The 72,089-nt window shown below is 36.5% G+C and overlaps 4 protein-coding genes across 6 annotated transcripts in view; all 4 read right to left on the reverse strand.

The window, feature by feature from the left end:
• Positions 1-689, reverse strand: part of LOC131787808 (uncharacterized) — a 5,190-nt gene extending 4,501 nt beyond the window's left edge. The window contains exon 1 of the mRNA XM_059104876.2: positions 362-689. Coding sequence (XP_058960859.2) covers positions 362-652 — 291 coding nt within the window. The 5' untranslated portion in view covers positions 653-689. The remainder of the gene's footprint in view (positions 1-361) is intronic.
• A 2,504-nt stretch (positions 690-3,193) lies between these two features.
• Positions 3,194-27,276, reverse strand: LOC136283436 (kinase D-interacting substrate of 220 kDa B-like). Of its 3 annotated transcripts, none has more exons than XM_066172338.1 (17): positions 27,138-27,276; positions 22,382-23,007; positions 21,469-21,740; positions 19,444-19,533; positions 19,185-19,312; positions 18,884-18,976; positions 13,070-13,162; positions 12,840-12,860; positions 12,466-12,558; positions 11,960-12,052; positions 11,669-11,761; positions 9,541-9,642; positions 8,231-8,290; positions 7,168-7,206; positions 5,981-6,523; positions 5,342-5,586; positions 3,194-4,566 (listed from the first exon to the last, which is right to left on the reverse strand). In XM_066172338.1, exons 4-17 carry the CDS (start codon positions 19,445-19,447, stop codon positions 4,554-4,556), a joined length of 1,620 nt encoding a protein of 539 aa, XP_066028435.1. In that variant the 5' UTR covers positions 19,448-19,533; positions 21,469-21,740; positions 22,382-23,007; positions 27,138-27,276; the 3' UTR covers positions 3,194-4,553. The 3 variants fall into 3 exon arrangements, with proteins under 3 accessions (XP_066028435.1, XP_066028433.1, XP_066028434.1); XM_066172336.1 differs by having other exon boundaries at positions 12,768-12,860; XM_066172337.1 differs by having other exon boundaries at positions 5,338-5,586; positions 12,768-12,860.
• A 758-nt stretch (positions 27,277-28,034) lies between these two features.
• Positions 28,035-32,770, reverse strand: LOC136283437 (uncharacterized). Its single transcript, XM_066172339.1, has 10 exons — positions 32,691-32,770; positions 31,668-31,821; positions 31,400-31,523; positions 30,836-30,889; positions 30,425-30,462; positions 30,121-30,253; positions 29,526-29,747; positions 28,842-28,959; positions 28,447-28,538; positions 28,035-28,160 (listed from the first exon to the last, which is right to left on the reverse strand). Exons 4-10 carry the CDS (start codon positions 30,876-30,878, stop codon positions 28,054-28,056), a joined length of 753 nt encoding a protein of 250 aa, XP_066028436.1. The 5' UTR covers positions 30,879-30,889; positions 31,400-31,523; positions 31,668-31,821; positions 32,691-32,770; the 3' UTR covers positions 28,035-28,053.
• A 7,531-nt stretch (positions 32,771-40,301) lies between these two features.
• LOC131796485 (uncharacterized) overlaps positions 40,302-72,089 on the reverse strand; it is a 49,237-nt gene continuing 17,449 nt past the window's right edge. The window contains exons 21-47 of the mRNA XM_066171925.1: positions 71,857-71,949; positions 70,638-70,730; positions 70,336-70,428; positions 70,031-70,123; positions 69,729-69,821; positions 69,427-69,519; positions 69,125-69,217; positions 68,823-68,915; positions 58,242-58,334; positions 57,940-58,032; positions 57,494-57,583; positions 57,194-57,295; positions 56,556-56,645; positions 56,242-56,349; positions 55,940-56,032; positions 54,996-55,070; positions 52,943-53,044; positions 52,106-52,207; positions 50,113-50,211; positions 48,976-49,068; positions 47,809-47,910; positions 46,428-46,490; positions 45,365-45,427; positions 44,317-44,355; positions 43,026-43,568; positions 42,242-42,638; positions 40,302-41,616 (exon numbers count right to left, since the gene is read on the reverse strand). Coding sequence (XP_066028022.1) covers positions 41,528-41,616; positions 42,242-42,638; positions 43,026-43,568; positions 44,317-44,355; positions 45,365-45,427; positions 46,428-46,490; positions 47,809-47,910; positions 48,976-49,068; positions 50,113-50,211; positions 52,106-52,207; positions 52,943-53,044; positions 54,996-55,070; positions 55,940-56,032; positions 56,242-56,349; positions 56,556-56,645; positions 57,194-57,295; positions 57,494-57,583; positions 57,940-58,032; positions 58,242-58,334; positions 68,823-68,915; positions 69,125-69,217; positions 69,427-69,519; positions 69,729-69,821; positions 70,031-70,123; positions 70,336-70,428; positions 70,638-70,730; positions 71,857-71,949 — 3,180 coding nt within the window. The 3' untranslated portion in view covers positions 40,302-41,527. The remainder of the gene's footprint in view (positions 41,617-42,241; positions 42,639-43,025; positions 43,569-44,316; positions 44,356-45,364; positions 45,428-46,427; positions 46,491-47,808; positions 47,911-48,975; positions 49,069-50,112; positions 50,212-52,105; positions 52,208-52,942; positions 53,045-54,995; positions 55,071-55,939; positions 56,033-56,241; positions 56,350-56,555; positions 56,646-57,193; positions 57,296-57,493; positions 57,584-57,939; positions 58,033-58,241; positions 58,335-68,822; positions 68,916-69,124; positions 69,218-69,426; positions 69,520-69,728; positions 69,822-70,030; positions 70,124-70,335; positions 70,429-70,637; positions 70,731-71,856; positions 71,950-72,089) is intronic.

A 72,089-nucleotide genomic window follows, 5' to 3' on the forward strand; every position in this document is an offset into this window, starting at 1 on the left:
AGAGTTAGACTGTGAGTGAGTTTTGGTTTTCTCATGTAAGATGTTTTTGTGTAAACAAGATGTACAATCAATTGAGTAAAATCAAGGTTCAGCGTCTCCATTTTATTGTTACAATTTTTATCCATTTTATTGTTGCAATTTTTACTCATTGGGAAAGCATCCAAAATGTTCATTTGAGTCTTTCTTCTGCTGATTTCAGAACTAATCACGCTGAAATTTTCCCAATATCCCTATAATCTTAGATAAAACTTCCACGTTTGAGCTATTAATCACAGAGTGTATACGAGAAACCCCCTCCAAATTGTAATTATGAATACCGCTCTGATTACCACAACGCCAGTCTGCTCAGCCAACTCTTTACCTGTCGTCGACGCTTTGTGTTCTTTCGAAAGAGATAAAAATCTCCGACTTGCATATATCTGACCATTGAACCGAAACTAATTTTTTCTTCTTCGACTTCTTCGTTCTTCCAGAGGTATTTAAAAGCGCTCTTGGCTAAACGAAAAGGTTCACCCACGCCGCAGCCATCTTCATCGATCTCTCTGGCAAAAATGGATGTGTTACCTCTACTTTGGGCCTTGGCAATACATATAACGACGCACAAACCTTCTTCAGTGTTTTCTAAAGAAACGGTAGCCGCCCTAACCATCATTTTTGAAACAAGAAAACTTGCTTTACATACGCCTCTATAGCCGCTTTCCCTTTCCGAGAAAAAAAAGTTGAAAATACCGCTCACTGCATAAAATCTTGTAGATTGGTCAAAATGGATCACGTGGTTATTATGTGGTGTGGTAGTTACTTCGTGTACGCAGACACAAATAGTTATTTGACTGGTAAAGATACGTCATACCCCACTTCACAATATTACGGCTCCCCTATATACGAGGCTTTTCCGTCGAAATACAAAAATATTTATATAATAAATTACAATGGGTAAAAGAATATTTACATGTGTTGCGGAGAAAAAAGACAAAAAAAAAACAATAGTAATAATAATAATAATAATAATGATAAAATGGGCCACCTTCCTTTTAAATCTTAAAATATCGTTTGTGCTTCGAATGTTTCCTGGAAGGAGGTTGTATTCTTTTGCCCCGCGAAAGGCGAAAGAGCGTTGACCAGTTGATAATCTGCTTTTAGGTAGGTTTAACTGTGACATATTTCTAGTGTTGCGTCCCGACACTTTAAATCTGTCATGAAATAAATCACAAAGATAAGGTGGTGCTTGCTTTGTTCTACACTTATGGACCATGGTAACGGTATTTAATTGAAATTTTTGGCGGACGCTTAACCAACCAAGCCGGGGATTTGCGCGCAGCAGAGACATGATCAAATTTTTTGATTCCTAGGATTATTCTGCAAGCGAAGTTCTGAATGAGTTGGAGCTTAGAAATATTTTGCCGGAGGTATTACCCCAAACAGTAGAACAATAGAAAAGCTTGCTGAAAACAAGAGGATTAATAATTAAAGTAAGAGTTTTGTTGTCCAAAAGATGTTTGATTCTATTGATACCACGTAAATTATAGAGGCAGCTTGAGGACAGTTTAGATACGTGGTCGTCAAAGGTTACGGCAGAGTCGATCCAGACCCCCAAGTCTTTTACAACAGGAGAGAGCTTAATATTCTTCCCCAATAGAACTACATGAGGTAGAGATAAGTTTCGCGTTAGTTGTGGTACGCCAACGACAAGGAGCTTAGTTTTGTTTGGGTTGATTAACAGAGAGTTTAGTGTGCACCACTTTGCGATCTCGCAGGGATCACTATTGAGGTCAAGAATGGCAACACTGACGTCTGACGGGGGAAGAGCCAAAAGCAGCTTGGTGTCGTCTACATAGCCCATGGCTTCGCACTTCTTCGGAACAGAGAGGAGGTCGTTGACGTACAACTTGGACAAAGCTGGACCGAGAATGAACCCTTGAGCCACACCTACTGTCAAAGGGAGGGGGTCAGATAGGACACTACCGATCCTGACAACTTCCTTGCGTGATGATAGGTAACTCTTTAAACCAGGCTAAAGTGGGGTCAGACACATCCAGTAGGTGCAGCTTTGATAGTAAGCTGTCGTGTTGGATGCTGTCGAAAGCTTTAGAAATGTCGAGTAGTACAACAACAGATATTCGTTTTTCATCCATATTCTTAAGGAGCTGGTCCGTGTAGTGTAGTAGTGCGGTTTCAGTGGAGTGGAACTTTCTGTTTCCACTCTGTAGGCCGGATATCTTGCTATTTTTGTCCAAGAAGTCCATAAACTGCGTGTGAGCGGCCCTCTCGCATACCTTTGATATTATCGGTAGGAGGGATATAGGACGGGTGTTTTCAGGGTCGTCAGAATAGCCGGATTTAAGGTTTGGGATGACTACTGCGGACTTCCATGCCTGCGCAAAGCAATTCGATGCGAATGAAGTATTAATCAGATTGGTAATGACGGGAAGGGTGGCCGGTACACTGTCTTTAAGTACTCTAGCGGACACTCTATCTAGACCGGGCGTTTTGTTTGATGGGATATGTTTGACAATCTTTTCAATGTCCTGTTCCGTCACAGCATGAAACTCAAATTTATTCGCATTTTGGAGATCTTCCGCAGCTGGTACCACGAGCTCGACTGACTCATCCGAGAGGCCACTGTGATCGCATAGGGCCTTGGTTTTAGTGGCTGCAGCTACCCTTACTGAAACGTAGAAATCATTAAATCTGTTCGCTTGGACCACTGGATCTTCGACAATAGTCAGTGGTGGATCTCTGTTGGGAAGGCAGTGATTTATAACTTTCCAGTGTTTGTGTTTCCGTTGCACTTCACTAGTTCGGAGCGAACATATTCCTTTTCAGTGATTCTTATCTCTCGTTTAACTTCTTGCCTAAAAAATCGGAAAGCGTTCCAGTGGAGTTTGTCGTTTGTTTTACGCGCCTTCTTCTGCCAGCTGTCGCGGATTTTCATCAATTGTTTGATCTCAGGTGTGATAAACGGATTCGGGCGTGACTTGATCTTGATGCGTTTAATTGGTGCTTGTTCACTCAGCGTGTCGAGAAATAACCTATTGAATACATCAATTTGATCGTCGAAGTCGTCAAAAATATTAACAATGTGAAAAGGGACATACATCAAATCGCTTAGGAATAACTCAGAGTTGTAGTATTTAAAACAATTGATTCTTAGTCATTCCGTACAAGCCCATAAGTTCAATTAATGTCTCTTTATTGTCGCAAACGAAGATATATACTGAAACTAGGCGTAATAATACGGATAATAACTATTTAAATTATAAATGCACATAACCTGAACCTGATCTAATAAGAGCTATACGCTTCTATTACTATACATAACATTACATATTGATTAATTTTTGGATAATATGCTTATCCCTTTTTTACCTAATCACCCAAAATCAATTCTTTAATTAGGCATGGTATCATAAATGAAAACTTTTCTAACGCTTATTAAAAATAAAATTGACCTCATACTACAAACATTTGCATTTTTGCAAACTTTGAAGTTACTAGCGTTCCTTCTCCATTTCATGCTTAATATTTTTGGGGGGAAATTTCAAACGAACGAATGCTTTGTTTACAAAAGGCAAAATATAACTTGTGACTAAAACATAAACATAAAACATAACTACTTATGTATCTTCTGGGTCATTTCAATATTGACCTTAGTATTGGACTAAGGGAAAACTCCCTTTTTAGGACATTCATATTAATGACGTCAAAATACAGATTAAAAATCTGTGAGCTGATGTCCTTTAAAAATTTAAAACAGAAACTTACAGGCCCTGTAAAACTAAGTTAGCGCTTTATGCAGCTTTCCCTTCACTGCAAGGACAGGCGTAAAGTGTACTTCTTTCCCGCACTTAACCAAATCAGTATGGAATTCTTTAAAACTGAGGACCATCTACTGCCTTATGATAGAGACTCTTTACAAATCTTTTTTTTACAAATTCTCAATAGTTTGGTTAAACCCACTAACTATGGTGTGGTTGAGTCCTTTGCCATTAAGTTCTGTAAAAACCAGAACAATGGTAAAAATCACATAGAGCCAATGAAACCTCAAGTCACAAACATGTGACTAGGGTGAGACTGGCTTCAATTTAACTTTGTGCTTCGTTAGGAGGGTAAGTTTTGATATTCAACTAAAGCACTGAAGTAAAACAAAAACGTACCTAAAGGACTAAAGGCAAACAATAGACATGTAAGCCAACGAAGGCTTCTGAAACGTTGTGCTCAATTCAGGAACTTCAGCAATGACTGAAATATAACATTATGTTTTAAGAATGTATAAATATCTACATAATACATCTTGAAAAACAGCACTGATTATTTCATTAATCTTAAAATTGTGTTCTCAATCCCCATTAAAAAATATCGCCTTTTGGCGTCAGTTTTAACTTCCACAACTCGATTTCAGGTGGACATTTTCTCCTATTTCTTGGACATGGCAGTTCATGTATCCGGTCAAATAATTAAACTTGATATTTCCTTGGACTCAAAAGGCGTTCCCATCTTCATCGTCTTTTTCCTCAGGATCAGCTTCAGGATTCTCCGCTTCGACTGATGTTTCTTTAAGCTCGTCTCCTGAGTAGAAAGAAATAAAAAAAGTTGAGCATCTACAATATCATTACAGGCGTAAGCTGGTCTTAAAACTCTAAAAGCTAATATCAGGTTTCTTGGCGAGAAACCTCAAGGAATACTGCTATTCCGCCAGGAACACTTGCTTATCCATCCAATATTTTTAAATTGTTTAAAGAAGACATATTACACAATACAAACGAATCAAAACTTTTTGCTTCCATACCCCCCCTGACAGCCAAAATTTCCTCATAAGGGTCCCATAAGCCTTATAGTCAAGGCTCATGGTTTTATTTTTATGGTTAGGGCTTACAACTTTTTTTCTTCTTTCTTTATCTACCGTTTTGTAATTGTGATCTTGAGTATCTGAGATGAACCCGACTCCCTTCCCTTGGTTACCTTTGATAAAATCTTCACATTTAATCAAGGAAAGAAAATAAAATGTTTCAATGACGCAGTTCTGGTTTTTTCTGACAGGCAACAAAACTCTGGCGGGTGGGTGGTTGCCAAGCCTTGCGCCCTTCTGGGAGGTTAACCTCCCTAGGCGACACATATCGTTGGAATTAACGACCTGATCATAATAATTATTCAGATCGATTGGTGACGAAAGTGCGTGGGGGAAAAATTAAAAACTATTACTGTTATGATTTAAACATTCTTCTGCAGAAGGGTGTAAAAGGTAGGGTGATTATTTAGTTTGAACATTACACAATATAAGAAGTTCAATGTAGTTACTTAGGTTGAGGCCCTCGCCGAGAACTGGGTAAGACGGCTTACTTACTCAACTCCTGAAGTCAGAAGTGGTTCTTCCATCTCCACAACAGCGCCATCCACAACATCTTTGTTATCTCCCACATGCCTCAGTTTTGATGTCCAGCTAAAGAAGTATGATGTCTCCTTAGGTGCCTTAGGTGTACAGTCTTGGTAACTATCTTCGGTTAAAATTTTGGAGTTAAGAAGAGAATCTCCTATGCCTCGGTGAGCGCCTTCAGCACAGCTGAGGTCCAGGAAAATCTTATCCATATCCTGCAACCAAAAGCATTGTTTAATAAATACCTTGCCACCTTTGAAGTGCACAAACCTTTTAAGAGTCCAGATAAGATTATAATTAAAAAAAACCAGCAACAGTAACAACAACAACAATAAGAACAGCATCATCAACAAAAACTAAGCAAACAAACAAATCAAAAGGTACTCCAAAGATATGATCATGGTCAGGATCGATCAAATCCCGTCACCCAGAAAATGATGCGGTTATTTTTAAAAATCGACTCTATGATTAATTCTACACGATGAAATTATAAGTACTTAATTGTATGAACAGTTCGAACGTTTCAAACGCACTATCTAGGGATTACTTTTTTCTAGACAGCAAGGTATTCCAAATCGAAGTAAAAAAATAATAAAAAAGCCTGCTCACCCATCGTGGACGTTTCGTGTTTCCTTGAAAGAGGAATTCATCCCCTACTTGAACGTATTTAACAACTGAACCAACTTGAACATTTTCAGCCATCACTTCTTCATCCTCCCAAGTACCTTTGAGATCCTTAGTCGCCAGTCCAAAAGCTTCACCCACACTGGATCCTTCTTCATTGATCCTCCTTTCATAAATAATGATAGTATCACCACTAGGGTGTGTTTTTGCTTTTTCAACAACACCGCAGTGACCTTGTTTAGCATTGCCTACATCTGTTAATGTCACTCTGTCCATATGTTTGTTGATAGGCTTAAAATCATCATGCATTATGGAAGAATCACCGGGCGATTCTTCCATAATGCAAGGCTTAAACTGTTCACATCTCGGGCTGATACGTAAACAGTTTAAGCCAAGCTCAACATCTGTCATCGAGTCTTTTCCATATTTGCCTTCTTCAACGATGTCTCTCGGACTGGGTATCTCTGTTTGGGTTTTCAACCTCTTTCCTGGCCTTTTAGGCAAACTTGCTGTCTTCTTCCCTCTCAGCTACGAGGAGAGAAAAAAGTTCACAATGTAACAGGAAGCGAAGTGTAAAAGTATGTTATCATTTCTTAGCCATAGTTGTGTTGATAACACTCAGTAGCCCTTGGTGAAAGGAAAAGACGTGGAAGCAGGGTAATGTAAAAAGATAAGAGATAGGAAAGGTGAAAAACGCAAATGACAAAACATAGGAAACTTCAGCATTAACCCTTAATTGGAGAGAGATGTTTATCGTTTTGTCACGTGCGTAGAAAAAATAAAGTTCCCACGAGGAATCGAACTTCTGAATTTTTCGTTAATTTTTCTATGTTCCGCGTTCACGACGAAAAAACTACTCTCCCTCTTTCACTACAAGGCTCAAAAGTTATGGACCACTCTATTATCAATTACTTGTCACCCTTACAATACGTATTTGCTGAATGTTTTCTAGTTCAAAGTGTTTTTCTGTTTTGTTCTTCTTCGTCTTCTTTTTTCTGACAAGTACAAGCTGCCAGACATTAACTTAATCAATCACCACACATCCTACAAGAAGTGTAACTGTAGATGAATTCAGAGTGAGGGTTGACGCATCACTCCACTCATACGACTGATTTTTGAGATTATTAATAAAAATTTTTTCAGAAATATACCTTTAGAACTTCCAAACATACCTGTACATCTAACTCTCTTTCAAGTGATAGTTTAGTATCCTGAAAGTAGGTCAAATGATACAACAATCAGTCAATGCACTAAAAGCTACACATTGTTATTATTAGAATGTAAGTTGTTGCTTTACACTCTCAGAACTATGACTAAGCTTAGAGCTGCAAATAAACACTGACAAAAAATGTTTAAGACACATCAGATAAACAAATAAACATTATTCATCAACTGGAAGGACCGTATTGGAAAAAAGACTGTGCTCGAGGGTGGAACTCAAGACAGACGGCACAGCTTTTCCCAATAATGACCGACCTAGGCTGGTGAAAAACAGTTTTTTTTCTGAAACTTGTCGAAATGTTTGCCAAAGGAACCCGAAATATGTTTGTCATTTCTGCGGCAGTTTGTATTTCATGATAGTTTTCTTTGTCTTGAAGTAGGTTTTTCTTTTCGGGATGATAAAATTCGCTGTCGCTTGATAGCCTTCGCTGTCTGAATCCATAAATGTGAATCACTTGTTACAACATTTACATCATTAAGCCTCTCTCGTAAATCGATTGAAAGGTGTAAAATGCGCCTGGGTCTCGATGGAAAAATAAGAACTGCTGGAGGGCGCGGAATTAGCCAATCAGATTCGAGGATTTACGATTCCGGACCGCTGAGATGCTTAAAGAAAAAATGATATACAATACAAATTGTGGATATCACCCTTTTCAGCCTGCTAAAGTAAATCTTTTGGAACACAGCACGGGTAGGAATGCACCACTTGACATGCTTCACAATAATAAATACTTTTAAATTCATGAAGCGTTTTAAATTCAGCCAAGAGACTGCAAGCGAGGAAACATTCTCTTGATCACATCTGAGATGTAACGAAGATCAACGAAGTTCAGCTAAATAAGTTCGTGCTAATACAGGAGTATTTACAAAATGCACATAACATGAAGCTCGTCTCCTGACATATACCATTTGACGTACTGTTTATGTCAAATATTGAAGGTAAATATGGTCAATTAACCATTGCGGAATTTCTACTACAAAATTGAACTTCTTCTGGAGAACAACCAAACATACCCTGGCATCAGCTTCGAACTCTCTACGCAGGATCTCTACAAGCAGCTCGATTTCAATGGCCTGGAAAATAATTAAAAAACACTCATGAGTTCACTGAGCAGTCTTACTCAAGAAGCTAAAATTGACGTAGTTTTGCAATGGCAGTTTCTGAACAGAGAGGGAGAGGATTTGAGCAACTACTACTTCAGCTAGAAAGTAATGATTCTCAAAATAACAACAGAACGAGACAGAGATAGTTAAAAGTCAACCATTTTTCTCTAAGGGCTACAGTCTATGTGAAATCTACCTCGGCTGCAGCCAACTCTATTCTATAAGGTTGTAGCTAAACATTTCTAAGAGTTGTAGCTAGTCTGCATTTACACTGTTGAGTGTAAAGAGGTACTCCTTACGAAACAACACGAGCGAGGACCCTCAGGCAAGGCTTCTCTTCAGTTAATCGAATCGAAACCAGATAATAAAACTCAATTCAGTTCATCAATTGAAACCTTGACAAAACTCCATTCACGAAGAAAAGTGAGGAATATCACCTTATACAACAGTCCACCAACTAGTAAATTGCGTGTATAAATACTACTGGGTGAGTAGAGGCGGCGCACATGAAACAACACTGTGACCCTCATCCAGAATTCAACATTATCCAGAATTCAAGACACTTAGTGTGTAGCATCCAACCAACATATGCTTAGCAGATGTGAAATAGCATTCACAGTAAAGTTAATAAAACCTACAGCGAGTTTTATACTTTGCAAAACAATCATAATTAGACCCATGAATGGCATAAAACAATGACGTTCTTGATGAGGCTTTTCCATATCTCTTTTGAGGTAAACTAAAAATGATAATCCGAACTCATGAGAATGACATCCTCGTGAATTCAACATTGCATTCATCTAAACAGCAACTGAACTATTATTTATCTTGAAGAGAGACAGCACAGTTAGAAGATAGATGTACATGCAAATCCTAAGTATTTTCCACGAAGAGAAGCAATTGAATGCGGTCAAATCTCCCCATATGCAAACCGCACTCGGCAGCTCTACGCAGCAAGAGATCACCAGGAGTATTTTTGTATGCAGAATTTAAGCCACTAAGCAAAAAGGGCACCTTCGCTTTAAAAAAACTATTATAACCCTCATGACTGAGCGTTCGATATCTCTTTTAAAGCAAGGGTGTAGCAACAATCTTTACACACCATGGTAACTACATCTTCAGGAGTACACCACTGACTTTAGAGGACATGTTTCATCACTATGACTAAAGTTTATGCTTTGACTAAACTCTACAAAATTACAGTTGAGGTTACTACGTACCAAGGTTGCTTCATTGAAATCAGCTCCATTATCCACAAGCAACTTAACAATATCACTGTGACCAATTTCGACAGCTTTTTGGAGTGGATTCAAGCCAAGAAGCTAGGAAACAAATAACAAAATGAGAAAGAAATATGTAAAGCTTACCTTCCCTTATTTAATGACCTAAAGAAAAGTAAAGTTGTATGATAAAATCTCCTTTTGGAATCAACAAAATACATCATGGAAAGTCTGACCACAAGGTATTTACGCACTCCCCAGATTGTATCAGAAATCTCACTCGTTCGCTTCGCTCACAAGTTCGATTTCCGTTACTACCAAATCGTGTGTAAATACCGTCCGAACAGACTTTACATGAAGTATTCTTTATATATGATAACTAAATTAAATTTAACCGGCAAATATAAACCAAGATGCTATTGGTCTGTTCAGTAATAGATAGAAGATGACGTAAAAATATGGTGAGAACAGAACAGTTGCACATGGGGCACAGCGTACTCAGTCAGTCGACCTTTTCACCTGAAAAATCGCAGTATGCAGACAAAACAACGCGATCCATATCCGAAACTACTTCGTCGAAAGAGAAATAAATAAACTTCATTTTTGAAAGGCCTCTGGGATCTATTACTAAACAGACCCACGGCAACTTGGAATCTATTTGTTTTATATAATAGAGACGCGAAAGGCTGTTATGGGCCACGTCATCTATGCGTCTTTCCTCCAACAGATCTGAGATATAAACCAATCAAAATCTGGGTATAATTTAGCTCATAATATTATAGTATTTGGAATGATTCTTACACATGATCTATTTGAGAACAGGCTCACAAATGACGTCACTGTCGACAACATAAATGTTTTTGAATAAACACACATATATATAAAAAAAAAAAACAGATTCCGTGTTCCTGTGCATCTGTTTCGAAACATCACAGAAGACGTCAAAATATATTTAAAACAAAAAAGTGGTACACGAGGCACAGCTGCACGTGTCACTGACCGTACCTAACTATTTAAAAATCCTCCTCTTTTTAAAAATTTTCAACACTTACCATGCAATTATCTGGCAGTAAAGTCTAGTGAACAACGATTTAATTAGGGTGAGTCTGTTGCACGCATCCGAAAAAAATTTCCGGTCCGATTGGAGTACACTATTTGGCACTTAAAACATTTAAATGAAAACTAAATAAACTAAGTAATAATGTATTCGGAAAAAAAATAGACTCCTCACTTTTCGAGCAACAAAATTGGTTTTGGAGTAAACGATAGTTCGACTACGAAATTTTAAACGTAATACGAACTACGGCTGGAAAATGAAAACTTAGCTTAAAGTAGTTTTTGCAATGATAAATATGAGTGCTCATTTCCTTAAGTATTGTTAAATAGAGATATTTGCTAAAGGACCCTCCTCTCTTTAAAAATTTCAATACATCGCCACGCAATTTTCTGGACGTTAAGTCTACTAAACAACGATTCAAATATGGTGAATCTGTTACGTACCACTCAAACAAAAGACATTCGTAACTTTTAAGCTTCTAAAGAAATTAAGCCCTTTCCCGTCTCGAAATATTTTTTTCTGGCCAGGTTTCCATAGCTTTCTATCCAAGTTTCGTAGTAGATTGCAAGCATATCATCTAATGACTTGGGTAGCACCATAACGCGTCGAAAGGAAAACGAGAAAGAAATAGAAAGAGCTCGCAACTTCCAGCAACGTTTTATTCGACAGAAAAAAAAATCTTTGAACAGCAATAAAATATTTGACTTTCAAAATCTGACTAAATTCTTCATAACATATCCCATTTATACTTTTAACTAACCCCTCCTACTTTGTTGACATAAGCTTTGCTCCTTGTAAGCAACCAAAAAAAAAAAATAAGAGTTATCAATTCCGGCAGCCGTAGTGAATGGATTAGACTCAAAAAACTGGAACGAAAAACACAATGACATATGTAGAGTAGAGTAAAATAAAAACCGCATTTTCTCTTCTTTAATGACCATTCTAAGGATATATAGTGGTATCCGCTTTTAAGACGACTACATTTTGCTACAAATTTAAATGAAATTTACTCTTACTCTCAGACTCTGACTTAACTCTTTATAACATCTACAATTTATCTTTCTAACGTACCCCGCTTCCTTTGTTGACATCAGCTCCGCTCTCTGTGAGCAACCTTACAATATCCGTGTGACCATTTCTTGCAGCCTCAAAGAGTGAAGTGTCCTTCAAAATATAGAAAACAAAAACAATGAAAAAGTATACTAATATATAAACTGCATTTTCTCTTCTTTAATGACCACCCTAAGGATATATGGTGAAATCTGCTTTTAAGATGACTACATTCTGATACAAATTTAAACTCTTACTCTCAAATTCTGACTTAACACTTTATAGCATATACAATTTATCCTTCTAACGTACCACTCTTCCTTTGTTGACATCAGCTCCGTTCTTTATGAGCAACCTTACAATATCAGTGTGACCTTTTCTTGCAGCCTCAAAGAGTGGCGTGTCCTTCAAAATATAAAAAACAAAAACAATGAGAAAGTATAGTAATATATAAACCGCATTTTCCCTTCTTTAATGACCACCCTAAGGATATATGGTTGAACCTGCTTTTAAGACGACTACATTGTGCTTCAAATTTATATGAAATTTAAACTTTTAATTCAGACTCTGCCTTAATTCTCCATAACATATACAATTTATCCCTTTAACGTACCCATGCTTTGTTGACATCAGATATGTAGAGTAGAGTAAAATAAAAACCGCATTTTCTCTTCTTTAATGACCACCCTAAGGATATATGGTGGAATCTGCTTTTAAGAGGACTACATTCTGCTACAAATTTAAATGAAATATATACTTTTACTCTCAGACTCTGAATTAACTCTTTATAACATATGCAATTTATCCTTCTAACGTACCCGTCCTGCTTTGTTGACATCAGCTCCGTTCTCTATGAGGAACCTTACAATAAGAATGTCACCATTTCTTGCAGCCTCAAAGAGTAGAGTGTCCTTCAAAATATAGAAAACAAAAACAATGAAAAAGTATAGTAATATATAAAGCGCATTTTCTCTTCATTAGTGACCACCCTAATGATATATGGTTGAATCTGCTTTTAAGACAGCTACATTCTGCTACAAATTTAAATGAAATATATACTTTTACTCCCAGACTCTGACTTAACTCTTTATAACATGTACAATTTATCCTTCTAACGTACCCCGCTTCCTTTGTTGACATCAACTCCGCTCTCTATGAGTAACCTTACAATATCAGTGTGACCATTACTTACAGCCTCAAAGAGTGGAGTGTCCTTCAAAACATAAAACAGAAAAACAATGAGAAAGTATAGTTATATGTAAACTGCATTTTCACTTCTTTAATGACCACCTTAAGGATATATGGTTGAATCTGCTTTAAAGACGACTACATTGTGCTACAAATTTAAATGAAATTTAAACTCTTACTCTCAGACTCTGAATTAACTCTTTATAACATATACAATTTATCCTTCTAACGTACCCGTCCTCCTTTGTTGACATCAGCTCTTCTCTCTATGAGGAACCTTACAATATCAGAGTGACCATTTTTTGCAGCCTCAAAGAGTGGAGTGTCCTTCAAAATATAGGAAAGGAAAACAATAAAAAAGTAGAGTAATACATAAACCACATTCTCTTCTTTAAGAGAGGTTTTCAGTAATTTTCAAGAATTCGGCGACAGAAGCAAAAATTCAACTTGCCTTTTATTTCCTTCAAAAGACCCTTTTGGTGAACTGTTTTAAAAAATTATATTCAAAAGTTCCAGCGAGTTTTTTTTTTTTGGCAAAAAACACGAAAGTTCGAAATCGGCCAAAACGTATCTAATTTGCATAATTTCTATCTGGCTTTCAGTGCACTCTCACAACGCTCGTACAAGACAACGAAAATTATCTTGGATTCATTTTTTCATAAGTCCTTTTTTATCTTTTATAGCTTTCCAACTAACCTTCCTTTCGTTTGTAACCACCCGCGTAAAGTACACTAAATTCTGTATTCCGTTTGTACGTTGAATTTTGCCATATTTCAGACGACCATAACATCGGAGATATACAAATGTACATAAAATAAAAGTACTCTTTTAGACGAGCAATTCTTCATGTTTATCATGTAAAAATTTTATATTTGGCCCGTGAAAAGCGAGCACGCCAGACCAAAATATACAGTGTGCATTTTCACGGAGTTCGGCCATTTTCTTTGCTGTACTCCTATTGCAAATCACACGCTATTGGGACAAAACTGGACATGTTTGGTCTCTACTTCTGTTTTGATTCATTTAAATATATGAATTTTAACTTAAAAATTATACTACCTTCATTGTTAAGTGAGCAAACCACCGTTTTAGGTAAAGTTTTTGAGTTTGTTTTTCTCGAGTGCTAAATAAACAAATCGCTGTTTACAAAGATACCGGCTCTGTCGACGTGTTTTTAGCTGAAATTGGCCCGTCGCTTATATTGTTCTTTAATTTATAATCTATTCCACTGGCATAACCTTAAAGCAAATTACATGTAAGGGCCTGTTAAAATGGAGGTGGGGGACCCCAGGTAGGTGAGGTAACCCGCCTAGCTGGGGTAACCCGCCTGTCCATATAATTTCGTATTTTATTGTTTTTTTAGAGGGCACGGTAACGAATATTGCAATCTGATTGGTTCTTTACCCGGTCAGTATTTTCCTATCTCTGCCCACGGGCCACGGTAACGCTTTCGTGAGTCGCCGAGTACATCCCAACTTTCGTTGTCATTTTTCATAAATATACCTCGTTTTCCGGCTGGGCAGTATTTTTAAGCAAACACGTCGGTCACTACCTCAAGCCGATAAATAACTTATGAATCCTCTCTTTTCTCTCTATCAAATCACTTTGGTTGACAGAAAAATATTGGTTTCAGAATGAATTTGTATAAACAATAGTGTCATTACGTTGGTTGACAAGCGGCCTAAAAACCGTCTGCAATTAATTTTAATCGTTCACAAAAAGTACCCAGAAAGTTGAAACGTGAGGTATTTGGTTACAGTTAAACTGAACGATGGAACTTTCATTCATTTAATATCTGAATTTTCTCGGGCAATTTGTTCATAGTGAAAGAGCGAGCGAAGTTTTAATTTAAGTTCTACAACAAATATACGCTCCTGGTGAGTCTTTCCAATTCCGTTCAATTTGGACATTTGTACCTTAAATTGCACAACAGAAATTGAAGGAATTTTTTGAGAAAAGGCCGCATTACATTCCCTTGTGTCTCGTTGGAGTGTGCCGTTCGAATTTAGTTTTTGTGAAGGAAAGATCAGAGTTAAACACGCCATTACAGCAAACAAACGAGCAAACTCTCACAACTTCAAAATAAAAAAATTGAATTTACTCACAATTACTTTCCTCGCCGTTTACTTAATGAACAGAGGTAAATCTTCGTACATGAATGAATGGTCGATGAGAGTGAATAATACTTTCCGTTAGATCATTAACTGATTTTGAAGAAAACATTGTCGTGACAGTCCTTGCCAAACTAGTTCTGTTTGTTTTCAAATGTTCCTACGCTTTTTTTTTCTTGCGCGCTCTCTAATTGACAGGTGTCAGATTGTGACAGATACTTGTAAAAATAATGTTTCAAAGTTTGTTTGGAAGCCTTTTAAATCACCTTTATCGTTACGGAAATGAAAATGTTTCGCTGAGGCATCTCTCTTAAATTTGCATCACCTCTATTTTAACTACCATTTACCCACTCAAAAATTGTTCAGTTTATGGAAGATCTTGCCGTATTTACGTCCATAAATCATTCGGGTTCTTTCGGAAAGAATTTCGTCAAGTTTAAAAACAATAAATATGTTATTTACCGGCTAAGGGTCGGTCCGTATGGTGAAAAACTGTGACCTCGGTCTTGAAAATGCTGCCCTCGGTCACAGTTTTTCACCATACGGACCTCCCAGCCGGCAAATAACATATATTTATTGTTTTTTTAGAGGGCACGGTAACGAATCCTGCAATCTGATTGGTTCTTTACCCGGTCAGTATTTTCCTATCTCTGCCCACGGGCCACGGTAACGCTTTCGTGAGTCGTCGAGTACATCCCAACTTTCATTGTCATTTTTCATAAATATAACTCGTTTTCCGGCTGGGCAGTATTTTAAAGCAAACAAGTCGGTCACTACCTCAAGCCAATAAATAACTTATGAATCCTCTCTTTTCTCTCTCTCAAATCACTTTGGTTGACAGAAAAATATTGGTTTCAGAATGAATTTGTATAAACAATAGTGTTATAACGTTGGTTGACAAGCGGCCTAAAAACTGTCTGCAATTAATTTTAATCGTTCACAAAAAGTACCCAGAAAGTTAAAACGTGAGGTATTTGGTTACAGTTAAACTGAACGATGGAACTTTCGTTAATTTAACATCTGAATTTTCTCGAGAAAATTGTTAGTAGAGAAAGAGCGAGCAAAGTTTTAATTTAAGTTCTACAACAAATATACGCTCCCGGTGAGTCTTTCTAATTCCGTTCAATTTGGACATTTGTACCGTAAATTACACAACAGAAACTGAAGGAATTTTTTGAGAAAAGGCCGCATTAAATTCCATTGTGTCTCGTTGGAGTGTGCCGTTCGAATTTAGTTTTTGTGAAGGAAAGACCAGATTTACACACGCCATTGCAGCAAACAAACGAGCAAACTCTCACAACTTCAAAATAAAAAGATTGAATTTACTCACAATTACTTTCCTCGCCGTTTACTTAATGAACAGACGTAAATCTTCGTACATGAATGAATCGTCGATGAGAGTGAATAATACTTTCCGTTAGATCATTGACTGATTTTGAAGAAAACATTGTCGTGACAGTCCTTGCCAAACTAGTTCCGTTGTTTTTCAAATGCTCTTATGCTTTTTTTTTCTTACGCGCTCTCTAATTGACAGGTGTCAGATTGTGACAGATACTTGTAAAAATAATGTTTCAAAGTTTGTTTGGAAGCCTTTTAAATCACCTTTATCGTTACGGAAATGAAAATGTTTCGCTGAGGCATCTCTCTTTAATTTACATCACCTCTATTTTAACTACCATTTACTCGCTCAAAAATTGTTCAGTTTATGGAAGATCTTATCGTATTTTCAGCCCTAAATCATTCGGGTTCTTTCGGAAAGAATTTCGTCAAGTTTAAAAACAATAAATATGTTATTTACCGGCTAAGGGTCGGTCCGTATAGTGAAAAACTGTGACCTCGGTCTTGAAAATGCTGCCCTCGGCCTACGGCCTCGGGCAGTATTTTCAAGACCTCGGTCACAGTTTTTCACCATACGAACCTCCCAGCCGGCAAATAACATATATTTATTTTGATTATGTTTACATGATAGGTGGGATGAAACACAAACATGCTATTTTAATTACAGTGACATCCGTAGAAAGCAACCGAGCAAAACACCGAATGTATACACGAGGTTCATGCACAAGCGAGTATTTTCTTGCGACAACTACATGTTTCGAATATTTTATGTGTGCTAACCCTAAGCAATAAACAGCGATTTGTTTAGTTAGCACTCGAGAAAAACAAACTCAAAAACTTTACCTAAAACGGTAGTTTGTTGACTTAACAATGAAGGTAGTATAATTTTTAAGTTAAAATTCATGTATTTAAATGAATCAAAACAGAGGTAGAGACCAAACACGTCCAGTTTTGTCCCAGTAGCGTGTGATTTGCAATAGGAGTACAGCAAAGAAAATGGCCGAACTCCGCGAAATTGCACGCTGTATATTTTGGTCTGACACGCTCGCTTTTCACGGGCCAAATATAAAATTTTTACATGATAAACACGAAGAATTGCTCGTTGAAAAGAGTACTTTTATTTTATGTACATTTGTATACCCCCCATGTTATGGTCGTCTGAAATATGGCAAAATTCAGCGTACAAACGGAATACAGAATATAGTGTATTTTGTGACGATAGGTTTTCGCCCCCAAACTGGAAAACTGAATCTTCGCGGACGGAACAATAACAACTGGGGGAACTAACTCTGTAGAGACGACTCGGCAGCGAGAACGGAAACTCGTCACGATTTCCTGGTACACGGAGATCTACTTCGAGCGAGCTTATACGGACGTCAAGGATAAGACAATCTTGGGTTCCACAGTACTTTTATTCTAGGTCAGGCCAACAAGCGACATGACCTCTAGCATACTCTAGTTTGTAATCATCAAAGCTGTACAAGGTACTTGCTTAAGAAGTAACTGGTGCGAAGTGCTATTGTTACACAAATCGCAATATTTGAATAAGGACACAAAGGAGCGGAAAAAGTCTCTTTGAAGTTAAACGAAAACTACTTAATTATTCCATCTGTTTCTACGACGGATAGAATCTCAAAATTAAAAAGACGGATGCAATAAACTTTAGGCCATTAAAGTAGGAAACCTAGGTGCGAATTTACAGCTCTGGTATAGAAAACAATACCTATCTTAATTGCAGTAGCGCAGCTCAGGAAATAAAAACGAAAAAGCAATTAAAGGTTTCTGCTTATTTATACAAGATTGGTTTGGAAACCATTGTATGAAAAGAAATTAAGGTTACGAGTATAAACTCAGCTGCTTTCTACCATGAAAACCAATGTTTCCAGAAAGACCATTGACACTTATATTTACCTAAAAAAACCATGTACTAGATGACAAAAGTGCCGACAAGCAGGTGCATATGATGAAAGCGAGTAACAACAAAAATCTATTCAAAAGCTACTGTGGTTTTTGAAAGGACTTGAAATGGTTAAATGTGAAAGTTTACGAATGAATATGTACCGAATAACACACACGGGAAAATCAATGAATTTTCCCGTAACAATTTTACGCGGGTGGTTACAAACGAAAGGAAGGTTAGTTGGAGATAAAATATAGTTGGAAAGCTATTCCGAGGGATAAAAAAGAACTTATGAAAAAATGAATCCAAGATAATTTTTCGTTGTCTTGTACGAGGCGTTGTAAAAATGCACGCAAAGCCCGATAGAAATTATGCAAATTAGATACGTTTTGGCCGATTTCGAACTTTCGTATTTTTTGCCAAAATAAAAACTCGCTGGAACTTTTGAATATTATTTTTGAAAACAATTAACCAAAAGGGTCTTTTGGAGCAAATAAAAAGCAAGTTGAATTTGGGCTTCTGTCGCCGAATTCTTGAAAATTACTGACAACCTCTCTTAATGACCAACCTAAGGATATCTGATTGAATCAGCTTTAAAGACGACTATATTCTGCTACAAATTTAAATGAAATTTAAACTCTTTCTCTCAGACTCTGACTAAACTCTTTATAACATATACAATTCATTCTTTTAACGTACCCGTCCTCCTTTGTTGACACCAGCTCCGTCCTCTATCAGCAACCTTACAATACCAGTGTGACCATTCCTTGCAGCCTCAAAGAGTAGAGTGTCCTTCAAAATATAGGAAAGAAAAAACAAAAAAAAAGTATAGTAATAAATAAACCGCATTTTCTCTTCTTTAATGATCAACCTAAGGATATATGGTTTAATCTGCTTTTAAGATGACTACATTCTGTTACAAATTTGAATGAAATTTAGACTTACTCTCAGACTCTGACTTTACTCTTTATAACATATACAATTTATCCTTCTAACGTACCCATCTTCCTTTGTTGACATCAGCTCCGTTCTCTATGAGCAACCTTTCAATAGCAGTGTGACCATTACTTGCAGCCTTACAGAGTGGAGGGACCTCCAAAACCGCATTTCTCTTCTTTAATGACCACCCTAAGGATATAGGGTTGAATCTGCTTTTAAGACGACTACATTCTGCTACAGATTTAAATGAAATTTAAACTCTTACTCTCAGACTCTGACTTTACTCTTCATAACATATATAATTTATCCTTCTAACGTACCCATCCCTTGTTGACATCAGCTCTGTTCTTTATGAGCAACCTTACAATATCAGTCTGACCATTTCTTGCAGCCGTAAAAAGTAAAGTGTCCTTCAAAATATAGAAAAGAAAAACAATGAGAAAGTATTGTAGTAAATACCGGTGCAGCGCTCTACCAACGCTACGCTGCGCCGGTATCGCAGAGGTCATAGGTTCAAATACCCTACAGGCCTGAATTTTTTTCAGGTCTTATTTTCAACTACTAGTTCAGTAGTGTTCTTAGCCGCGAGGATCTCTTAAATTCGTTCAGTAGTAAATGGTTGAGTCTGCTTTTCGGACGACTATACTCTTCAAATGTTTTTTAGGCCTAAGGTCCGAAGTAGTATTACCTTGTACAACAGTTAAGCATATGATAATAATTCAATTTAATGGTTAGAAGGGGCACTAAGAATGGAACAACAAAACGATCCCCCTCACCACAGACATGGCTTCTGTCCCTTCCTGCTTAACCACGAGTTTCAAACCTTTAAAGACAGTTTTCAGTTCCGGTCCGATCGAGAGACGTTGTTAGGGCTTTTAAATTTAAAGGAAAACTATATAACTTAAATAATACTCGTTTCGGAAATAATACGCATCTAACTTTTCAAGCGACAAATTTAGTTTTGGAATCAACGATAGTTTGATTATTAAACGTGATAAGAATAATGGCTGGAAAATGAAACCTGAACTGGGAGCAATTTTCAATGGTAAATATCATTCGAAATATAAGTGTTGTTTTCCTGAAAGAATTGTTGAAAAGAAGAATTTTTTACAAAACCCTTCTCTTTTCACAAATTTTTTAACACATTACCACGCAATTATCTGGCAGTAAAGTCCAGTAAACAACGATTTAATGGTGGTAAATTTGTTGCACTCACCTAAAAATCAAGGAATTCACAAGTTGTGCACTTCTTAACAAATTTAGCCCTTCTCTGAATAAAGCTATGGTCTCCAAATATATTCTGAGCAGGTTTGCCTTTCTTTTTATCCATCCCGTCCAGTTAGGCCGCGAGTTTTTTATTTCCTGTCCCATTGAAGTACACTATTTGACGCTTAAAATATTTACACTAAAACTAAATAATCTAAGTAGTACTCGATTCGGATAAAAACAAACATATTACTTTTAAGCGACAGAATTAGGTTTAGAGCTAACGATAATTCCATTCCCAAATTTTAAACGTGATAGGAATTAGAGCTGAAAAATAAAAACTGAACTTAAAGTAGTTTTTGCAATGCTAAATCAAAGCGTTCATTCACGGTTCAGATTTTTTTTTAACTGGTGAGACGGACTTCGGCAAAAAGTTGGGACTGCTTGCAGAAAGACAAAAACTAAAATTGTGTGTTCCCCATGAGGAATTGAAACCTCAGGCCTTGCGGTATTGTGGTCAACTGACTCTCTGCCACTACTACAGAGAACGCATTGGTGAACTTATCCTGTATAAACTAAGGTCATACGTGTGTGTCAATGAAAACTGCTTAGATCAGCAACGTAGTGTGTGTGTAAATAGACTGAGAAAGAGGTTAAGTTTTGGGCTCGAATTTTCTTTTATTCGACAATTGAGATTAAAACTTGCAATGTGAATGTGCTGCCATTTTGATGAACTTTGTTGCGATTAGTGTTCAGGCACTGTTTTCAAGATTGCCATCATGTATGAAAAACATCAACTAAAATGTTTTTGAAATAAATTAGTACCAAAGATTTATGACTATACAAGTTATATTGACCAAAGGTAAAAATTCTCGAAAGAAAGGAAACATGTTTGCACTTACAAGCAAATAGTACAATAATGAAAGAAGACTGAGCTCTTGCAAAGATTAAAGTTCACAGTTTGAAATCCTTCATAACTGATTAAAAAACCACGTGTATACAGTCGTTAGCTGGTTTATACATGCATTCACCTCACCTTGTGAAACATTGTATATAGTTCTGCAAATGAACAATAAAGATTCTGTCCTCAAGGATCTACCTTACAAATGCTGGGAAAAAACTCTACGTAACAAACACACCTGGCTCTCTTTATTCTCCACTTCAGGACGACGACTCTGAACGGAGGTATCATCTGGTAATGATAGGTGAATATGCGAGTTCCCTTGTTCAGAAAAGAGCCCCTCTTCTTGGCTTAATTCTTCCTCTGAATCAAAGACATCTTTCTCCACACCTCCATCAGTCTTATTTGATTCAATAGATGACATTTCCCATCTTGAATGCTCATTCTTTCCAACATCTTCATTCTCACAAAGATCAAACCAACTGGCGGGACCTTCCCCTTCAATAATTGCTGGCAACATATCATGGCTCACGTAAGTTTCCTTGTTAATGACATTATGCAGATACTGAGTTGGTTTTAATAACGGGACAGGTTCTTAAGATTTTCCTGCTTTAGAATAATCCTAGTCTTAGATCTAACTTTCTGGGAAGTTAAGGGATGGCTTATGAATGGATGGGATTGTATTTGGAGGACATGGAAGCAGCATTGACTGGGTTTGAAACTGAGCTAATCAAAAATTCTCCACTTGTCTCAATTATTGCATTTCTTTGATTTAATGCCAAAGCTCTCACTACCAGTATTTGCATATTCAAACAAGTTTCTGTTAAATTAAGACAGAATTTGAAACCAAATCTCTATCGATATAGCCCCAGAATGGTATCAAGAAGAAATAAATGTAAAATTGACTATGAACACATAATTCCTATGGCCATAACCTGTAGTTCCATAACACTCTACCATTTCTATGAAACTAATTCTTGAGATAAATATCAAAAATTCAGTTTAAGGTCTACAACAGGAATTTGTGAACACTGAATAATTATTTTTATCTGTATACAAATGATTTTTTCAGCAGGGAGAGTTAAAAAAAATTCTATTCTCAATTGCAGAATATTTATCAGAATATTTACCAGATTCTTCCCATTCCTAACCTGAGTGTATTTCCTCATCAATACACTGTGGAGGGGCCATGTTCAATTTGCTTTCTCCATTCCACACAGGGTTGCTTAAGGGAGATTGAGCTGCTTCTTGAGTAATTGGTCCAGGATGTGTTGCTGATTGCCGGTTTGAAGTTACAGAACAAATTGATTCTGAAGATTGTGGTTTAGCATTTGTGAGAGGTGTCTCAAAATGTTCATCACTCTGGTACTGACTTTTTCATTCTCCACATTAAGAGTAGGAACATCAAGACAACACACTGGGGTATCCTCATGTAATGCTAACAGAGTATGTGAGGTTCTTTTATCAGAATAGGAAGCCCATTCCTCACTTGAATCCTGCTTTTCATTGTGGTCATCTTTCTCACAATTTTCTTCAGTGTTTTTTGACTCTGGTGAAGATGTGTTCCATTTATGACAGACAGCACTTCCAACATAATTATTGTTACCAATGCTCTCCCCACTGATGAAGCCCTCTACCATTGGTACTAGGATTTCATGGACCACATCAGGTTTACTGTTAGCAGCTTTGTATGAATGTTGAGTTGATTCTGTTTCAGGAATGGTTTGTAGAGATTTGCTTGATTTAGAATTCACCCAGGGGAATGAAAGTGAAGAATCTGGATAAAGAAGATAAAAACAAGTCACTCCATATAATCATTAAACAAAGAGACAGTGTTATCAAAACAAGATTTTTATTCATGAACCAGAAATTGGAGAAAAGACACCATTGGTGAATTGGAGCTCTAGAACTCTGCAGAAAATTATGTATTGAAAAGCAAAATGTTTTGTTAGAGGTGAACCTAACACTGAAAACCTGTTTTGCTTTCTAAAGGTTACAAGGGCCAACACATTTCAAAACAATAGTAAAGCCCCCCTTGCAAACTGAATTCCTAGTTTTCTGGGAATTCCTAGGAATTCCTTGGAATTCCTAGGAATTCTCAAAAATTCCCAATTATGCAAATGACCCTTGCAAACTGAATTCCCAGTTTTCTGGGAATTCCTGGGAATTCCTAGGAATTCCTGGGAATTCTCAAAAATTCCCAACTATGCAAATAAATCTGATTTAAAAAGCTTGGAATTACTGGGAATTTCTGGGAAAGGAAGACTCCAGTTTTGTGAGGACTTGGAATGCTTAGGAATTCCTAGGAATTCTCAGCTTTACAAACTGCCTATAATTTAAGAAGTGTGGAACTCTTGGGAATTTCTGGGAATTGAATTTGAGGCAATTTTAATACCCTGAGGTCCACATAAATTCTAAGAAATTCTCAATACCTTGAATTTGAAGGTTTTAAGAAAAGGAGTAATTTCAGAGGCTTAAAACTTTGGCTCAATAAAAGGTATGCTATACAAAACTTACCAAGAGATATACATACATGTATATGTTTATAACTTAAAAATCATGAAATTTATTATTCAAGCTAAGTTTTAGTAAATCTTTACCTTAATATGGATTTTCTCATGAACCAGCTGTCAGTTATGTTAAATGGAAATTGCCAATTAATCCAATGTACTCATATCACAGATTTGCTTTCTAACCTCAAAGGACTCTTGGATTCCATGATCAAAAAATATTTTTATTGTGATGCAAATGAATGTCTCATGTTCACTGATGTGCCAAAATCATCAAACATTCATTGGCTGTTCCTTGGTACACAACTTCCACAATAACTACATTGTTATCTACACTTAAAGAATTTTGTTAGTTATGAACATAAGTTACTTCCCTAACCTACATTACTGGTTGCCTTTGTTAGAAAACCTTGGAACAGTCAAGCTCAGTTGCCTCAAACACTGTCAGAGACTTTTTGTTGACAATATTTTTAGTAGAAATTTCATGCCTTAGCCAAACAAATTCAACACCTAATTAGTCTTTCTTTTTTCATGATTGTTGTTGCTGTTTTTTTTTTTAGTTTTTTGCTCTCTTTTCGTGACTAATTGCTGTAATTTGTTTTGCTGTTTTTATTCTTACAAAACATTTTCGTAAGAGTTCCAATACTTGTGGATCATCCACACGCTTTGCAAACATTTGGCATGCAGACAAGACAGAGGTAGTTAATGTGCTGGAGAAAAAACACCTTTTAAATGACATCTTCAATTTACTTTATTTGAAACTCTGATCTGAAAATATTTGTCAACAAGACTTGTTAGTAGTGAGAAGTACCAACCAAGTTTCCTTTCATAACTTAATTTCTTAAATGTCCCAATCTGGATCTCCCGAAAAATATTACATCTCTTTATTTTTGGTGCAAAATACAAGTCCTTCTTTATATAAAAATGAAAATTGCAAGTCACACTTCAATAATAACAGCTCTAAAGTTTACTTGTTGTTCTTCTCTGTCTGTCAGCTATCAACAAAATTGTTTTATACTTCGGACAGTGCATAACTATTTGTGGATCAGAGTTCCAACGCACCTCTGTAATCGCATATAGTTACTTGTCTCTTGTAAAAATGTTTCTCCTTTGTAAGACGCACTCTGCTTTAAGTTCAGTGGAAACGACTGACTGAGGAATCGAGATGGCGGTGTTGGAACATGTTGCTGAACGCTTGCTACGGTCAAGCTTTGTAGATTTAGGTACTGGTACACTGGGATCATCTATGTATCCTTATACTTCCTAATGTGGTATCCTTCTTTTATAAATATGAGGGTAAAAGACGATTTGTAGTCGCATTCCCAACTGTGATTGGCTTGTATTTCACCTTTGCCATGAACACAACTCAAGTGAGTTTCGAGTCTTTGTTTCCTCGACAACTTTCGGCCACAAATCGTGCATTTGTAATACGATCGATTCTTGTCGATTATTTCTACATAGAGTGAGCTCACATCATTATTTATATCACCAAGGTATCCATTGTCTAGAAGCAGAGAGCCGGTCGGAGAAGTCAAAATAAAGTTGAGCGCTTCTCCTAACACTACAATCGGCAAGCCAGCGGATTCACTTTGCTAGCCAATTACAAGTCCTAAAAGATCCACGTGATCATGCCCGTGATCGGAAACAAAGAAGACTCCATTTGGCGCTCATCTTTGAATGTACTTTTCATCGGTTGATCGTTTTCCCAACTGTTTTGCTTAATATAACATTTCTAAAGATAGCTTTTATTGTGATTCAATGGGAAAACGAGAACAGCGTGAGTGTTGTAAAAGAAATGAAAGTCGTTGGCGCCGTGTAGTTAAAAGAAGGGACAACAGTTGACATATTGACTGGTACAAACAAGGGTCGAGAGGCCATCTGTAAAGCTACGATTTTGAAAGTTTGTGGTGAGTAGAAATTGCGATATTCGTTACGTGATCAAAATCTTATAAAAGAATAGATGTAGCGGGTTGAATTAAGCTTACATAACGCTCGGCGCAACTGAAACTAGAATAATTCTGAGAATCGAATCGGTCACTTGCATGCCGCAGTTTCTTAAGCTTATGCTTTACAATGAAATAAACCTATCAGTAAGGTTTCAAGATTCCTTTAGTCACGTTTGGGAACATTCAAGATTCATAATAAGAACTTTTATTAAACAAACCTTTTTTAGTAAAATATATGAGAGAGATGTACTAACTCCAATATAAAAGTCACTCAATATAACAGAGATTTCTCAATTTGAGAATCCAATGAATGCCCTTTTCCTCATAGCCATCTTAAAGGCCTGGTCTGAGCTTCAAATATATATATTTAAATATATTTTTTTTCAAATTCAGATGTCATGGAACCCAGATACAAAATGGTCAAGCTTCTTGTAGACAACCTCATTCAAGGCCAACTCATTGTGAGCCCAGGAAAAAAAAAATACAAACAGCAGCTAAGTTTGCAGTTTAGGATAACTTCATTCTAATTTATTGTTACAGTTACAACAAGATTGTAATAAAAAAAAATCAATTTTATTTGTCTGTAATTAACCCCTTCACTCCTAAGAGTGCTTGGTTTTCAAATATAATTCAAGATATTGTATTTTATGGAAAAGAATCGACAGATTTTATTCACAATTTGTGTCAAACCAAATTTAATGATTGATTAGGACTATTTTATATGAATAGCTGTAATTGAGGATTAATCCTTATGAAGTTTTCAAGAAAAGAAAAATCAAATTCCATCTTAATATTACCACACATTGATGTTAATAATGAATCAAAAATATTTTACATGTAAGCCTTAATTAAGCTTCTAAATAAATTTCATTGAATACTTGAATTTTAGCTGGGTTTTTTAATTTAAAGTATTTATTTTATATCATTAGCCTCAAATGTTTGCTTAAAATTCCCAGTAATTCTTAAGTATTCCTAAAAATTCCCAAAAAATCTCAGAAATTCCTAGGAATTTTTTAGATTTACAGCTTTTCAGGGAAAGTCATTGGTTCTCTGAGTTGGAATTCCTAGGAATTCCAAGTCCTGTTGGTTATAAACTTTGAATTTCTGGGAATTTCTGGGAATTTCTAGGTTTTTAGAACCAGAGTTCTTATGGTTGGGAATTCCTAGGAATTCCTAGGAATTCCAAAAGCCATTTCGCAAGGGCAGCAGAGGGCAACCTAACAACAGATTTTTATCTTCTCCTTACATCTAGCTTAAATGATAACAACAATCCATAGTCATTATCCTTTCTGTGAATAAGAGACATAATTACGTTATTTGTGCCTTATCTACTGATAGTTTAAGTTATAGCTCATTTTGTACATTCATGGTCACATATTCATTATTATTGTATGCTCAAGGAAAGCAAATTAACTGAAATTTAATAACAGGGTTAAATACAAATAACATACCACTTAGAGATTCATCCCAGCTTTCTGAATTAGACAAAGCACTAATTTCTGATGAAACACTTGAGTAATCCTCAGTGTTAGGAAAATAGTTTTCATCTCTTTTCTGAGTGCATGACAGTTGATCACCTTCTAAATCCTCCTCAGCTTCAATACATGCTGTGAGAAGAAACACTTCCCATGAAAATTTGAGTGTGAGAAGCACTCAGCTAGCGCAGCAATTTACCGAAAAATGCCAAATGCTTACGATTAATGTACTTCATCCTTTTGCTTTACATTACCTTTTTAAAATTTAACCACAGGTAGCAAGTATATGGCAAAGAAAAAGAAGGGAAGTCAACTATATACGCTTTGATAAGTTGATAACAGGACTTTGTCATGATAAACAAATTAGACTCCCGCTTCGCGGTCATCCCATTTTGTTAATCACTCATGATTACAGACCAAGTTGGACTCCATTCGTACCTATTACCATTATATAAAATGCTATAATGTGCTTTTGCTAATGATATATTATTATGGTAATAAAAAAGCCAGATCTGCTTCTAAATAAAACCAGCAGGGAACACCTTATTTCAACCAATAGGCTGGAAAAACAGAAATCAACAATCCTAAAAGAGGTGGTATATGACTTTTAAAAAAGAATAATTGGCTCTGATCATCCCAGCCGACATGAAATGTATGTGTGAAAAAGTTTACTGAATACATATTTACAAAGTGTTAATATATAAACCCTTATATTGACACATAACACTTGCCTTTCCCCATGTAAGTGATTTTTTCTGAATCTCAAAAGAACTTTTATATGACAACAGGGTCGATCAATTAGCAGGGAAATCAATCAAATGAAAACCAAAATCACCAACCACTGAAAGTTTCACTCCAGTTATCTGCATCAGACAGTGAAGCGCTGTCATCTTCAGATGACATATGAAGAATTCTCAGCATCAGCAAAATAGTTTTCTTCCCTTTCTTGAGGGCATGTCTGTTGATTACCCTTAAAATTCTTTTCATCTTCAGAACAAGCTGTGATAAAGAACAAATCACACCTTAATAAGTGGGCTTTGTGAGCCCTTAACTCACACAAAATAGCAAAAGTGTTACTCCTTTTGAAATCATCATGAAGAGGTAACAGGAATATTAAGGTGTAGAAAAAGTTAGATCAAATCAACTTCATAATTATCTATAACTAAGGAAGGGTGTTATATCCAAGGAAGGGCAGGCATGGAGTAACCACAAAAGATCACAAATAGGTAGAGTTTTTGGACTGCAAAAAGAGCATCACCCGTTCATTAATATCATTAAGACTAACCCAATTTTCTGCACAGCCCATCAACAGCATTTAAAAGTTTCAACCACGTATCTGTATTGGAATGAATTGGGTGGAAGCTTTGTTCTGATAACCTGTAAATAACTCAATGTTAGCAAATACACAATGTTTGTAATCAAACATGCGGCTTGCATGACGTTAGAGTGGAATGTAGTGCTGATTAGAGAAATCCAGAGTTAGTTTAAGTTATGTATCCTCACAGTCACTGTCTGTCTGTATGTCTAGCTTTCTTTTTAAAAGCAGAACTTTCAAATTTTGTAATCTGCTTGAGTATCAATGAGCAAAGGACTAAAATACCAAAACCATGCTTTTCTATATAGACCAAAATAATGCTAACTCTGAAACACTGATTTCTGAATACAACTTAATGGATTTACCATTTCACTAAATCTTGGAAGTGTTGCGCCAGGTCTTCACACTCGTCATCCATGACTGTATTCTCCATTGGTGAAGATCTGTCTTGACAGCTATCATTCAGGGCACCTGTTCCTTGGCCTATCAATTCATATCGAAAGTACAGAACATTGAGGCACACTACTACAATGTATATGACCTTTCTTCGATATTCTGATCCTGAATAATCATAACTTTAGCAATCACTTAATCTGTATGTACATGAGATGACTGTTGAAAAGCCAGAATGAATCTAAGGGCCTAGCTACATTATCAGCCACATTTTAGCCAACATGGCTATATCAACTCAGATTGCTATGTGAAGAGTTTAACACTGTACTTTAGTACAGCTGACAGGCTCAGAAAGGAGCTTAATTATAGTGTTGTTTTGTTGACATGAACGTGCTCTTGACATTGTGGAAAAAAGTGTTTGTGTAAGTACGCTTGTTACTATTGTAGCCAGCTATCAGGACATTGTTCAGGCTTCACCTGCTAATTTAGTCCATTTAAGCTAGAAAAATCGTATCCATGTATTGCTTGTAGGACTTCTTCATTGCTTTAGATCATAAAACAAATCAAAACAAGAAGGTTGTTTCTTCCCTGTGGAAATCATAGCCTTTAAAGAGCCTATATTAATAATGTGTGTAACATAATTTAGTCAGATTCACCTGAATTTTGCTTGGCAGATGAGCTCTGATTTTCAGATGACCTTTGATTCCACATATGTTTTCCCATCAGAGCAAACGGCTTAGACAAACCATCTGGGCCAAGCTGCACTGCTTGGAAGACAACTGTGTCCAATATGTCTTCATACTCGAAATCGGTTTCACCCAAAAACTCACCAGCGTCTGAATACACTCGCACTTTAACCACACCTGGTTCTTGAGCAGCTGAATTTAACAGATAGAAGCCAACTGTTACAGTAGTCACGGCAGCTTTAAGCCTCTCAATTCCAAGTATGACATAAAATATGTTACAAATACCTGATCCTGACCAGTACACTGCATAATATCAATTGATAGAAGTTTGCACAAATCACCCACATAAACCAAAGATCATCTGATCTGAGTTTTGTACGTGTATTCATAATTTATCTAAAAGATTACAAAAACTTCTTCTCAAAGAAAAAGGAATGTTTTTTTTCTTTCAGCGACTGACACTCATTTTATTTGGATCATACAAGAGCAGTGGAAGTCAAGGTCAAAATGTGATGTGCAAATAAATAATTTGTCATATTCATAACTAAACATTACAGATGGTTACCTGGAATTTTCCCTTCCAAGGTTAACTTGTTAAACTTTGTTAAAACTACCAGCTCATTTCCAAAAGAGGCATATCCAGATTGAATGTGCTCTGGAAGTTCTTCTTTCAAGGATATCTGGAAATCCCCTCCACCCTGCACACAAAAAATTATGTTACATAACACCAGAGAGCTGTTTCAAAATTCATTGCATGATGCCAATGTACCACAAACAATCCTTTCCAGCTCCCAAAGTGCATTCTATAAAGCTCAGATTACTTTTTAATACCATAGAAACAAGAGGGAGATAAAACAATCAAAACTTACCTCTAAAGGACCTGATGAAGGACAAATCTTACAAACCACTAGAAAAAGTAGGAACCATTACAAAATATCATTTTCAATGTCAAAAGAATAATACTATCACATTAAATGATAACTATTAACCATTACATAAATCAGACGGGTTAAATGTTTCAAGAAGAATTAGTTTACAGTCAACCATGCCTGTAAACAAGCACCCTTGGGAAGTTCCAGGAATACCCCATTTAGATAATTAAAATCAAATCTATATTCTTTATTCTGATCGAGCCTCAAATGTATGTTTAGCTTCATTCATGACAAAAATTTTAAACTGGAAACTGTGATATAGCAATTACATAACATTTTTATACCTGGATAGATGCTTTGTTCTTCTTAAAAGAAAAAAAAATATAGGAACTTAAAATGCAAACTTACACTGTTCTTGTTCAACATTCTGGTTAGGTTCCTCGACATCCATCTGGGCATGAGCTGTAAATTTTGCAACAATGAGACTGGTAAGGGACATGAATGCAAAATTTAATTTATGTCTCATGGCACGTGATATTTCATTAATACCATTGATGTGCCCTTAAAGGTACTTATAACCCACTAAGGAGAAAACATGCATGGACAGAGCTGACTAATGGAATAAATGTGCAAGAAAAATGTTTGAGGGAAGTTTTGAAAAATTAGGATTTCGTCAGAGCATCATTCATTACATCATTTCCTACTTGTTTGATATACCGAGAAGTAAAAAAAACAAAACCTTCCCAGGTTGAGCTCAACTGGCGTAATATTCCACAGAAGTATTTTGTCAGAGCTGCCGTAGTGCAATTTTCGCAACATGAACATCAACAAAATTGATTGCAGTACAGATAAACTAGATGTACGAATCTTTAAGAAACGCTCTCGATCACCGAAGACCAGAAAGCCAACTACTATCAAAGTAACCATTGCCCTGTTTTTCGCGTGTAATAGCACTTTATTTTAAGATCTCACCCTAACTGATAAATCAGCCTGCTGCAAAGTCTCAAGTTCTTTTCACGGTGTTCCTCTCTGAAATAACGGCTGTAAGCGTCGAATATTTTGTGTAGAAATCGCAATATGACTGATCCAACTCAAACTGAAAGCCAAAAACATTTGAGGGAATTTCCACGGGAAAAAAAATATTTTTGTCTGTTTACGGTCTGAGCGAGTAAATCTATAGCCTAATCATTCCATAATCGTTTAAAATAAGCACATAAAGAACTATGATACTATTTCTCACCTGAAAGGGCTCTTAGAGCTTCAAACTCAGCCTACGCAGTGATGATAAAACTTCTCCGAGAACCTTTTTAAGAGCGATCAAATAGAAAGTTGTTCACGTGGTCAGTTCAATCATTTGCGTGACTTGTCTTCTTGGCGTGACTGGCAGGGTTTCACTAGATCAACGTGACAAAAAATGACTATGGAGTAAGATTGATTCATCAAGGATTTGGTGGCAGTTATTTAAATAAGGCAAGCTTACTGGTCATGTAATGAACTTATTTTCGCATCCGGCAGGCAACGACGCAAGGGCAATTTAACTCACTATAGAAACACTGGTAATTTTCATACTGTACGCAGTAACATTTATAAAAATTAATAGCATGCTTTGTAGAAATACGGTTTTTTTAGACGGAGTGAACACAAATCCAGTAGTTCAGAATCTTTTTCGTACCAAAATCATTTCTGTGCTCTTAAAAAATTTATTTTCTGCCCTTTCTCTTAAACAAAGATTTGATGCCTACGATGATTTAAGAGTGATTTTCCAGGCGTAGGCAATGTAACAAAATTAATGGTGACACTGATGAGCAAAATATTTGTTAAATTTAACGGACATTCAGTTTAACTTGGATCACCAAAGACCAGAAAGTGAAAAATTAACAACGCGTGTCAAATATTCCGCGTCTGTTACGAAAGTAAATGTCTTTCTTGACATGTCTACAAGGAAAATTGATAAACACCTCCGTCAAAACTTTTGGAGAGGTTCCAAAAGTTATTCTTGTTCGTGCGAAATCCATGCAAATAGATGCATTACTAAATCATTTCACACTTGGATTTACGAAGGACAAAAAACCTTCCCATTTCTTACTTTGTGAAACTGAGCTCAATTTCTATGACTTATGATCGAGTTCAACCCCAACACATTGCTGTGTAATATATGCACCCTAAAAACCCCTCAGAGCGTTCTGAGCGAGTAAATCTATCGCTTAATCATTCCATAATTGTTTGAAATAAACAAATAAAGTATTATGATACTATTTCTCACCTCAAATGGCTCATGGAGCTTCAAAATCATGGAGCTTCGAGAACCTTTTAAGAGCGATTAAATAGAAAGTTGTTCACGTGCTGAGTTCAATCAATTGCGTGACTTATGTTCTTGGCGTGACTGACGGGGTTTCACTTGATCAATATGACAAAGAATGACCATAGAGTAAGCTGTGACTCCGCTCAGACTATTTGATTCATCAAGGATTTGGTGGCAATCATTTCAATTAGGCAAGCTTACTGGTCATGTAATCAACTTATTTTCGCATCCGGCAGGCAACGACACGAGGGCAATTTAACTCACTTTAGAATCACTAGTAATTTTCAACTGGTACGCAGGAACATTTATAGAGATTAATAGCATGCGTTGCTGAAATACGGTTTTTTAGATGGATCAGAAGTTCATTTTGGAGTCTTTTTCGTACCTAAGTCATTTCTGTACTAAACAAGTCCAAGTGAAAACATTCAGTTTAACTTGGAACACTAAAGACCAGAAAGTGAAAAATGCATTACTAAATCATTTCACCCTTTTTGGATTTACGTAGGAAAAAAAACCTTCCTGTTTTTCACCGTATGAAACTGAGCTCAATTCCTATGACTTCTGATCGAGGTCAACCCCAACACATTTCTGTATAATACATACACCCCAAAAGCCCCCCAGCGCGTTCATTTTAAAGCTTTAAGCGTTGATGACAGCTAGGTTAAAACCGTTCACATGGTCAGTCTCGCGTGACTTTATATTGTTTGCGTGACTAGTAGCTGACAACTAAACCAGATTCACCATGCACCCACGAATGTTCACATGACCTGTACAAGTAATTCAACACAGACAATTTTTCATTCGCCTTTTGGAACCTAAAGTTTTAATGATTACGATTTGATCACAATCACGTAGACAAGCGACGAATCGTTTTCTCAGCGAAGCAGCGTAGTTGTAATTTCCCCGCACAAATAAAATAACATATTTTACCCTGAATTCACAGGGTTTAAATAAGTCCACACTCTTTGGAACCCTGTTCAGTTGATTCAACTGAGAAGATTGGACACCAATTACAACTAATTTTATTTCAAAACGGACGGTTCTTTTACACTACTTGCAGTACTAACAATAACTCACAAGCTTGCAACCTAACCTGACACGTTGATTAAGCATGATTCTAAACTAGCATAACTGTTGATACTTGAATTACTTAGATGCATCCTCTCTCTTCTTGCAAATGCAGCAATTTTTTCTAAATTGTTTGACAAAAAATACCCAACAGTACCAACTACACTTTCAACAAAGTAAATGCACTACTACTTTTGTTACATTGTTAATATTTCTCTACTTATGATGTTAATAATGAAACTAATAATACGAAAAGCACTGATGAAAAAAAATTAAAAAACTAACAATGCATCCGCTGCTAATAATATACTACAGTCGAACCTCGATTATCCGGACCTCGATTATCCGGACTATTCGATTATCCGGACTTTTTTCTCTGGTCCCAATTTTTTATGAATATTAATTAGTTGTGATCTTGGAAACTGAAAGTCGCAAAAAGCCCAATAATCCTTTCAAAAGATTGTTGAAACGGCTTATTATTCTGTGCGCTTTTCAAAATTCGAAAGTGCGACGAGACAAGGAAATGTTCTGATGCGTGCAGCTGATATCTGATTGGCTCGATTGTTTTGTTGCTACGTGAATTTCATGCTTGATTAGTTCCTTCCGCTTGGGTCATGTAAACACACGAGCGATCGATCGTAAACTCAAATCAAAAACATGTCTACGAAGCGAAAGCGAGCCGTTCTATCGATTAAAGATAAACAGATAATTATTTCACGTTTGGATAAAGGAGAGAAAGGAACAAATTTAGCTCAAGAATATAGCATCAGCAAGCAGCAGATCTCAGACATACGGAAGGACAAAGACAAGAACCTAAAATCTACATACAGCATCGATACAAGCGAAGGATTAAAATGAATCATTAATATTCATATTTTCGATTATCTGGACTCTCGATTATCCGGACTATTTATCGACGTCCCGACGAGTCCGGATAATCGAGATTCGACTGCATCTGCAAAAATATCAGTTTTGACACTTGCGTCAACAATTTTGTAATTTTCTTTGTTTCATTTTCCTGTCAGTTTATCATATATATTGTCTTGTTTTTTTGCTCCATATATAACATGGTTTGGTTCCTCAGTTACCTTGAAATACCTTTTAACAAGTGCATAAATTACAAATTAAAAGTAAAGCACGTAGAGCATACCTCTAAAAGACAGTAAAAATATCCCTAAATTATGTCTAAAATAATGAATAAACATCATTACAATATATAATAGCATTAACATGTGCAAGCAATCTGCATTGCCATCTATCAATACCGAACCAGATAAAAAAGCTATTTTCATAGCTGCGTTTCAACAAAAATGTCAAAATCCACAGAATTAACTGTATCTTCAAACCAAACAAACTAAATGGTTATGAGAATCCCATATTTCTTCATTGTCTCGCAGTCAGCTATGTTTTCAGATTAACGACCTCACAGTCTGTTTATCACCTCTATCAGTTTTTACAAATAAAGCTTTAACCTCAATGACTTGCTGATAGTTGGGACATAGATACAAGGCTGTGAATATGTCTGCTCCACCCCTGTGCTTGTTTTTATCACCTCATTTTTGACTTCTGTGAGTATTTCACCAAAGTGACTCCTGCAATATTCCTTCGTGATAACATCCACTAGAGTCTAAGAGACCAAACGAAAACAAACAAATTGATCATTGCTTCCAATAAAGATGGCTGGAGCAATATATCAAATCTAAGGGTCAATCTATCTATCTGCATACCTCTACTTTCTATACTCAACCCACTGGAGTTCCTTCTCGCACCTAAAAAAAATCAAATGTGGACCATTACAGAAGAGAAAGTAAACCTAGTTGTTATTAAATGTTATACTAAACATCAAAAGAAGCTTGTTTACAGTACAGCTGTACTCCTTAGTGTAAAATGTTATATTTTTTTGTCCTAATTGTTTTTGTTCGCATGACAGCAATACGAAATAACTGCATTGAGGTGTTTCCAGCCAAAGAGGTGTAAATCACTTTTTTTTTCAACACCTTGGGCTTGTGCATGAGAGCTGGACACTTGAAAGTTTATATGCTGACAACAAGCCTGAATACTGATCCTCCACATCCACTATAAAAATGGTAACACCATAACTCTTGTGAGACATGACAATGAAGAAAGATCGTCAAATGCCTTGTGGTCTTGAGCAGCAATCTCATAAGCTTCACCCAACATTTGGTATGAAATAAGATCACACCTGATATCAACAGTGAAGGAGAGCTTTTCAAAAAGTGTTTTTACGGCTTCTTCATCTGGTAATCAACGCATGACCATCGAAGTTCATAATATTAATGATAATGCACTTTCCATGTGGGCAGCTTACCATTTTATAGCACTTAGATATCTCTGTTTCTATAAAATAATCAAACTAGTAAGTCTTTTCTATAAGATTTTGATTCCCCATCGAAAAGAATTTCTGAAGTTAACTTACAGTGTGATAGAAATATGGTAGGTGAAATTATTCAATTGATGTGTAGACTCATAAGTATACCATGTAAGAGACTCATGGGATACATACACTATAGCCTCAATTTGGCACAAAAATATGCATGAATATTTCCCTACAGGCGTTGACATTATCTGTTCCAAATGCAAATAGTTTTGCAAGAGCAAAGCTCAAGGAAAACTGTGAGCTTCAAGGAACAGATAATGTCCAAGGACAGATAAACAAGTATATTTTTGCGCAAAATATTATATTTATTGTCCTTCAAATATTTTGGAATGCGCAAAAAAAAAATTTTTACAAACAGCTTACTGTTTGCTGCTTGGGATGTTTTCTTTGAGTATTCCCTGGTACGGCTTAATAAGAAAAACAAATATTTCCCTTCTTCTTCTTCTATAATAACCATATGACAAAGACTTGTCGTTGTGGACAGGAATATCACTGGTGATATCCTTGGATATCCCCCAGTTTTAGCTAAAGGATATTCGGTCACATGATGGTTAAGACCAATCGCATGCAAGTAAAATATTTGATGGATCATTAACAATTTTATACCAGTGGAAGTTATTTCATAACTCTTACCAGAAGGAAATAGACTAAGTTATATGCTTCTGCTCCTGCATGTAGTTATGAGCAAAGAAATGACTGTTTATTTACCATTTTTGATCGAGACGACTTCACACACCGCATAGAATCAGCTAGGGTTTCTCGGGGTTAGTAAGAAGTAAGCAGGGTTGGTCAGCGGTAAAGTAAATGGCGATTTACTGGCGTTGAAAGGGCCAAGAGACACGTGTCGAGAATAATATCCGAATAACGTGGCTACTGTTAATGTCTGCTGGAGATATTGCATCAAATCCTGGACCAGCTCTTAACACGTCCAAAAATAAAAGAATGAGAAACCGCAACATTTCTGCTGCTATTTGTCCTTCCTGTTCTGGAAAAATTAAAAGCATGTCCTTTGCGAGGTCTGCATGTCATTAACACATGCTTGCTGTTCTAGACGTTCTAGAGTCACTAGCTTTAACGTAAAACAAGTCCGTGCTGACACACCACTGACATGGACTTGAAGCCAGTGTTTAGTATCCTTACTGCCTTTCCACGCATGCTCTGAGTTGGACACAACCACTCACACTTTTCTTGATTAAAACTTTGTTGATAATATTCAAGAATCCTCAGCTCCAACTGCAGTAATCTTAAAGTCATGCATCTGAATACTCAAGCAATGACGTCAACTTTCAATGAGTTTCTACTTACAATGAAGATCTATCCAATGGATGTTGCTCTACTTAGCGAAACATGGTTGCGAGATCAAAAGGAACTGCTTAACTACGTGTCAACAGATGGGTATGCTATACAGAGTTTCGCCATCGTGTAGCCACAAAAGGATCAGTCCAATTCCTAAAGTCGATCAACCGAAGTCTGAGGAATACTTTCGTCCCATTTCAATTCTCTCTACACTATCAAAAGTCTTTGAGAAACTTGTCGCGCTGCAGATGAGCACCTTTTGTGAATCTGAATCAGTACTCCGCGATACAATTCCTAACTTTCGTAAGGGACAATCGACCAATACAGTGCTAATGGGTATGCGCGACGAGTTGTTAAGAACGATGAAAAAGGGTGAGGTTACTCTCATGGTGCTGGTCGATTTCTCTAAAGCGTTCGACACAGTCAACTACAAGATTCTTATAACACAGTTATCAACACTTGGTTTCTCGAAGCTGTTTCTGCGCTGGTCGAATAGCTACTTGAGTGACCGGTCACATTTCGACCGGTCACAGATCGATGATCGTACATCTGAATCAGTGAACGTACGGTTTGGTGTGCCGCAAAGGTCGATCCTCGACCCAACGTAATTTAACCTCTACGTTTCCGATCTGCAAGATCATCTCCCTTACTCGTTTGGTTCATTTTGAGACGCTGACGATCCTACAATGTACTCCAGCTGTCCAGCTCCTGAGCTACAAAGATGTGCGCAAGAACTAAACTCCACACTAAACACTGTGAGCTCCGGTCTAATGACTCCCATCTAGCACTTAACACGAAAAAGACAAGACGATGTCGCTGTCCAAAAGCCCGCGGATGTCACATGTACATAGTTTAGATAAGAATCGACCGCTTAGTATAATATCAGATAATACATTCAAGCAACGTTTAAGAGCTGTTACGGAACAATACAAATAATAAGAAAACTTGAAAACTTTGTCGGTTATAGACTCAGAAAGCACTTAGTGGAGTCACTAGTGCTGTCAAAACTTGACCATTGTGACACTGTCTATTACCCTTTGCCGGAATTTCAAGTAAAACGTTTCCAACGTGCCCAGCTAATAGCTGCCAAGTAATGAACGATCACGCTTAACGCAAATATCGCAGGCGTGGGAAATAAACTTTCTTAAAAAGACAAAAAAGGCACGTTTGATAGAACAACTTTCACTTGAAAATACACTTTATCAATGAGTCGACTTGCATTAATCTCTAGTTATTAAAAACATGTATAGTTTCTTTGCAAATACGCCGTGTTGGCGTCAAATGGTGTCACCAAAAACCTAAATAAAAAACACTAGAAATGATTTTCTTAAAACAGTACGCAACTGTATTGTGTAAGTGACGTGAACTGTCGCGTAAGATTCTGACAACATATTTGAATAACGCACACATCGTAAAGAACAAAGAGTGCAGGGAATGTTTTTTTCAGATTTGACATACAAGGAAAGAATCACTGCTTTTTGCTTCGTTTGAATCACTTCTTTATTAGCAACAGAGTGCGCGCTCAACTAGTGACGGGTCGATCAATTCGAAACTTCAACATCCTCCTCGGCAACTCCTCAGGCATTTAAATTTTGAAGATTAGTTCATTCAGATCCCAACCTTTGTTTTGGTCGCCAAAAGAGACACATTACAAATGTTCGAGTTCCTCACTGTAAAGGTCTGTTTACATGGAGGTGGGGAACCCCACGTATGTGACGCAACCCGCCTAGCCGTGGTCGAAAAGTAAAACGCGTTTACATACAATCTTACAACCCCGGGGTGCTGGGTTGAGGTTTCTTGAGGTTGCTGTTGCGCTTGTAATCAAGGAGCATAGGCGTCCAAAGATGAATTCTCGGACACGTATGCATTTATTCATAAAAGCCAAGGAACCGTTGACTTAATACGCTATAAGGAATAGTTTGAAATATGGTCGATTTACAGCGCTAAATAGTCCGAAATGTGAACATTTTACGCTCCTTGTGTGTCCGTTGCCCTACCTGGCAGACCGGGCAACCCCCCTAGGCGGATCACCCCAGCTATCATGTAAACGTGATCGAGATAAGATAAGAAATTATATGGACAGGCGGGTTACCTCACCTACCTTGGGTCCCCCACCTCCATTTAAACAGGCCCTAAGTTACGTACCGAGTTTTTTTTTACCGCACGGATTTATCTCGCAAGCGCAAATCATAACATTACTAGCTAAATTACCATCCACAAACATTTTGCACAGGTGGTGGAATGACATGTAAAGTGGTTGCTAGGTTCCTTATCATTTGCATCACTGTTTACGTTTTTGATCCCAACTTGTTTCATTGCTATCAACTGGATTTGCTTTTCAAGGATTAATTCTCATAGTTGGAAAATCTGAAATCAAGATGGTGTTCTTAAAACAGAAAGTAGCGTTTGTTCATGTTATGTCTTTAAGATCTAAGTTTAAACACCTGTTCTCGTTCACCAACTCGATTTCAACCGACTTTATTCATTCGTAGACGCAAGTATTCAAACACTGCAAAGTTCCGCACGAGTGTTCATCGGTTCCCTGCTTAAAGTAGCGCGCCAGATAAATGTCTTTTGCTGGGCAAAGCTAACTATAATATACAGATATTGAAAAATTTACACAGAAAGTAAAAATGTTGGTTGATCATCGTTGTACATTTTCATTGATCATTTGTTTTTACAGTTTCAACCCTCGAATTAATCTTGCTTCGTGGACTAATTTGACTTCAGTTATTTTTGTTGCCATCTGTAACTAATAAGTCCGAAAATAATTCCTTAAAACAATTGATTGATAATTCTGTTCAAGCCCATTATTCACTTCGATGTCTTTATTGTCACAAACAAATAAATCTATTGAGACTAGGCCTACTAATATGAATACCTATTTGGATCATCAAAACTGAACATGAAGATTCATAAAATTTATAAGCTTCTTATTGTATACATTCTATTTACATTTTTACTTACTTCTAATAAAATGCCATTTCACATTTGCACATTTACCTAAACTTAAATCTTTAATCAGGCATAGCATCATGTATGAAAACTTTTCGAAAACTTGCTATTCATAAAATTGACCTAGTATTAAAAACATACAAATTTTGGCGAAATCTTATGTTAACAGCTTACCATTTCCATTTCGCTTTGTTTTCGAAATTGCAAACAAGTTTTTTTCTCACTGAAGGTAAAATAAACTTGTAAACTATTCACGTATCATTCAGGTCATTTCAATATTGACCCTAGTAATGAAATTAGGAAAAATGCCGTTCTTGAAATATTCAAACAAATGACATAAATATACACCTTAAGAACTGATGAGCAAATCCTCTTTAAAAATTCCAAACAGACACTTGACCCAGAAAATTTCGGTTTCTGCTCTATGCATCGTGCACTTGACAGCAAGTACAAGCGTAAAATATAAGCTAGGGACCATCTATTGCCGATGATAGAGACTCGATACAAATCTATCTACAAATTCCCAATAGTTGGGTCAAACCCACTAACTATGGTGTGGTAGAGTCCTTTTCCATTAAGTTCTGTAAAACCAGAACAATGATAAATATCACATAGAGCCGATAAAACCTTAAGTTACAAACATGTGACTAAGGTGAGACTGGCCTCACTTTAACATGTGTTTCGTTAGGAGGGCAAGTTTTGATATTAAACGAAAGCATTGAAGTCAAACAAAAACGTACCCAAAGGAATAAAGGCAAACAATATAAACTGATAAGCCAACGAAGGTTGGTTACTGTATGTTGTGCTCAATCTAGGAACTTCAGCAATGACTGAAATATAATATTTTTACTATGAATATCTACATAATACTACTAGAAAAACAGCACCAATTATTTCATTAATCTTAAAATGGTGCTCTCTGACAATAAGTCTAATGTTTAGCAATCTGCATTAAAAAATATCGCCTTTTGGCGTCAGTTTTAACTTCCACTACTCGATTCCATGTTGAAATTTTCTCTTATTCCTTGGTTAAGGCAGTTCATGTGTCCGGTCAAGTAATAAACTTAATCTTTCTTGGGACTTAAAAGGCATCTCCATCTTCATCGTCTTTTTCCTTAGGACCAGCTTCAGGATTCTCCGCTTCGACTGCGGTTTCTTTAGGCTCGTCTCCTGAATAGAAAGAAATAAAAAGAAGTTAAGCATCTGCAATATCATTATAGGCGTCAGTTGTTCTTAAAACTCTAAAAAATAGTACCAGGTTTCATGGCAAGAAACCTCTAGGAATACTTCTTTACTCCTGGATTGGTTGCTTATCCATCCACATTTTTTTGTAATTAAAGAAGACATATCACAAAATACAAACGAATCAAACCGTTTTGCTTCCATACCCCCGTGACAGCCAACATTTCACCATAAGGGGCCCATAATCTTCACATTTTTTTCGATGAAAGAAAATAAACTGTTTCAATGATGCAGCTCAGGTTTTTTTTGACAGGCAACAAAACTCTAGCAGGTGGGTGGGTACCAAGATATCCGCTCTTCAGGGAGGTTAACCTCCGTAGATGACACACACCATTAGAATTAACGACCTGTTCATAATCATCTTTCAGTTTTTCGAGGAACAATTCAAATCGGAAAGCTACACTCGGCAAGACCAATGGTGAAGGAAGTGCGTGTGGAAAAATTAAAAAATTATTATCGTTATTGTTTAAACATTATTCTGCAGAAGGGTGTAGAAGGTAGGGTGATTATTTAGTTTGAGCATTACTCGATATAAGAGGTTCAATGTACTTACTTAGGTTGAGGCCCTCGCTGACAACTGGGTAAGACGGCTTACTTAAACCGTCAACGCCTGAAATCAGAAGTGGTTCTCTCATCTCTAAAACAGCGCCATCCACAATATCTTTGTTAACTTCCACGTGACTCAGTTCCAGTGTAGAAGGAGATGAAGATAGGATAACATCTTCTCTGTAATTCAGCTTGAGATTCAAAAGTTCCCCAAGCTTAGTGATGACTGAAATTCTGTCATTTTCAACCACATCACATTTCAGGCTACTGAAGTATGATGTCTCCTTAGGTGTACGGTCTTGGCAACTATCTACGGCTAAAAGTTTGGAGCTAGGAAAAGCATCCCCAATGCTTCTGTGGGCACCATCAGTACAGCTGAGGTCCAGGAAAGTCCTCTCCATATCCTGAAACCACAAGCACTATTTAGTAAATACTTTGCCACCCTTGAAGTGTACAATTCTATAACAAACCTTTTTAAGAATCCAGATAAGATTATAACAATAAAAACAACAACATCAACAAAACAACAAAAACTGAGCAAACAAACAACAAAAGGTACTCCAAAGATATTGTAATGTGTAATGTTCAGGATAGTTCAAATCTCGTAATCCAAAAAATGATGCGGTTATTCTAAAAAATTGACTTTATGATCAAATCCGCTCAATAGAATTATAAGTACTTCACTATGTGAACAGTTCGAACGTTTTAAACTCTTTCCTGGGATTATAAGTTTTTAAACAGCAAGGTATTCCAAATTGAAGTAAGATATAATGCAAAAAAAGCCTGCTCACCCATCGCGGACGTTTCGTGTTTCCTTGAAAGAGGAATTCATCCCCTACTTGAACGTATTTAACAACTGAACCAACTTGAACATTTTCAGCCACCACTTCCTCATCCTCCCAAGTACCTTTGAGATCCTTAGTCGCCAGTCGAAAAGCTTCACCCACACTGGATCCTTCTTCATTGATCCTCCTTTCATAAATGATGATAGTATTACCACTAGGGTGGGTTTTTGCTTTTTCAACAACAACGCAATGACCTTGTTTAGCATTGCCTACATCTGTTAATGTCACTCTGTCTATACGTTTGTTTATAGTTTTAAAATCATGATACATTATGGAAAAATCACCAGGCGATTCTTCCATAATGTAAGGCTTAAACTGTTCACGTCTCGGGCTGACATGTAAACAGTTTAAGCCAAGCTCAACATCTGCCATCGAGTCTTTTCCACATTTGCCTTCTTCAACGATGTCTCTCGGACTAGTCATCTCTGTTTGGGTTTTCAACTTCTTTCCTGGACTTTTAGGCAAACTTGCCGTCTTCTTCCCTTTCAGCTACGAAGAGAGAAAAAGGTACATAATGTATACAAGAAGCCAAGTGTAAAAGTATGTTATCGTTTTTTAGCCATAGTTAAAGTGATGACTCAGTAGCCTTGGCTGAGAGGGAAGGAGGTTGAAGTAGGGTAATGTAAAAAGGATAAGCGATAGGAAAGGTGAAAAACGCGAATGACAAAGCGAGGGAAACTACAGCATTAACCTTGAATTGGAGAGAGATGTTTTTCGTTCTGTCATGTGCGTGGAAAAAATAAAAGTTCCCATGAGGAACCGAACCTTTGAATTTCTCGCCTATTTTTCTATTTTCCACGTTCACGACGAAAAAAATAGTTTCCCTCTTTCACTACCGAGCTCAAACTTTATGAAACCCTCTATTATCACTTATTTGTCACCCTTAAATTACGTATTTGCGGAATGTTTTCTAGTTCAAAGTGTTTTTCTGCTTTATTCTTCTTCGTCTTCTTTTTTCAGCCAGGTACAAGCTGCCAGACATGAACTTGACTTTTGTGATACTGTCTCTCAGTTAAAATTGGACTGCAGGTACATCACTGATTAATTTGTCGCGCAGCAAGTATTTCTAACACGTCATCAATATCTTTATCATTCAATCAACACACATCCTACAAGAAGTGTAACTGTAGATGAATTCAGAGTGAGGGTTAAGACATCACTCCGCTTCTACGACTGATTTATGAAATTGTTAATGAAAATGTTTTCAGAAATATACCTTTATAATTTCCAAACATACCTGTACATCCAACTCTCTTTCAAGTGAAAGTTTAGTATCCTGAAAGTAGGTATAATAATACAACAATCAGTCAATGCACTGAAAGCTACACATTATTATCATTAGAGTGTAAGTTGTTGCTTTACCCTCTCAGTACTGTGACCAAGCTTAGAACAGCGAATAAATACTGACGCCAAATGTTTAACATAAATCAGATAAATAAAGGAATGTTATTCAGTTCGTCGAGCGGAGGGTCCGTATTGGGAAAAACTGTGCGTTACTTAAGACTGAGGGCACAGTTTTTCTTAATACGGACCGACCTAGGTTGGCGAGTAACTTTTTTTTTTTTACGAAATTCTTAAAAGAAAGAAAAAAAGAACCCGAATTAGATTGATATTTCTGCGGCAGTTTGTGTTTCATTATAGTTTTCTTTGTCTTGGAGTGGGTTTTTCTTTTCCGGATGATAAAATTCGCTGTCGTTTGATAGCTTTCGTTGTCCGGATCAATAACTGAGAGTCACTTGTGACAATATGTATATCTTTAAGCCTCTCTCGTAAATCGATTGAAAGATGCAAAATGCACCTTGGTCCGGATGGGAAAATTAGGACCACTGGAACGCGAAATTAGCCAATCAGATTCGAGGATTTGGGATTCCGGACTGCTGAGATGCTCAAGAAAAAAAATTATATACAATAACGCAAACTGGGGCTATCACCGCTTTTCAGCCTGCTGAAGTAAATATTTTGGAACACAGCACGTGAAGGAATGCACCAATTCACATGCCACACAAAAATGAATGCTGTTAAATTCATAAAGCGATTCAAATTCATTTGAACGACTCCAGTCGAGGAGACATTCTTATTACCAAAGAAGATCATGGAAGTTCAGCTGAAAAAGTTCATACTACTATAAGAGTGCTTGCAAAATGCACATAACATGAACTCGTCTCCTGAAATATACCATTCGACGCACCTGTTTATGTAAAATAGTGAGGGTAAATATGGTCAATTAACCAATGCGGAATTTCTATTACAAAATTAAACTTCTTCTGAAGGGCAACCAAACATACCCTGGCATCAGCTTCGAACATTCCACGCAGGCATTCGTCAAGCAGCTTGATTTGAATGACCGCCTAGGGAAATAAATAAAAAGCACTCATGAGTTCACTGAACAGTTTCACTCAAGAATCTAAAGTTAATGTAGCTTTGCAATGGCAGTTTCTGAAGAGAGAGGGAGAGGATTTGAGCAGCTACTACTTCAGCTAGAAAGCAATGATTCTCAAAATAACAACAACAGAACCAGACAGAGATATTTGAAGCTAAACCATTTTCCTCTAAGGGCTACAATTTATGTGAATTTAAATACGGATCTACCTGGGCTGGTGGGTAACATTTTTTTTTTCAGAAACTTGACGAAATGCTTGCAAAATGAACCTGAAATATGTGGACATTTCTGCGGCAGTTTGTGTCTCATGATAGTTTCCTTTGTCTTGAAGTAGGTTTTTCTTTTCGGGATGATAAAATTTGCTGTAGCTTGATAGCTTTCGTTGTCTGGATCCATTACTGTCAGCCACTTTTTACAGTATTTACACCTTTAATTCTCTCTCATGAATCAATTGAAAGGTTCAAAATCCAAAATTCGGAGCAGTCTGTACCCGGGTTCCATGGGAAAGACCGTTGGAGCGCGCGGAATTAGCCAATCAGATTCGAGGATTTACAACTCCGGACCGCTGAGAAGCTTAAGGAAAAAAGCTATATACAATAATACAAATTGCAGATGTCAACTTTTTCAGCCCGCTTAAGTAAGTCTTTTGGAACACACCACGAGTAGGAATGCACCAATTGACATGCTGAATGAATGCCTCTAAATTTATAAAGCGTTTTAAATCAGCCAAGGGACTGCAAGCGAGGAAACATTCCTATTACCATATCTAAGGTTTAACAAAAAAGATTAGGGATACTAGTACAGGAATGTTTACAAAATGCACATAACATGTAGCTCGTTTCTTGAAATATACTTCCGTAATCCCATTTGACCTACCTGTTTATGTTAAATAGTGAGGCATGGTCAGTTAAACAATGCGGAATTTCTATTACAAAATTAAACTTTTTCTGAAGAGCAACCAAACATACCCTGGCATCAGCATCGAACTTTCTCCGCAGGATCCTTCCGAGCAGCTTCATTTCAATGGCCGACTAAGAAAATAATTGAAAAACACTCACGAGCTTACTGAGCAGTCTCACTCAACAAGTTAAAATTGAATTAAATGTAGCTTTGCAATGGCAGTTTCTGAAGAAATAGGGAGAGGATTTGAAGAGCTACTATTTCAGCTAGAAAGCAATGATTCTCAAAATAGCAGCATAAGAACGAGACAGAGATGTATGGAGATCAGCTAAGGGCTCAATTAATGTGAATTTAAATCTAAAAGAGGTCTGACACTATTACTAGCCTCAGCCCTCTCCCAACTCGTTTCAAATCTTCCCACAGTAGAGAAACGCTCGTCCCGCAGCGCTAACAATGAGGGGTTAAACGACTGATGACTTCCAAGTGCTCTGCGGTTATCAGCTTGAGAAAAACAATGGGCTTTAAAAGTCATCCTAACTTCACAACAAGATACCAAAAATTTATCATTGAATTTCCCAAAAGTCAATGCAACTGTCATCTAACTTCAGTGAACTAAATCGAAACCTTGACAAAACTTCATTCACGAAGACAAGTGAGCAGTGTTGCATTATACAACAGTCCACCAACTAGTACCCAGCCTGTATAAATATCACTGCGTGGGTAGAGGCGCCGCATATAAAAGAACGCTGTGACACGGCTGTTGTCTAGCCCACATTATCCAGAATTAGACACTTAGTGTGTAACACCCAAGCAAAATATGCTTGGCAGATGTGAATAGCATTCACAGTTAAGATAATAAAACCTACTACGAGTTTACTACTTAGCAAAACAATCTTAATTAACCCCATAAATGGAATAACCCAATGACCTTCTTGATAAGGCGTTTACATATCTCTTCTGAGGCTAAAGACAAATGATAATCTGAGAATAACATCTTCGTGATTTCAAAAATACATTCATCTGAACACTAACTTAACTATTATTTATCTTGAAGAGAGACAGCACAATTAGAAGATACATGTAGATGTAAAGCTTAAGTATCTTCCATAAAGAGCAGCAATTAAATGCGGTCAAATCTCCTGATGAGCAAACTGCACTCGGCAGGTCTTCGTAGCAAGAACTCACTAGGAGTGTTTTGTCTGCTGAATTTATGCTACTAGGCAAAAAGGGCACCTTTAATTAAAAAAAACACGATAACCCTCATAATTGAGCGTTCTATATCTCTTTTCAAGCAAAGCAGTAGCAACACTCTTTACACATCATGACATCTTCAGGTGTACATCACTTAATTTAGAAGACATGATACAGAACTATGAACTGCCATAAAAGATCTGATTTGGAACTTCGACTAAACTCTACATAAAAAATACAGTTAAGCCTACTACGTACCCAGCTTGTTACATTGAAATCAGCTCCATTATCTACAAGCAACTTAACAATATCACTGTTACCAGTTCGTACAGCTTCTCGGAGAGGACTGTGGCGAAAAAACTAGGAAACAAATAACACAGTGAGAAAGAAATATATTATAAAGCTCAACTTCCATTATTTAATGACCTAAAGAAAAGGAAAGTTATATCGTAGAATACACTCTTGGAATGAACAAAATACATCATGGAAAGTCTGTCCATACGGTATTTACGCACTCCCCAGGTTGTATCAGAAATATCACTCGTTTGCTTTGCTCGCTAGTTCGATTTCCGATACTACCAAATTGTGCGTAAATACCGTACGAACAGACTTTACATGAAGTACTCTTTATATATGATAACTAAGTTAAATTTAACTGGTAAATATAAACCAAGATGCTGTTCGTCTGTTCAGTAATAGATAAAAGATGATCTATAAATGTGGTGAAAACAAAATGGTTGTCATTGTCCAGTTTGGCCGCGACTTTCAAACTTACAAGACGATTTTTCAGTTATTCGTCCGTTTGAGATACACTTTGAGGACTTTAATGAGCTAAAAAACTTAAATGAAAAATACATAAACATAGTAATACTCGATTCGAAATATAATGACATCTTACTCTTCGAGCGACAAACCTGAAACGAATTATGGCTGGAAAATGAAAACTAAAATTTGATAGGTTTATGCAACGGTAAATATTATCGCAAAATATGTGTTTATTTCCTGAAATTAGTGTTATGTACAAGATTAGCTCAACAATCCTTCACCTTTAGGAAATTTTAACGCATCGCCACGCAATTTTCTGACCGTAAATTTAAAAAACAACGGTTCAAGCAGGTTCAAGAAAGTTCTCTTGCACACGTCAGGCGAACGCTAGACATTCATTCAAGCAATTTTCTGGACGTAAAGTCTAGTAAACAACGATGCAAGCATGGTGAATCTGTTACACGCGTCTCATAGACGCAATAAATTCAATTTATAAATAAATTAAGCCCTTTCTTGAATAAAGCTTCGTTTATACTTTCTGGCCAGGTTTGCCAAGTGCTTTCCATCCTAGTAGCTCGCTAGCATATCATCTCATGACTGGAGTGGCACTATAACGTGTCGAAAGAAAAGACGACAAAGAAATTTATGTTTCTAACATACCCCTCTTCCTTTGTTGACATCAGCTCCGTTCTCTATAAGCAACCCCACAATATCCGCGTGATCATTGATTACAGCCTCATTGAGAGGAGTTGCCTTCAAATATCGGAAAGAAAAAAAAAATGAGAAAGCACAGTAATATGTAAAGCACATTTTCTCTTCTGTGATGACCAACTTAATAATATATGGTTGAATCTGCTTTTCGAATGACTACACTCTGCGGGTGGTTTTCAAGCATAAGGTCCCAAGAGTTAATACCTTCTACAACAGTTCAGCATATCATATTAATTCATTTTCATGGTTAGAGGTGACACTAAGAGTAGAGCAACACAGTGATCCCCTTTACTACTGACATGGCTACTGTCTATGTAAAATTCTCTCTTGTTTAACTGCGGTAAAAGGTTATAAGGTGGTTTACAGTTCCGGTCCTATCAAGGTACGTTTTTGGAGCTTACAAATTTAAATGAAAACTATATAAACTAAATAGTAATCGTTTCGAAAATAATGGCCATCTAACTTTTCGAGCGACAAAATTAGCTTTGGAATCAACGATAGTTTAATTCCCAAACTTGACGAAAAGTATGGGCGGAAAACGAAAACTGAACTTAGACTAGTGTTTGTAATGCTAAATGTATGTGTCTATTTCCTAAAAGTATTGCTAACTGCTTTGCGCAAAGTTCTTGTCTAGTTTAGCCGCGATTTTAAACTTTTAAAGATGGTTTTTAAATTCCTGTCTCACTGAGATATATTTTTGAGATTAAAATGAGAGCTAGCAAAGCGGTTCAAGCATGGTGAATCTGTTACGCGCGTCTTGTAAACGCAAGACATTCATAAGTTTTAACCTTCTACACAAATTAAGCCCTTCCTTGAATAAAGTCTTGATCTCGGAATCATATTTTCTAGCCAGGTTTGCCTTGCTCTATATTCAAGTTTCCTAGTAGCTCGCAAGCACATCTTCTTACGACTGGGGTCAGTAGCACCATTACTTTACGAAAATAACATAATAAAGAAATAGAAAGAGCTTGCTTTACTTGTAAAGTTTTGCTCAACAGTAAAAACCTTTGAACAGGCTTAAAATATTTGACTTTCAAACTTTGACTAAACTCAACACAGCATACACCATTTATGCTTCTAACGTACCCATCCTTTGTTGACATCAGCTCCGTTCTCTAGGAGATATTTAACAATATCACTGTGACCATTTCCTGCAGCTTCAGCGAGTGGAGTGGGGCTCGAAACCTGGAAAGAAAATAAACAATGAGAAATGTACAGTAATGTATAAAGCGCATTTTCTCTTCTTTAAAGTCCTACCTATAAAGTCTTACCTATAAATGGTTGAATCTGCTATTAAGAAGACAACACTATGCAGTTTTATTTTTAAACAAAAGATCAGAAGGACTATTAACGTGTACAACAGTTCACTAAATCATACGAATTCATACTAATGGTTGGTAGGGGGGGCACTTAGAACGAACCAACACAATAACCCCTCTCACCACTGACATGGCTTCTGTCTATGCAAAGTTCCTGTCAAGTTTAGCCGCGATTTTCAAAACATTAGGATTATTTCTTAGTTCCACTCTCATCGATACACCTTTCGGAGTTAAAGTGAAAGCTTAAAAAGCAATAAAACCATGGTGAATCTCTTGCACGCGTTTCATAAACGCAAGACATTCCTAAGTGTTGCGCTTCAAAACAAATTTAGCTCTTCCTTGAAAAAAACTGTGGTCTCGAAATATTTCCCACCCAGATTTGCCTTGCTCTCTATCCAAGTTTCCTGGTAGCTCGCGAGCATATCATTATATGACTGGGGTGGGACTGTAACTTAACGAAAGTAAACACAATGACCCCTCTAACCACTGACATGGCTACTCTCAATGCAAAGGTACCTTCCTGTTTAACCACGAGGTTCAAACATTTTAAGATGGTTTTCAGCTCGGGTCAGATGGAGATACGTTTTTTGGAACTTACAAATTTAAATGAAAACTATATAAATTAAATAATACTCGATTCGGGAATTAATGAGCATCTAGTTTTTCAAGCGACAAAATTAACTTAGGACTCAACGATACTATAATTCTAAAACGTGATAAGAATTATGGCTAGAAGAAGAAAACTGATCTTGGAGCAGCTTTTCAACGGTAAATATTATTTTAAACATAGGTCTTCGTTTCCTAAAAGTATTGTTGAATAGAAGAATTTGTTTCAAAATCATTCCCTTGTTACAAATTTTCAACACATCAGCACGAAATTATCTGGCAGTTAAGTCCAGTAAAAAACGATTTAAACATGCCGAATCTGTTGCACGCATCTTAAAAATTAAGAAATGCACAAGTTTTGCTCAGGCAAATTTAGCACTTCTTTGTATAAAACTATTTGGTTTCCAAGTATTTTTGGCCAGGTTTGCCTTGCTTTCTATCCATGGCTTCTGTCGATGCAAAGTTCCCGTCCAGTTTAACGGCGAGTTATTCACTTCCGGTCCGATTGGAGTATACTATTTGGCGCTTAAAATATTTAAATGAGAACTAAATAAACTAAGTAATACTCGATTCGGAATAAATTGACATCTTATTTATCACGCGACAAAATTCGCTTTGAAGTTAACGATAGTTCGATTCCCAAACGTGATACGAATTATGGCTGGAAAATGACAACTGAGCTTAGAGTAGTTTTTTCTAAGGTAAATGTAAGTGTTCATTTCCTAAAAGTATTATTAAATTGAGAAATTTTACATCGCCACTCAATTTTCTGGACGTAAAGTCTCGTAAACAACGATCCAAGCATGGTGAAACTGTTACACGCGTCTAATAAACGCAAGACATTCATACGTTTTGCCCTTCTAAAGAAATTAATCCCTTTCTTGAATAAAACTTTGGTCTCGAAATATTTTCTGGCCAGGTTTGCCTTGCTTTCTATCCAAGTTTCCTAGTAGCTTGCGAGCATATCATCTTATGACTGGGGTGGCACTATAACGTTACAAAAGGAACAACGAGAAAGAAATGGAAAGAGCTCGCAACTTCTTGCAACGTTTTACTGAACAGCAAATTAAAAACTTTAAACAGCCATGATATATTCGACTTTCAATCTCTGACTAAACATAACATAACATATACCATTTATGCTTCTAACATACCCCTCCTCCTTTGTTAATATCAGCTCCGTTCTCTTTAAGCAATCTTACAATCTCAGTGTGACCATTCCTCGCTGCTGCAGTGACTGGAGTGCGCTCACAAATCTAGGAAAGAAAAAACACAATGAGAAAGTACGGTGATGTATAAGGGGCATTTTTTCTTCTTTAATGACCAACCTGACGATATATGGTTCAATCTTCTTTTGGGATGACAACAATGTACAACCGTTTTTTTAGAATCGAGTCAGAAGGAGTAATACCTTGTACAATAGTTCACCAAATCATATGGATATATACTAATGGTTGGTAGGGGGCACTAAGGAAGAAGCAACACAATAACCCCTCTCACTTCTGACATGTCTTATGTCTGTGCAAAGCTCCTTTCAAGTTCAGCCGCGAGTTTTAAACCATTAAAGATTATTTTTCACTTCCACTCTCATCAAAACACATTTTGGAGCTCAAAATGAGAGCTTAAAAAGCAATAAAACCAAGGTGAATATCTTGAGCACGTCTCATGAACGCAAGACAATCACAAGTGCTGTGCTTCAGAACAAATTCAGCCCTTCCTTGAATAAAACTTTTTTCTTGAAATATTTTCTGGCCAGGTTTGCCCTGCTTTCTATCTAAGTTTCCAAGTAGCTTGCGAGCATATCATCTCATGACTGGGGTGGCACTATAACGTTACAAAAGGAACAACGAGAAAGAAATGGAAAGAGCTCGCAACTTCTTGCAACGTTTTACTGAACAGCAAATTAAAAACTTTGAACAGCCATGATATATTTGACTTTCAACCTCTGATTAAACATAACATAACAAATACCATTTATGCTTCTAACATACCCCTCCTCCTTTGTTAATATCAGCTCCGTTCTCTTTATGCAACCTTACAATATCAGTGTGACCATTCCTCACTGCTGCAGTGACTGGAGTGCGCTCACAAATCTAGGAAAGAAAAAACACAATGAGAAAGTACGGCGATGTATAAGCGGCTTTTTTTCATCTTTAATGACCAACCTGAGGATATATGGTTCAAAATTCTTTGGGATGACAACATTGTACAACCGTTTTTTAGGTATCGGGTCAGAAGGAGTAATACCTAAAACCAAGGTGAATATCTTGCGCACGTCTCATGAACGCAAGACAATCACAAGTGCTGCGCTTCAAAACAAATTCAGCCCTTCCTTGAATAAAACTATGGTCTCGAAATATATCCTGGCCAGGTTTGCCTTGCTCTCTATCCAAGTTTCCTAGCAGCTCGCGAGCATTTCATCATATGACTCGGGTGGCACTGTAACGTTACGAAAAAAACAACGAGAAGGAAATACAAAGAGCTTGCAATTTCTTACGACGTTTTGAACAGAAGTAAAATATTTGACTTTTAAAACTCTGACTAAACTCTTCATAACATATACCATTTATGCTTCTTTTTAAATTTAAACAAAACAAAAAAAACAAAACAAACAAACAAAACAAAACAAATTTAGCCCTTTCTTAAGACGACTAAACCCTGCTACAAATTTGGTCTCCAAATATTTTCTGACCAGCTTCGCCTTTTTTTTTATCCACGACTTCTTCTGTCGATTTAAACTTCCCGTCCAGTCACATCGCGTTTGTATTATTTCCGATCCACAGGGCGTACTCTATTGGGCGCTTAAAATGTTCAAATAAAAATTGAATAATTTAAATCTAGTATCATTTAAAATAATTTAAATGATACTAGATTTGGAAAAAAACGGACATGTTACTTTTCAAGCGACAAAATTAACTTCAGAGTTAACGATAGTTTGATTCCCAAATTTTAAGCGTGAAACGAATTAAGGCTGAATAAAAAGATCTGAACCTAAAGTAGTTTTTGCAATGCCAAATAAATGTTCATTTCCTAAAACTATTGTTAAATAGAGCGATTTGTTAGCAATCTTTGACCTTTTGAAAAATTTCAATACATCGTCACGCAGTTTTCTGGTAGTAAAGTCTAGTAAATAACGATTCAAGCCTGGTGAATCTCGTGCGATTCAGGTACTTTCTGACAACGTTTGCCTTTCTATTGATCTATGGCTTCTGTCGATCCAACCTTCCAGTCCAGATAAACCGCGAGATTTTTATTTCTGGTCTAATTGGCGGACACTATTTGGCGCATAAAATATTGAAATGAAAATTAAATATAAAGTGATACTCGATTCGCAAAATAAACGGACATGTAACTTTTCAAGCGACAAAATTAGCTTTAGGGTTAACCAAAGTTTGATTCCCAAATTTTGAACATGATACAAATTATGCCTGGAAAATGAAAACTGAACTTAGAGTAGTTTCTGCAATGCTAAATACGTATTCATTTCCCAAAAGCATCGTTAAATGGAGAAATTTGTTATAAAATCCTGCAGCTTTTAAAAATTTCCAGTACATCGCCACGCAGTTTTCTGGTCGTTAAGTCTATTAAACAACGATTCAATCAAACAACGATTGAATCTCGTACGCACGTCTCATAAACGCAAGACATTCATACTTTGTGCGCTTCCTAAGAAATTATTCCCTTTCTTGAATAAAGCTTTGGTCTCAAATATTTTCCGGCTACGTTTCCTTGCTTTCGATCAGAGTTTTCTAGTAGCTCGCAAATATATCATCTTATGACTGGGGTGGCACTATAACGCTTCCACAGTAAAACGAGAAAGAAATGGAAAGAGCTCGCAATTCCTTGCAACGTTCTCGTCAACAGCAATAAAATATTTGACTTTCAAACTATGTAGAGAACAGTAAAATATACACATGGTATATATGGTTGAATCTGCTTTTAAGACGACTACATTCTGCTACAAATTTAAAAGAAATTTAAACTCTTACTCTCAGACTCTGACTTTACTCTTTATAACATATACAATTTATCCTTCTAACGTACCCGTCCTTCTCTGTTGACATCAGCTTCGTTTTCTATGAGCAACCTCACAATATCAGTGTGACCATTTCTTGCAGCCTGAAAGAGTGGAGTGTCCTTCAAAATATAGAAAAGCAGCTTTACGACGATAAACATAAGTTTAAACACAATTCTTTGTTCCCTAAAAGTACTGTTGAATAGAAGAGTTTGTTTAAAAATACTTCTCCTTTCACAAATTTTTAACACATTACCACGCAATTATCTGTCAGTAAGGTCCAGTAAACAACGATTTAATCGTGGTAAATTTGTTACACGTATCTAAAACATCAAGGAATTCACAAGTTTTGCTCTTTCTAACAAATTTACCCCTTCTTTGAATAAAACTAATCTCTAAATATTTTCTGACCAGGTTTGCCTTTCTTTCTATCCACGGCTTCTGTCAGTGCAAACTTCCCGTCCAGCTAAACCGCGACTTTTTTATTTCCGGTCTAACTGGCGTACACTATTGAACGCTTAAAATATTTAAATAAAAAATCAAATAATTTAAGTGATACTCGATTTGGAAAAAAAAACGGACGAGTTACTTTTCAAGCAACAAATTAGCTTTAGAGTTCAGGATATTTTGATTCCCAAATTTTAAACATGAAACAAATTAAGGCTGAAGTATGATAACTGAAGTATGATAACTGAACTTAGAGGAGGTTTGCAATGCTAAATATGTGTTCATTTCCTAAAGCTATTATTAAAAAGAGAAATTTGTTACGAAATCCTTCACCTTTTAAAAAAACTGAATAGAAAAACACAATGACATATGTAGAGAACAATAAAATATACACGGCATTTTCTCTTCTTTAATAACCACCATAAGGATACAAGGTTGAATCTGCTTTAAAGACGAAATTTAAACTCTTACTCTCAGACTCTGACTTTACTCTTTATAACATGTACAATTTATCCTTCTAACGTACCCATCCTCCTTTGTTGACATCAGCTCCGTTCTCTATGAGCAACCTTACAATATCAGTGTGACCATTTATTACAGACTCAAAGAGTGGAGTGTCCTTCAAAATATAGAAAAGAAAAACAATGAGGAAGTATAGTAATATATGAACCGCATTTTCTCTTCTTTAATGACCACCCTATGGATATATGGTTGAATCTGCTTTAAAGATGACTACATTCTGACACAAATTTAAACGAAATTGAAACTCTTACTCTCAAACTCTAACTTCACTCTTTATAACATATACCATTTATCCCTTGTACGTACCCATCCTAGGCTGACATCAGCTCCGTTCTCTATGAGCAACCTTACAATATCAGTGCGATCATTTCTTGAAGCCTCAGAGAGTGGAGTGTCCTCAAAAAATGCAATGTTCTTCAAAACATAAAAAATAAAAACAATGAAAACGTATAGTAATATATAAGACGCATTTTCTCCTCTTAAATGACCACCCTAAGGAGATATGGTTGAATCTGCTTTAAGACGACTACATTCTGCTACAAATTTAAATGAAATTTAAACCCTTACTCTTAGACTCTGAGTTTACTCTTTATGACATACAATTTATCCTTCTAACGTACCCGTCCTTTATTGACATCAGCTCCGTTCTCTATGAGCAACCTAACAATATCAGTGTGACCATTTCTTGCAGCCTCAGCGAGTGGAGTGTACTTCAAAATATAGAAAAGAGAAACAATGAGGAAGTATAGTAATATATAAACTGCATTTTCTCATCTTTAATGACCACCCTAAGGATATATGGTTGAATCTTCTTTAAAGACGACTGCATTGTGCTACAAATTTAAATGAAATTTAAACTCTTACTCTCAGACTCTGATTTTACTCTTTATAACATATACAATTTATCCTTCTAACGTACCGGTCCTGCTTGTCCCAAATTTTAAACATGAAACAAATTAAGGCTGAAGTATGATAACTGAACTTAGAGGAGGTTTGCAATGCTAAATATGTGTTCATTTCCTAAAGCTATTATTAAAAAGAGAAATTTGTTATGAAATCCTTCACCTTTAAAAAAATCTGAATAGAAAAACACAATGACATATGTAGAGAACAGTAAAATATACACGGCATTTTCTCTTCTTTAATAACCACCATAATGATACAAGGTTGAATCTGCTTTAAAGACGAAATTTAAACTCTTACTCTCAGACTCTGACTTTACTCTATATAATATATACAATTTATCCTTCTGACGTACCCATCCTCCTTTGTTGACATCAGCTCCGTTCTCTATGAGCAACCTTACAATATCAGTGTGACCATTTCGTGCAGCCCCAGAGAGTGGAATGTCCTTCAAAATCTAGAAAAGAACAACAATAAGAAAGTAAAGTAATATATGAACCGCATTTTCTATTCTTTAATGACCACCCTAAGGATATATGATGGAATCTTCTTCAAAAACGACTGCATTGTGCTACAAATTTAAATAAAATTTAAACTCTCTCTCGGACTCTGACTTTACTCTTTATAACATATATAATATATCCTTCTAACGTACCCGTCCTTTATTGACATCAGCTCCGTTCTCTATGAGCAACCTAACAATATCAGTGTGACCATTTCTTGCAGCCTCAGTGAGTGGAGTGTCCTTCAAAATATAGAAAAGGAAAATAATGAGAAAGTATAGTGATATATAAACCGCATTATCTATTCTTTAATGACCACCCTAAGGATATGTGGTTGAATGTGTTTTAAAGATGACTACATTCCTCTACAAATTTAAATGAAATTTAAACTCTTACTCTCAGACTCTGATTTTACTCTTTATAACATGTACGATTTAAACCGCATTTTTTATTCTTTAGTGACCACCTTTAGGATATATGGTTGAATCTTCTTTAAAGACGACTGCATTGTGCTACAAATTTAAATGAAATTCAAACTTCCACTCTCAAACTCTGACTTAACTCTTTATAACATATACAATTTATCCTTCTGACTTACCCCTCCTTCTTTGTTAACATCAGCTCCATTCTCTATAAGCAACCTTACAATATCAGTGTGACCATTTTCTGCAGCCTCACACAGTGGAGTGTCCTTCAAAATATGGAAAAGAAAAACAATGAATAAGTATAGTAATATATAAAGCGCATTTTCTCTTCTTTAATGACCACCTGAAGGATATATGGTTGAGTCTGCTTTTAAGACGACTTCATTCTGCTACAAATTTAAATGAAATTTAAACTTCCACTCTCCGACTCTGACTTAACTCTTTAAAACATATACAATTTATCCTTCTAACGTACCTTTCCTCTTTTGTTAACATCAGCTCTGTTCTCTATGAGCAACCTTGCAATATCAATGTGACCATTTCTTGCAGCCCCAGCGAGTGGAGCGTCCTTCAAAATAAAGAAAAGAAAAAAAAAATGAAAAAGTATAGTAATATATAAAGCGCATTTTCTCTTCTTTAATGACCACCTCAAGGATATATGGTTGAGTCTGCTTTTAAGACGACTACATTCTGCTACAAATTTAAATGAAATTTAAACTCCCACTCTCAGACTCTGACTTAACTCTTTAAAACAACACAATGACCCTCCTTTAGTAAATAACGATGAATCTGTTACGCACCACTCATGAACGCAAGACATTCATAACTTTTAAGCTCCTAAAGAGACTAAGCTGTACAGTAATATATATAGCGCCACTCATAAACGCAACACATTCATAACTTTTAAGCCTCTAAAGAAATTAAGCCCTTTCTTGAATAAAGCTTCCGTCTCAAAATATTTTCTGGCCAGGTTTGCCTTCCTTTCTATCCAAGTTTCCTTGTACCTAGCAAGCATATCATCTTATGACTGGGATGACACTATAACGTTACGAGAGAAACAACGAGAGAGAAATGGAAAGAGCTCGCAACTTCTTGCGACGTTTAGCTCAACAGCACAAAAATTTAATTAGTAAGACATAAAGCCCACTTCTCTTCTGTAACGACTAACGTAACGATATATGGTCTTTAAAGATGATTACACTCTGCAGATTTTTTTTAGCACAAGGTCGGAAGGAGTATTATCTTGTACAACAGTTCACCAAATCATATGAATTTATAATAATGGTAAGAAGGGGCACAGAGAATGAAGGAACACAATGACCCCCTCACCATTTACGCGACCTCTGTCCAGCTTGGCCAAACCGCGAGTTATAAACCTTTAAAGATGGTTCTTCGGTTCCGGTTCAATCGAGATACACTTTTTGGAGGTACCAAATTTAAATGAAAACTAAAGAAATTAAATTATACTCGATTCGAAAAACCTGATTTAAAGTATGGCTGGAAAAAAAAGTGAACCTGGAGCAGCTTTTCAACAGTAAACATCATTTTAGATATAAGTGTTCCCTTCCCAAAAGTATTGTTAAAATTTGGGAATGGAACTATCGCCAGTTTTTCATTTCCGGTCCGATTGGGGTACACTATTTGGCGGTTAAAATGTTTAAATGAAAACTAAATAAACTAAGTAATACTCGATTCCGAACAAAACGGACTTCCTACTTTTTAAGCGACAAAATTAGCTTTAGAGTTAACGATAGGTCGATTCCCAAATTTTAAACATGATACGAATTTTGGCCGGAAAATGCACCTGAATGTAAACTACTTTTTGCTATGGTAAATGCAAGTGTTCGTTTCCTAAAATTATTGTTTAATAGAAAAATTTGTTAAAAAACGCCTGCTTAAAAAAATCTCGGTATATCGCTACGCAATTTTCTGGTTGTAAAATCTAGTAAATAACGATTCAAACATGATGAATCTGTAAACATGCGTCTAATAGACGCAAGACGTTCCGTTTTGCACTTTTAAAGAAATTAAGCCCTTTCTTGAATAAAGCTTCCGTCTTGAAATATTTTCTAGTCAGGTTTGCCTTGCTTTCCATCCCAGTTTCCTAGTAGCTCGCAAGCATATCGTCTTATGACTGGGGTGGCACTGTAGCGTTACGAGAGAAACATTGAGAAGGAAATGGACAGAGCTCGCAATTTCTTGCAACGTTTTACTCAGTAGCAAATCAAAACTTTGAACGGCCCTAAAAAACCTTTCAAGATCGTTTTCAGTTCCTGTTCGATAGAGATACACTTGTAGGAGGTTGCAAATTTGAATGAAAAGTGCAGAAGTTAAATTATATTCGATTCGGAAAACCTGATTTAAATTATGGCTGGAAAATGAAAAGTGAACCTGGAGCAGCATTTAGACGGTAAATACCATTTTAAATATAGGTGTTCCCTTCCTAAAAGTACTGTTAGATAGAGGAAATTTTTTACATCACCATGCAATTATCTGGTAGTAAAGTCGACCAAACAACGATTTAATCGGGGTGAGTCTCTTGCATGCGTCCGTAAAAATCAAGGCATTCACAAGTTTTGAACCTCTTAACAAATTTACCCCTTTCTCGAATAAAACTATGTGGTCTCGAAAGATTTCCCGACCAGGTTTGCTTTGTTTTTTATCCATCGATGTCGATGCAAAGTTCCCTTCCAGTTTAACCGCGACTTTTTCATTTCCGGTCCGATTGGAGTACACTATTTGGCACTTAAAACATTTAAATGAAAACTAAAAATACTAAGTAATACTCGATTAAAAAAGATGGACATCTTACTTTTCGAGCAACATAATTGGCTTTGGAGTTAACGATAGTTCGATTCCAAAATTACTACGGCTGGAAAATGAAAACGTAGCTTAAAGTAGTTTTCACAATGATAAATACGAGTGTTTATTTCCTTAAAGTATTGTTAAATAGAGATATTTGCTAAAAGACCCTCGCTGCGTGGGCAAGCATCGAGGACCTACAGCAAGAGTTCAAAGCCTTAAAAGATTCAAAAAGCACTCACCAAAAAATGATGGACGAGCAGTCTGCGGAAATCGAAAGCCTAAAAGCTGATCTGGAAAAGCTCCAAGCCGAGAACGAGAAGCTTAAGCCCGCTTTGAAAGAAGCACAGGAGAACCTCGTCGCTCTTGAGAACTATACGAGACGAGAAAACTTGCGTTTCATGAATATCCCCGAAAGTCGAGGCGAAAATTGCCAGAATATCATCTATGATGTTCTAGAAAATGATCTTAAAATGAACATCCAGCATATACGTTTTCATGCCGTCCACCGCGTTGGCAAGCCACAAAGCAATGGAGCTACTCCTGCTCGCCCTCGTCCGATTATCGCTAGGTTTGCTGTGAGAGAAGATAGGGATGCTGTATTCAATGTTAAAAACCGGATCAAGTCCTCAGCCAGACACAGTGAGGCATACATTACCCAAGACTTTGCTCGAGAAATCCAGAAAGAAAGGAAAACCCTTATACAATCCATGTTTGCTGCTAAACAAGCTGGTCGCGTCGCGAAGGTAGTCAACAGATCTCTCTTTATTGATAACAATGTTTTTAACATCTCGAATATTCCAGTTGAATATCAAGTAGCTTCTACTTAATTTTTGTTATCTTATTGAAGACATTCAAAGTCGACAAGAAGCCTGGAAAACTGTGCCGGGTTAGTGACTCTATCTCATCGAGCTAAGTATCCAAATTTCCTTTTTGTCCATGTTATTACATAAGCACTATATAGTTGTTGTAGTCTTTAAGTTTATTATGCTTCACTTTCTTTGCTTTACATGTTACACCAACACGCTTCGGTTGAAACAACCACCTTCTTTTTCTATTCGTTCACATTCTCGTAACAGCCCATCAGCGAAAATTACAAATTGGTTCATGTCCCAATTTGTTGTGAATCAACACAATTCGGTCGGAAGAAATCAGTGTTTACTTATCACTCCGCCTGGCTTGTGTTTCTTTAAATCGCCAACAAAATGAATACCGTTAATACTGCCATTGCTTTTGACCTAAAATGCCTGTCATTAAATGTTAGAGGTCTTAATAAATCGATCAAACGTCGAACCGTTTTTCGATGGTTACACAAACAAAATCATCATATCATATTTTTGCAAGAATCATACTGCTCCAAAAATCTTGAACCCATCTGGGAAAACGAATGGGGTGGCAAAGCTTTCTTTAGCCACGGCACAAACCGCAGCAAAGGTATCATCACACTAATTAATCCCTCTGTGAATTTCAAAGTTGAAAAATTCATTCCAGACAAACAAGGAAGGTTCATTATTTTAAAATTGTCACTTGAAGAGAAAGCTATTGTTCTCGTCAACATTTACGCGCCTAACGATGTCGCTCAGCAAGTTTCTTTTTTCAAAAGACTATACCAACAACTCGAGGAATTCGTGCAAGATACAATTGTAATTGGTGGAGATTTCAATTGCGCACTCACTCCAAATGATAAAAGAGGCGGAAATCCTGTGTCTAAAAAGGCAGCTGTCATCCAAGAAATTAACACGCTTTGTGATTTGTATAACCTTAGTGATATATGGCGAATCCTGAACAATGATAAGCAGTGTTTTACGTGGAGAACTAAATCGTTTAAAATTCAATGCCGCTTAGATTTGTTCTTAGTTTCGCAGGAGTTAATTCAATTAGCAAAGAAGTGTGACATCATCCACACACCCGAATCTGACCACTCCGCTGTCTCACTTGTTCTACAGTCTAATCTCCTAAACCAAAAAAGAGGACCGGGATTCTGGAAATTTAATACAGCTTTACTTAAAGATGAAGCATACGTAACAGCACTTAAGATAAACATTCCAACTTTTAAAGAGAAATACAACGAGACTCATGATTTAAGTTTAAAATGGGACCTCGTAAAAATGGAGATAAGAGGCTTCACGATCAAGTACTCCAAACGAAAAGCAAAAAAATATCGAGATGAAGAAAAATTACTGCACAAAAAAGTAAACGACCTCCAGTCCAGAGCGGAAAATAACCCGCACGACAGAAACATCTTACTAGGACTTCAACGTGCCAGATCACATCTTAAAAAAATCATGTTGATTAAAAGTCAAGGTACAATCCTGAGAAGCAAAGTAAGATGGCATGAAGAAGGAGAACGCAACACTAAGTACTTCTACAGCTTAGAAAAACGACATCATGATATTAAAACAGTCTCAAAACTCAAAGTTGGGGATAATTGTTATATAGAAGATCAATTCGATATCTTAGAAGAAGAAAAAAAGTTCTATGAGTCGTTATACCGCTCCACCAATATCAACCCCGAAAATTTCAAAAACTCGCCCTTTTTTATTCCAGAAAACGTAACCGCACTAAGTGAAGAAGAAAAGAATTCTTGTGAAGGATTGGTAAAGGTAGAAGAATGCCAAAATGCACTCAAAGACTTTGACAATAACAAATCCCCGGGCAGTGATGGTCTGCCTGCTGAATTTTACCGATTCTTTTGGCCCGACATCTGCCATGATCTGGTAGCGAGCTACAACTTTGCTTCTCAACATGGCATGCTTTCTATAAGTCAAAGACGAGGAATAATCTCGCTTATCCCAAAAAAAACTATTCTGGAAAATCTAAGGCCCATCTCACTTCTCAACGTCGACTACAAGATTCTCACTAAAGTTATAGCCAAGCGAATCGAAAATGTCTTGCCAACTTTAATAAACCCTGTTCAAACCGGTTCTGTTAAAGGCCGCTACATTGGTGAAAATATAAGGCTAATTTATGACCTAATACATTACACAGATAAAACAAATCAAAAAGGTATTGCCATTTTCTTGGACTTCAAAAAAGCGTTTGATTCCATTGAATGGAACTATCTCTTAGAAACACTGCAGCTCTTCAACTTCGGCCACGACATCCAAAATTGGATAAAAATTTTTTATAATAATGTTACTAGCTGTGTTCTGAATAACGGTCATGCCTCAACTTTTTTCTCCCTACAGCGGGGAGTCAGGCAAGGTTGCCCTTTGTCTGGCGTTCTCTTCGTTCTCGGCATAGAACTCCTCTCTAAAGCCATAAAAAATGATCCTACTATTAAAGGTATCCAACTCAACAAGCATGAGCTTAAAATAAGTCAATATGCCGACGACACAACAGTATTTGTTCGTGACCTCGATTCCGTCGTGAGTCTATTGAAGGTTTTAAATGAGTTCAAAGAACTTTCTGGCCTTGAAATAAACACAACTAAAACCGAAGCAATGTGGTTAGGCGAATGGAAAGACAGAACAGATGAACCCTTTGGTTTTAAATGGCCAAAAGAACCTGTCAATGCCCTCAGTGTCTTTTTTTCTCATAACCAAGAAAGTGCTGCTAAACTGAACTTCGGTGAAAAAATACGTAACCTCGAGAAAATGCTAATCACTTGGCAACGGAGAAATCTAACTCTTTATGGAAAGATAAACATAATAAATAATAATAAAACTACTTATATAGCGCTTATCCAGTCCTGTTCTAAGCGCTTTACAAAAATATTAAAATATCACACGTTAAAATAATATTAAAAGTAAGTCTTACGTTAACTGATGTCTAAGATATAGGCGTTTGACATGGATAAGAAAAGAGATCATACATTAAAGTAATTTTTAAAAAGATGAGTCTTAAGTTTACGTTTAAAAATATTTAAATTGTCACAAGAACGAATGTCATCAGGTAGTTTATTCCACAGTTCAGGAGCCGAAACAGCAAAAGCTCTATAGCCTTGAGATTAAAGTTGACAGGAGTCAGACGCAATGTTGAAGACGAACGGAGCGTTCTTGAAGTTGAATAACGGCGTATTAGGTCTTGAATGTAGACAGGAGACTGCTGGTGAAGAGCTTTATGGGTGAGCAGAATTATTTTGAATTTAATTCGCTCAGAAATTGGAAGCCAGTGTAGGTCGAACAAAACAGGGGTGATGCGGTCGAATTTACGAGAGCTGGTAATAAGTCGAGCCGCCGCATTCTGCACTGATTGGAGCTTTTGGATAGCGTATTTGGGGACAACGTATAAAAGAGAGTTACAGTGATCCAAGTTGGAGGTTACAAAGGCGTGGATTAAAGTCTCAGTGGTCTTAATGGATAGTAATTTCCTTATACGGGAAATGTTCCGAAGATGATAGAAGGCAGATTTACAGACAGATTTGACATGAGGGAGCATTGACATAGTACTATCGAAAACGACGCCGATATTTCTGGAAGATGAAGACGGCTGTATTATATCAGAACCAAAACGAAGTGGAGGTATAGACTGTTGAGGGTTGTGCTTTGAATAAAGGTAGAGAAGTTCAGTTTTGTCTTTGTTTAGCTTCAGCTTATTTAAGGCCATCCACTTATCTAGATCGGATAAGCAATTCTCGATTTTAGCAATGCTACTGGTTAATTCCAGATCATCGTTAACGGAAAAAGAAATGTACAACTGAGTATCATCGGCGTAGAAATGAAATTGCATGTCGTGAAAACGTAAAATGTCGGCAAGAGGAGCAGTGTAAAGTAGGTAGAGGATCGGCCCAAGAACGGAGCCTTGAGGTACTCCACACTTGAGCTCACGAGATTGCGATTTCCTCCCATCGATTAGGACGACTTGTGTGCGGTTAGTAAGGTAGGAGCGGAACCAGTCAAGTGCAGTGCCACGTATTGAGAATTTAGAATTCAATCTTTTGAGCAGTATTACATGGTCAACAGTGTCAAATGCAGCGGAGAGATCTAGTAACAGGAGCATGACACAGTGGCGATTATCGATAGCGGTTTCGCAGCTGTGGAATGATTTATAGGCAGATTGTAGCGGCTCTGTGAGTTGGTAGAAGTCAAGATAAGCTTGAAGACGCACTGCCACAACCTTCTCAATGACTTTCGAGATAACCTTAAGGTTCGAAATAGGCCTAAAATTACCAAGAACTTCGTGGTCAAGGTTCGGTTTCTTGAGAAGAGGGGTTACAACAGCGTTTTTAAGGGACGAAGGTAGAAAACCAGATACCAGTGACAGGTTTACAATACTACAAATAGATGATAGGAGCAGGTCCAGATGTTCTTGAAGTAACGTGGCTGGTAAAGGATCCAGACAGCAGGATTTCTGCACAACAGAGCGGGCAATCTTCGATAGTTCAAGATTTGAAATAGGTGAGAAGTTGCTAAGCTCACAATTAGTGGTGGAAATATCCAGTGAGGAAAAGTAATCCGGAATTTCAGAAGGAGTAGGTATACTTCTAATACATAGTCAAAACACTTGGGATATCTAAGTTATTTTACTCAGCCTCCGTACTTCCTGTTCCAGATCACTATATCCAAGAAATAAATAAGCTAACTTTCAACTTTATTTGGGCAGGAAAACCCCCTAAAATAAAAAGAAACACCACAATTGGAGAAAAGAAAGATGGCGGTTTGAAAATGTGCGATTTCAATATCATGGAAAAAGCACTCAAAATAGCTTGGGTCAACAGAATTCAAGATGACTCACAAGCCTCCTGGAAAATTATTCCTAACCAGCTCTTACACAAACATGGTGGTCTTGCTTTTCTAACAAAATGCAACTTTACACCAAGCACACTAGACCTCGATGATAAGCTTCATGCATTTTACAAAAAAGTGTTAGATTATTGGTGCGAGTTTAAAATCTCAACGGGCATCGATTCCAAAACAAATCCTAAAAACGAAATAGTGTGGAATAACAGAAAAATTCTTATAGGAAAAAAACCTGTCTTTTACCAAACTTGGTATGACGCCGGTATTACTAAGATAAGCGACATTTCAAACCAAAATCAGAAATTTTTGAAGTGGCATGAATTTGTCACAAAATTTAATTTAAATGTGCCTTTCACCACATACTATGGCTTGGTCAACGCAATCCCAAAAGACTGGAAAGCTAATCTTACAAACCCTATTCCAAACGTCACACACGCGAACACTACTGTAAACAGCCTAAGAACCAGTTCTATTTACTATTCTCTTTTAAACACTGTCTTTGTTCCTCCCACTGCCGAAACCAAAATTCTACGCCACGGATTTACAAAAACTACCATCAAGAACGTTTATCTTATGCCATTTAAAGTTACAAACGAAGTTAAAATAATAATGTTTCAGTATAAAGTGATTCATAACGTGCTTCCAACTCGCACCACTCTTTACCGAGACGGCATTTCAGAGAGCCCCTTATGCAACCTATGCAATACAGAAAAACAAACGTTGCATCACCTATTAATAAACTGCACACTAATACTCGACTTCTGGATTCTGTTTCAAGACTGGTGGCACCAAAAAACAAATGAAACAATAACGTTATCCACAAGTCATATACTCTATGGCTGGCATTATAGGACAAAGCATTGGCAAGTCCTAAATTATTGCCTATTGTTAGCCAAATATCACATTTTCTGCACAAGCCTTTGCGGAGACATCTTAGATTTTCAAATCTTCCTACTGTTCATCACGGGAAAACTTGAAATCCTAAAAGAGATCGCGACCGCAAAAAAAGAACTTCCGAAATTTTATCGCACGTGGGCTTTTTTACTTTAATTTTTCATGCTGCTGTGGTTTTAGGTTAGACTTATACTTAATTTCATAAATATTTGTTTAAGCTATATCAAAAGTAAATATCCAAAGAAATGTAGCATTTTTGAGACCTGTATGTTTACTTGTGATTGTCTTTTAATTGAAAAGAACTTTGTAAACACGCCAACCGTAAATTAAATTAATGTTAATAATATTGTAATACATGTATCGTAATGTAGTGTATGCATAATTAGTGTAAGTATAAGTATCAGTAGTGTAAGTAGCAAGTACAATGTAAGTGTAATTAATACTGTAAGTAGTGTAAGTCATCGTCTTGTAAATAAAATTGTGTAAAAAAAATAATAAAAAAGAAAAAAAAAGATTTCCTTTTAGAATCCTTCTCCTTTCACAATTTTTTTAAACACATTACCACGCAATTATCTGGCAGTAAAGTACAGTAAACAACGATTTAATCGTGGTAAATCTGTTACACGCATCTTAAAAATCAAGGAATACGCAAGTTCTGCACTTTCTAATAAATTATACACTATTGAGCGCTTAAAATATTTAAATAAAAATTAAACAATTTAAGTGATACTCGATTCGAAAAAAAAACTGACCGGTTACTTTTCAAGCGACAAAATTATCTTTAGAGTTAAGGGTAGTTTGATTCCCAAATTTTAAACGTAAAACGAATTAAGGCTGAAGAATGAAAACTGAACTTAGAGTAGGTTTGCAATGCTAAATATGTGTTCATTTCCTAAAGCTATAGTTAAAAAGAGAAATTTGTTACGAAATCCTTCACCTGTTAAAAAAATTTCAATACATCGCCGCGCAGTTTTCTGGTCGTAAAGTCTAGTACACAACGATTCAAGCATGGTGAACCTCATGCACGCTTCTCATAAACGCATAACATTCATGTTTTGCGCCCCTAAAGAAATTCAGCCCTTTTCTGAATGAACCTTTGTCTCAAAATATTTTCTGGCCAGGTTTTCCCTGCTTTCTACCCAAGCTTCCTAGTAGCTCGCAAGCATATCATTTTATGACCGGGATGGTACTGTAACGTTACCAAAGAAAAAAACCAGAAACAAATACAAAGAGCTTGCAATTTCTTGCGACGTTTTGCTTAACAGGAAAAAAATTTGAACAGCCATAAAATATTTGACTTTCAAACTCTGGCTAAACTCCTCATAACATATCCCATTTACACTTCTAACTTACCCATCTTTCCTCGTTGAAAAAAGCTCTGCAAATGTAGAGTACAGAAATACATACACCGCATTTTCTCTTCTATAATGACCACCCTAGGGATACATGATTGAATCTCCTTTTACGACTACTACATTCTCCGACAAATTTAATAAAATTTAAACTCTTACTCTCAGACTCTGACCTTACTCTTTACAACATATACAATTTATCCTTCTAACGTACCCATTCTCCCTTGTTGACATCAGCTCAAATGAATCTTAAATGAAATTTCAACTCTTACTCTCAGGCTCTGACTTTACTCTTTATAACATATACAATTTATCCTTCTAACGTACCCCTCCTCTGTTGTTGACATCAGCTCCGTTCTCTATGAGCAACCTTACAATATCAGTGTGACCATTTTCTGCAGCCTTACAGAGTGGAATGCCCTTCAAAATATAGAAAAGAAAAACAATGAGAAAGTATAGTAATATATAAACCGCATTTTCTCTTCTTTAATGACCACTTTAAGGATATGTGGTTGAATCTGCTTTAAAGACAGCTACATTCTGCTACAAATTTAAATGAAATTTCAACTCTTACTCTCAGACTCTGACTTTACTCTTTATAACATATACAATTTATCCTTCTAACGTACCCGTTCTCCCTTGTTGACATCAGCTCCGTTCTCTATGAGCAGCCTTACAATATCAGTGTGACCATTTCCTGCAGCCTCACAGAGTGGAGTAAACTTCAAAATAAACAAAAGAAAAACAATGAGAAAGAATAGTAATATATAAACCGCATTTTCTCTTCTTTAATGACCACTTTAAGGATATCTGGTTGAATCTGCTTTAAAGACACCTACATTCTGCTACAAATTTAAATGAAATTTCAACTCTTACTCTCAGACTCTGACTTTACTCTTTATAACATATACAATTTATCCTTCTAACGTACCCATTCTCCCTTGTTGACATCAGCTCCGTTCTCTATGAGCAACCTTACAATATCAGTGTGACCATTTTCTGCAGCCTTACAGAGTGGAATGCCCTTCAAAATATAGAAAAGAAAAACAATGAGAAAGTATAGTAATATATAAACCGCATTTTCTCTTCTTTAATGACCACTTTAAGGATATCTGGTTGAATCTGTTTTAAAGACAGCTACATTCTGCTACAAATTTAAATGAAATTTCAACTCTTACTCTCAGACTCTGACTTTACTCTTTATAACATATACAATTTATCCTTCTAACGTACCCCTCCTCTGTTGTTGACATCAGCTCCGTTCTCTATGAGCAACCTTACAATATCAGTGTGACCATTTTCTGCAGCCTTACAGAGTGGAATGCCCTTCAAAATATAGAAAAGAAAAACAATGAGAAAGTATAGTAATATATAAACCGCATTTTCTCTTCTTTAATGACCACTTTAAGGATATCTGGTTGAATCTGCTTTAAAGACAGCTACATTCTGCTACAAATTTAAATGAAATTTCAACTCTTACTCTCAGACTCTGACTTTACTCTTTATAACATATACAATTTATCCTTCTAACGTACCCGTTCTCCCTTGTTGACATCAGCTCCGTTCTCTATGAGCAGCCTTACAATATCAGTGTGACCATTTCCTGCAGCCTCACAGAGTGGAGTAAACTTCAAAATAAACCAAAAAAGAAAAACAATGAGAAAGAATAGTAATATATAAACCGCATTTTCTCTTCTTTAATGACCACTTTAAGGATATCTGGTTGAATCTGCTTTAAAGACACCTACATTCTGCTACAAATTTAAATGAAATTTCAACTCTTACTCTCAGACTCTGACTTTACTCTTTATAACATATACAATTTATCCTTCTAACGTACCCATTCTCCCTTGTTGACATCAGCTCCGTTCTCTATGAGCAACCTTACAATATCAGTGTGACCATTTTCTGCAGCCTTACAGAGTGGAATGCCCTTCAAAATATAGAAAAGAAAAACAATGAGAAAGTATAGTAATATATAAACCGCATTTTCTCTTCTTTAATGACCACTTTAAGGATATCTGGTTGAATCTGTTTTAAAGACAGCTACATTCTGCTACAAATTTAAATGAAATTTCAACTCTTACTCTCAGACTCTGACTTAACTCTTTATAACATATACAATTTATCCTTCTAACGTACCCCCAGTCTGTTGTTGACATCAGCTCCGTTCTCTATGAGCAGCCTTACAATATCAGTGTGACCATTTCCTGCAGCCTCACAGAGTGGAGTAAACTTCAAAATAAACAAAAGAAAAACAATGAGAAAGAATAGTAATATATAAACCGCATTTTCTCTTCAATTTTTCTTCTCTAATGACCACTTTAAGGATATCTGGTTGAATCTGCTTTAAAGACAGCTACATTCTGCTACAAATTTAAATGAAATTTCAACTCTTACTCTCAGACTCTGACTTTACTCTTTATAACATATACAATTTATCCTTCTAACGTACCCCCAGTCTGTTGTTGACATCAGCTCCGTTCTCTATGAGCAACCTTACAATATCAGTGTGACCATTTCCTGCAGCCTTACAGAGTGGAATGCCCTTCAAAATATAGAAAAGAAAAACAATGAGAAAGTATAGTAATATATAAACCGCATTTTCTCTTCTTTAATGACCACTTTAAGGATATGTGGTTGAATCTGCTTTAAAGACAGCTACATTCTGCTACAAATTTAAATGAAATTTCAACTCTTACTCTCAGACTCTGACTTTACTCTTTATAACATATACAATTTATCCTTCTAACGTACCCCCAGTCTGTTGTTGACATCAGCTCCGTTCTCTATGAGCAACCTTACAATATCAGTGTGACCATTTTTTGCAGCCTTACAGAGTGGAATGCCCTTCAAAATATAGAAAAGAAAAACAATGAGAAAGTATAGTAATATATAAACCGCATTTTCTCTTCTTTAATGACCACTTTAAGGATATGTGGTTGAATCTGCTTTAAAGACAGCTACATTCTGCTACAAATTTAAATGAAATTTCAACTCTTACTCTCAGACTCTGACTTTACTCTTTATAACATATACAATTTATCCTTCTAACGTACCCCTCCTCTGTTGTTGACATCAGCTCCGTTCTCTATGAGCAACCTTACAATATCAGTGTGACCATTTTCTGCAGCCTTACAGAGTGGAATGCCCTTCAAAATATAGAAAAGAAAAACAATGAGAAAGTATAGTAATATATAAACCGCATTTTCTCTTCTTTAATGACCACTTTAAGGATATCTGGTTGAATCTGCTTTAAAGACAGCTACATTCTGCTACAAATTTAAATGAAATTTCAACTCTTACTCTCAGACTCTGACTTTACTCTTTATAACATATACAATTTATCCTTCTAACGTACCCGTTCTCCCTTGTTGACATCAGCTCCGTTCTCTATGAGCAGCCTTACAATATCAGTGTGACCATTTCCTGCAGCCTCACAGAGTGGAGTAAACTTCAAAATAAACCAAAAAAGAAAAACAATGAGAAAGAATAGTAATATATAAACCGCATTTTCTCTTCTTTAATGACCACTTTAAGGATATCTGGTTGAATCTGCTTTAAAGACAGCTACATTCTGCTACAAATTTAAAT

Source organism: Pocillopora verrucosa, chromosome 9 (genome assembly GCF_036669915.1).
Source record: "Pocillopora verrucosa isolate sample1 chromosome 9, ASM3666991v2, whole genome shotgun sequence".
Taxonomy (NCBI): domain Eukaryota; kingdom Metazoa; phylum Cnidaria; class Anthozoa; order Scleractinia; family Pocilloporidae; genus Pocillopora; species Pocillopora verrucosa.

What these genes read in the sequence shown, in the direction of transcription:
- LOC136283436 (XM_066172336.1), bottom strand. An exon ending in ATGTCAACAAAGGAAGATGG is followed by an intron (nt 18,977 to 19,184) that starts GTACGTTAGAAG and finishes TATATTTTGAAG; the next exon opens with GACACTCTACTCTTTGAGGC. An exon ending in ATTTCAATGAAGCAACCTTG is followed by an intron (nt 8,291 to 9,540) that starts GTACGTAGTAAC and finishes ATTATTTTCCAG; the next exon opens with GCCATTGAAATCGAGCTGCT.
- LOC136283437 (XM_066172339.1), bottom strand. Translation starts at nt 30,878, where the DNA reads ATGGATGTCGAGGAACCTAACCAGAATGTTGAACAAGAACAGT. An exon ending in CTTGGAAGGGAAAATTCCAG is followed by an intron (nt 29,748 to 30,120) that starts GTAACCATCTGT and finishes TGTTAAATTCAG; the next exon opens with CTGCTCAAGAACCAGGTGTG. An exon ending in TGGGCTGTGCAGAAAATTGG is followed by an intron (nt 28,161 to 28,446) that starts GTTAGTCTTAAT and finishes TCTTTATCACAG; the next exon opens with CTTGTTCTGAAGATGAAAAG.